The sequence below is a fragment of the Pollicipes pollicipes genome, unplaced genomic scaffold, assembly GCF_011947565.3.
Source record: "Pollicipes pollicipes isolate AB1234 unplaced genomic scaffold, Ppol_2.1 Scaffold_5724;HRSCAF=6776_pilon_pilon_pilon, whole genome shotgun sequence".
In the NCBI taxonomy this organism is placed as follows: domain Eukaryota; kingdom Metazoa; phylum Arthropoda; class Thecostraca; order Pollicipedomorpha; family Pollicipedidae; genus Pollicipes; species Pollicipes pollicipes.
This window is the reverse complement of record NW_023596746.1, coordinates 5,588,486-5,648,720: the sequence shown is the minus strand read 5'-3', so window position 1 is coordinate 5,648,720 and position 60,235 is coordinate 5,588,486. Positions and strand designations below refer to the sequence as shown.

Genomic DNA, 60,235 nt, shown 5'->3' with positions numbered 1-60,235 from the left:
GGAGCCCCACCGCCAGGCAACATCGTATATTGTTTGGTATTGACATCCCATGGTGTTTTCACCATAAAACATACCATAGCTGCATATGATACTGCGCAGTATGGCACTCCATTATGTATACACGCATGCATATTTCTAAATGCATTGCATATGATTTCCGCGGCGCCCCATTTACACCACCGTATATGCGTTTCCAGCGCGTACCAACCAAGTGTCTATCTGGAGCTTGTACACGCATGCAACGTAATCCGCATGGCACGCGAATTATGCGAAAAGCGCGAGTGAAATTACGCGCGCAATGTGCACGCGCGCGGCCAGCTTAGCCGCCTCCCGCCGGTTCACGGTGTCTGTCTGTGCCCGCTCTACGTCCGGCCCATCACAGGCGGCAGACGTCGAAGCGTCGTGCCGGGTTCTCGGACGCCAGCCGGACGGTGCGGGAAACGCCGCTACCGCGGCCGGGGTCGGTCGCCGCGGCGGCCGCGCCGTCCTGCGGCGGCCAGGCCCGGCGAGGCAGAACCGGCGCGGCGGGCCCTGACCTGGCCAGGAGAAACCGGCGACGCGCCGCGCTCAAGGCCCGGCGAACGCGTCGCGGCCCGCCCCGCCTGCGGCGATCCACTCTCACCCCGTCACGGCCGCGTCGGGCGGACGGCACAGGGTAGACGGTCAGGGCAGGGCAGACGGCACAGGATAGACGGTCAGTGCCGGGCCCATGGCACGAAGTGGACTGCCAGGGCAGGGTGGAAGACCCAGGGTGGACGGCCAGTCGGGGCCTTTATTGGGAATTTTGAGGGGGAAGATACCAAACATATGCATACAAATGGATCTAAGCATATGTACAGTTTCATCGTTATAAACCTGAAATTCTGAATTCTTCTGAAACCTAGCTTATTTTTCCTGTAACCCCCCCTCACACACACACACACACACACACACACACACACACACACACACACACACACACACACACACACACACACACACACACACACACACACACACACACACACACACACACACACACACACACGCATTCACTAAACAGGAAGAAAAGGCCCTGCGTTAAGGTCAGACGGAACGCAGAGTAAACGATCAGGGGAGACGGTGCGGGATTGGCGGTCACGGCAAACGGCACAGGGTGGACGGTCACGGCAGACGGCACAGGGTGGACGGTGCCGCCGCGCTCTTCGGGCCTTGAGCCGGCGCGCCGTCGGTTTCTCCTGGCCAGGTCAGGGCCCGCCGCGCCGGCTCCATCCGCCCCGCCGGCGGCCCGTGGCAGCAGATGTCCTCGGCCGTGGCGGCACTATTCCGCGTGTGGAGCCGGCGTTCGAGCACCCACAGGGACACTCCGGCAGATAATGCTCGCAAACACAGTGAGGCCAGACGGGAAGGGCACAGCGTGGATAGTCGCAGAAGGCGCAAGGACGACGAGATAGGGCTAACGGTCGATGTAGACACATGGTGAACTGGCGGTAGACACATGCTGGACGGTGTATAGGAGCGCAGGGTCCGTGCGAGGTTCAGAGCAGCCATAGCTGTCACGGATGAAATGATCGTTTATCGTCCTCGTCTGGTGTGTTATGCACTAACAACACACGTCTGGTGTGTTCTGGTGTGTTATGCAGTATGCACCTAACGTTTCGGCCAGGTAGGTCTCTGCGGTCATCGGGTGTTTCTGTTTTAATCCTGAGAAGGCCTGGCTGGCGTTTGACTGTCATCCATGTACACGCGGCAACCCGACGTCTCTTCTTGGAATTGCTGGGATTCGAACTGGGGTCTTGCAATTGTAAGTCCAGTGCTCTGCCAACTGGGCTAAACGGGAAGGACGGTCGGTCGGTAGACCGCTGGATTCATAGTCAGAAGACCCTGGTTCGAATCCTTGCAATTTCTGAGGAGATAATTCGAATCGTGACGCGCACGTGGCTGGAAGTCAAATCCAGTCCAGAAATCATCATCCAGTCCTTATCAGGACCCAATAACACCTGACGACCGCCAGAGAGTGAACTGGCCGAAATGCGGGGTACACGCTAACACAACAGACACAACTTTTCTATCCGTAATGTCTGTACCTCGCCTCGATACTTACGCAAACCTACAGCCGTCGCTGGTTCGGCCTTGTCTGGCGTCGCCTGCCTCCCACCACGCAGGTGGTGGCTGCACCCCGGCGGGTGCTCAGGTCACCCGGAGTGTGGTGGGGCACCAGACGGTGCTGCGGGTGCAGCGGTGTAAACTGCCTGCTCCAGCGGACGAGGAGACACAGGAGGCGACCCCACGACAGATGACATACATGGATAGATTGCCCGTGCGTGTGGGCAATCGTGATGGGCCTTTGACAATGAACAAGCGGTAGTTGATAGAATCGCATAACATCTTGCATCCTGCATGCAGATAAGCATGTGCACACAGAACACGCACATACAGATCATACAGGTACGATCCCAGCAGCAACCAGCTGGCCTCCAGCTCGACTTTTGAAAGCCGTTAAACCGCCCCCTCTCCCGATGCCAAGCAGAACGCGATGAGCCCGGGCAGGCCGGCTGCCAGGCTCCCGTCTTCCCAGTTCCGTCCTGATAAGCGTGCGGAGACCTGTCGATGCCGTCTGGTGCGACGTCCACGTGCTTTATTGACGGTGACAACTTGGCAAACCGGTTTGTTCGGCGCCCCAGTCCCAATCGTCATGGCGACTTGAAAGGCACAATGAATGGCAAGTCGCAGGATCTTGAGCCGACAGGTCCTCGAGCCCCGACTCTCTCGAGCTCGCAAGGCGTCAGCATGGTGACGTACTCATGTCGACTCGAAGCTACTCGCGCACTGCTGTTGGCGTGACTTCAATCATGAAGCGCGCGGCCGAGAGTCCATACACTATGATGCGTTGTCGGACCCCCCCCCCCCCCCCGCCCCCCCCCCCCCACCCCCTCCGTGTGAGAATAATCTGTGATATCATAATCACAATCGTCGTATCGGTGAGGTAAGGCGAATTTGACGCACGCGCGTAACGGCCTGTTGCTCGTTTCCTACGCCCACACCCTGTGCCGTGGCCATGCCCCGTTTCAATATGCGATCAAAGTGGGCGCTTTAAAATATTATATTCTAACAGCGAATTGGAATCGAAACAACATGTTATTACTGACCTCTCCGCAGGGCCACTTATCGACTCCCGTGGCCACTGAGTTTTCCAGCACCGTCACGCTCTGGAGGCGAATCCGGAGCAGTGAAAGTTTCCTGCGAAGGCATGTACCAAACATTCAGTACGTTTCATTGGCGCGCCACAAACCGGGTTCGACGCCGTAACCAGTTCTAGCGGTTTCTCCAGACGTCTGAGCATTGTCGGCCCGGCGATGCCTGGCGCGCGTCCGCGATCGGACAGCACGCAGGCTACCGCAACCTGCAGGGGCGGGCGGGCTGAGCGGCCGGGCCGTGCGGGCCCCTGTGACTCATGGTTTGGGCGTGAGTCACTGCCCTCCCCCTTCCCCCCTGCCCCATCCACCACCCTCGCTGGCGATGGCCTGCGGCGTTGAGCCCCCCCCCCCCCCCCCACAGGCGGCGACGGCCGGTCGATCGGACAGTATCACTCCGTCTCCCCAGGTTACTCGCCACCCCTCACACCTGCCCAGCCTGGCACCATTGGGCGTTCTGGGGGCACTAATGTAACGCTCTGAAAGCGTTACCAAGGGCGACCACACTGGCCGCATTGCGAGAGTGAAAACCCGTCATCCGCTAAGCAGTGCGTCATGCACATACGTCAGAGCTGAACCAAGCATTTCAACAATTGCGAGCGCGCACGCGTGCGCCATGTAATACCTAGCGTCGCCGCTTGCAAAAGCGTAGATTACAAAACAAAGTTCCCTTAAATGTGTAAATATATATATATATATATATATATATATATATATATATATATATATATATATGTGGGAGGGGGTGTATGGGTGTGCTCGTGTGGGTGTGTGGATGTGCGCGTATGCGCGTGTGGGTATGTGTGTGTAGGTGGGTGTGCGTATGTTTGTGTGTAGTTTGTATGGATTGTTTTTGGACCTTCCGTGATAAACAATTATATTTATTGTATTGAAGGCGCATCCTCGTGCTGGTTGTTCTGCGCCTCATCGTGCAAGATGCCTTTTTACATACGTCGTCGTGTTAGACCCCTAGATGAGACAGCAGTCATGTTTGGTGACGCATAGCTCGGCTTTTGTGGCCCGCTGCTGCGCTCACAATGTTGTAACATTCTGCGCCATTTGCGTGATCAGCTGCGCAGGTGGTCGCTAGTCGTCGGCAGGCTGCAGAGCTGACAAAGGCTAGCGGTTTGACCGGGGCACAATATGACTCAGGCATGATAGCTTGGGCCCAGTTTCATAACGAGAATCTTCAACCCTACCAATTGCCGCTCCCAAGCCTTGTAAAAGTGCGGAGCATGCAGAGGCAAAGGTCTTCAGCTCGGTGTCATGGCCGGCGCCGCAAGTGGCGTCATCTTGCATGCGAGGGATTTTGAGGATTCATGCATGCACTCACCACGAAGCCCATATTTATCAGGCCCACATGAAGCATGCTGTTAACATGCCCGTAAACGCTTGGGTAAGGGATGGAGTGAACGTTCATTGCTGAGGGACACCGCAGTGGCATCTTAGGGTCCTTATTTACTCATGTATTTTAAACCAAGCAGCTTCCCCGCATGTCTGACGAACCCCGGCGCTCATCCCAAGCAGAAGCCCGGCCAGTCGGCGATCGCTTCCGTGCGCCCCGGCGTTGCCCCGCGCTCCAAGGACACGGGTAGCGGGCAGCCAATGAAGTGCGCCGACTGGGCAGCACGCCCACCTGCCATGCGCGTTCGCTGGCCGTCGTTGAAGCTATCGCGCCTGCGCCATCAGCTGATGTGTGTTTTGTGGGCCTTTGTGGAGCAGCTGGTGTTCTGAAGACTGTTCTGAAGACCATGACGCTCATACAGCTGACCCCTGCAAGGATGAGAGCAGGGTTTGGCCTCTGTTGCGCCTCATATACTTTTAGATGCATCATCCACATATGTGACCCTTATCATTATTACATACTGACACATATCTGACTAAGATTCTCATGCCACTCATCATTGTTATAATGTGCCATAATTTCTCCTGACATGTGCGCCTACCAAAGGGTCATGCCGGAGGCACTACCAGAATTTCGCTGAAAAGTTTCGTCAAATTTTTGAGAGTCTGAGCACAGCATATTTACTCCACATTTAAATGAAATTACGCATCACCTATCACAGACCTGTATGAGACTGGCTCCAGACGGCGCTCGATCGCCTACATGGCGACCAGAGGCCGGCACGGCCAGCTGACCTATTTCCTAGCGGGGCGTGGCGGCCGGACGGCCAGGTGCAGGCCCGGTCCGCCGCGCCCCCGCTGACCCGGCTGGGACAGGCCGGCCGGAGGACGCCACATCGAGCGGCACGCGGCACGGGGGGGGGGGGGGCAATGGCTGCGGCTGCGCGCCGCTCCCTTAGGGCTGTGGGTTGGTCCGTAGTATCGCGGCCGAAGACGGCGCACAAAACTAGAAATTATTCAGTTCTTTGGAGTTTGATGAGATCGAAAAACTGCAAAAACTGAAAAACTGTGTTTTTCTTCACCCTGGGAAAATCGAAACGATTGCGGTTTTCAGCTGGTCCATTTTCTTATAACCATAGCGTATCTATTCTGTGCTAAGATGTGCCTTCTGTCAAATGCACTAAACCTAGTTTAACCTTCTGTGGAGCAGCTAAAACGCATTCGGATAGAACTAAATATATCTTCGCAAATCGATCCACCCAAGGCAGGAACACATTGGAGCCGTCGCAACAAAAGTACACTGATCTGATCTTCTCCACTCTTACTAACTTTCGTAATGCAAGCAGACCTCTGCACTGGCATGGATGCGTCAGTAAGCTAACGCGCGGCTTCATCAGCCACATACCGACGATAGCACTTACTCACAATATCGTCTCGACGCGTTCGTGGAACGTTCATCGTCTAACTTCGTGAGTGCAGGTGATAAAGAGCGCGGTTCACTGAAGCCGTTCATCAAAACCTAGCCCGAAATCGGTCGCCAGCGCTATTGATTCCGACGCGGACCTGACCGGCACGGGTCCAAACAGCGACCGCCGCCTCCAGCGCTCGTCGCCAGGTGTGCAGGCCGACATCGTGCGGCCGCTGTGGCGGCAGGGACGGTGCCGGTTGGGGCGGTCGCCGCCTCCAGCGCTCGTCGCCAGGTGTGCAGGCCGACATCGTGCGGCCGCTGTGGCGGCGGGGACGGTGCCGGTTGGGGCGGTCGCCGCCGCCGGACGCCAGGCGCGCACCGGGTCAAGGTTGCACCGGCGGCCGCCTGTTCGGAGCGGAACTGAGCACGGAAGAGCTGACCGCCCCGGACAGGCGACAGAGACACCAAGGCCAACAGAAGGGAGCGGCTGATGGCGGCGGCCGGGTCGCGTCCTGCGAATCCGGGCTTCTGCTCTCCATCGGCCGTTCGCTTTTTTGACATGCCCGTCCATTATGTCGAGTAAGCCCACTCGACCTGTGGTGTGGTTCTATGGCTTTCCGGTTGCTTGATTCCTGAACGCCATCCCTTTCTTGGCCGAGAGTTGAATTGAATGTGACAAACTGCGGTTAGGCAGCTTTCAATCGCGACTGGATGGCATCAGCGAGGATAACGTTTTTTTTAACCGCGAAGCTTGTCAACAGCTGTACAATCGAATAATACCCAAACACGCCATTGTTGCCTGCTGAGCGTGTCCGCCCTCTAAACCAGCCTTTTGGTCATATTTGGACTCACCCACGTTCTTCATCGTCATGCCTCACACACTTACCTGCGCCGCCCCAGGTTGTTACCTCGGTGAATTGTGTTTGTCCGCGCTAGGAACGAGGCCTCCGACGTCGGGGGCAGGGTCAGGCCCGACGTACCTCAAGATGGCGCGGCCGGGCTGGACCCATACCTGGCAGACCCGGCCGATGTGGGCCAAGGCCGGATGCGCGGACGGCCTCTCGCTTCAAGAGCTGTTGGGTCACCTCCGCCGACCCCAGAGTGGTGCTTATCTGCGAGCGTCGGCAGTGTAAACACACACTGAGCATGCCTATCGGGCCCAGCAGTCTCAAATCAGCCAGTAATCTGCTCGAAGCGACGCCCGATTGCAGGTGTTTTCGTTTCGAATAATTCAAGTCTTTCTTCTGATTTCGCTTCTGAACCAGCCCGCTGTTTTCACTCGAGTTACCGAAATAAGCTTGCCAGGTAAAGTAGGTTTTTTGACAACCGCTGTCGGCAGAGTGCGTAGTGATGTTCAAGTGAGGAATCTGAAGCCTTTCAAGCTAACTCTTTCCGTACATCGCCACATGGCATGGCAATGTATGAAAGCTGCTTACTTCTTTATTTCCTTTTAAGTGGTGTGATATATGCTCCCAGCATATTCGTGGTTGATGCACACAATTTTTCCTCAGAATTAGCGGCTCTTTGACCATGAAGATCGAAAGGCAGCATTATATTCCAAACCAATCAACGTGATTGCGGGCAGCTGGTCACACTTTCCATGTGTTCTTAGACCTCACCGTTTCCACTCTAATATCGATGATCATGCCAACTCCTGGACCTGCTTCGAGATTACGTGCCACTCCGCGTCGCCACTCCAGGCTCGCCCCCTCCCCCCCCCCCCCCCAGCCGCCATGAGCGCACCCGCTGACGGGCGACGACGCAGGACATTGCGCAACCCGGGAAGGCCGCCGCTCCGCCGCAGCCGACCCACGTCGCCCTGCGCCGAACTGCGCCGGGTTCGGCTGCTGGCGGATGACACCACGCGCCGCTGACGTCACCGGATGGTCTGGGTCGGCGCTGGAGTGTGCGCGCCCGGTGCGGGCGGCGTGGCGTCGCGAGCGCGTGATGATAGGTGGGGGGTGGGGAGGGGGAATCCAGATTGTGGTGGTTGCGGCTGAGACCAGGCCAGCTCGTGGCTCTGTGTGGCCTTCGTGGTAGCGTCACTGCGTTTCTGCTCGGCGTGGACGCGGGGACATGTGAACCCAGCAGATATCTTTCTCCGTGCAGGGAAGTGCTGTCACGCCCCCTCCCGCTGACTTGTCTGCACAGACGGCCGTGTGTGTCGTGTGTATTGATGTATGTGAGGGGAAGGGGTTCGGCGCGCAGTGCGGGAGTGTGAATGTGTAAAGGGTCCTTGCTCTCGTCGTTTATGGCGCCCTTCGCCCTGCTTGGCATCTGTGGCGCCCTTCGCCCTTCGCTTCTCTAACCAGCAGACCATGATGACCGGGTCGCCAACGGTGCCTCGGACGCGTGGCGCTCCCGTGGTCGACTCATGACCACGTGACTGACGTCGCCACCGCCGGCCGGATGCCGTCGATGCCAGCGCTCGTGCCACGTGGAGCGCGGCTCGCGCCGGCGACTCCGCCCGGCGGAGAGCGGTGACTCTGCCGGGCGGACTCAGGTGACTCTGGGGCTGGAGTCCGAACCTGACAAAACGCATCCAACGCCCGCTAAACGTGCCCGCGCCTTCTGCCCGTGCGAAGACCGTTGACATATTACGGCACGGTATGTTCGCTGATGTAATCATGCCTTTCATAGCTGGTGAAATGCCACCGCTGGTTTCGTCACATGTGGCGGTGCTCACGATTGGCATGCGGCCCACGCACGCCTGTCGGGCCCGCTGAGTTCATTTCATCGTCCGATTGGTCCACAGTCACGCTGTGGCGATCCCTTGTCGTGGGTGACTGCAGTTTTTGCGACTTTTTGACTAGGCCTGATTGGACGTTAGGTCGGTAGAAGTCGCCTTTTAAAAAAGGAAAGTATGTCAGGGGCTGCGACTGTGTGTGCGTCCGTGACACCGTGACACTGACGATGTCCGTGACACCGTGACACCGTGACACCCAGCCGCCAGAGGCCGCCTCTATGCCTGGTGATGGACACGTTGTCTCTGACGCCGCCTGGTCGAGAGCAGGCCGGTGTATCATCACTTGTTTATTATGAGATGCCTTACGCCACACGACAGAGTCCTGACAAAGTCAGCTGATGAAGTGATTATTCACCTGCCTATTCCTATTATTATTCGTCTTGCAGCTTTGAAGAGGCTTAAAACTTGCACTACTCGAGTCCGTTTTCAGGCCTGAGAAACTGGGTGAAACGAAACTCTGACGATGCAGCAGGAGCCTATGCGCCTCCGCACAGGCACGGCCTCCCACTTGCAACGCATGCCGTGTCATGGTCCGCAGAACTCGCTCCCCCAGCCGGCGGAATGTGGGTGAGTCCACACCGGCCCCACCGGTCGGGTCACTGAACCAGTGCCTCTCAAACTACCTGCGCTGCCCGTCCCGCGTCGCGGCACGTCACATGTGACGCCGGGTCACCGTGAGTTGGCGCAGCTGTGCTGGCCTGATTGGCCGACCCTCGGGCACCGGCAGTCTGCCGGTCCGCAGAGCCCAACCGAAAGTCCTGTATCGCGTCAAGTGACGTCTGCAGGACCAACAGATGACGAGTGCAACTTTCCGCCGGCGAGTGTGGGAATACGCCCGGCAGAGCTGCCGGCTATATTTACCCATGTAAACAGACGAACTGGTTCTTTCAGGAAGGCCGACACTGGATTACGCTTGCATCAGCTGGTCGATGGCTGCATGTCAATCACCCCATGCGTTCTGTACCCTGTGAAGGAGGCCGCAGTTTGGCCCATCATCGCCGCTGCCTGCTCTCCGCCACGACCTGACCTCTTGACCATCGACCGACCTCACCTCATGACCTTCGACTGACCTGTCCTTCTGACCTTCGACTGACCTTCCTCCTGCCCTTCGACTGACCAATCTTTCTGACCTTCGACTGACCTGTCCTCCTGACATTCGACTGACCTGTCCTCCTCCCCGCTCCCGCGTGATCCCCCCCCCCCCCCGCTTGGTCACCCCTCAATGACGCGGTCTCTGGCTCTCGTGACACGTTATATCCAGCATCAGTTTGGGAGCGACTGTTACAGCTGCATTACACACAAAACAAAACGTTAAAACCTCTGCCATGTGGATTTCCAGCCACGTCGGCATTATGGGCAATGAGAGAGACAATGCAGCGAGAGCAGCCGCGCGCCGAGGCTGTCCCTCCCGGTCAGTCTGCCGGCGGGTGGTCTGAAGTAGAGACCTTTGTGGGTCAAAATTATCCTCCCTGGATAAATTCTTATCCTCCCTGGATATTAAAATTATCCTCCCGTCCACCATCCTTAGCACCACACCCTGAGCCGTCCATCGGCCGTTGAATGCCAGGCTCGCCCTCCTGGCGCCCGCCCGCTTCACACTGTTACTTTCTCTACCTGTTTATAATCATCTCTTATCATCAATGTTATTTCATGCTTGAGGTAGCCAGTGCTCTTCAGTGTGATGCTTTCTGTTTCAAGGGGCATGAGCATGAAAGGCTGCGTTCTGTTGCAGACATACGCATTATTTACTAAGCTTTTGTCTTTGAGGGCGTGCACCCGGCGTTTCTCGGTCTCCTCGCACGTGATCTTGCCCGTGACCATGCCCGTAACCTTCTTAAAAACTGAACCTAGCTCAACTTGGCTTGTGGCCTGTTAAGTCCGAGTTCCAGTGCAGTGAGCTCACTCGATCAGCGAAGGCCACTAACCTGAAACCAACAGTGGCAAAGTATGTGATTTATTAGATGTGATAAAAGAAGTTAACACCAACCGTATTAACAACAGCCTTCATAACAGCATTGTTCATCCGCTCAGGATCATCAAATCCCTCACTGGCGATTGAGTATCGTCCCATCGTACCAATGGCCTTGAAAACTACTTCGTGGCGGCTACGGCTGGGGCACAACTACGCAGCACATTCCTTAATATAAGAAAGAAGGGCCTTCAGCTTCTTTTTCCGCCATTATGACTTCGAAGTTCTTATGCTCAAGTAACGACCTTCAATAGACCAGGAGGTGCTGGTAACACGACGTTATTGTCCTAAATTGCGGTTATCTTGACGGAGCTCAATCTGTCGAGCTGTGCTCATCCTCGAGAGTCAGCGGTCAAGGCCTGTGCTCTTGATGATGAGTACAGTCCCAAATACTGAACACCGCCAATATAAGCGTCATCAAACACTACAACATCGTTTTATCAACACGGCCTGGTATATGGAAGGTCGTGTGCTCAACATAAGAACTTCGACCCTATAGTGGCGCGCATTCCTTTCATCTATCGGGCTAGGACATGCCGCAGTGTGGGAAAGGTTGCGAGCGGTTGACTGTTGACTATGTTCTCATCTCGTGCCGTCACCATGTTAATGCTAAATCGGCAGAGTTGCTTTATTCCAGAACCTCTTTCTTGGCTTTTGGATCCCGATCCATGTAATGACATTGTTCACGTACCCGCCTTCTTTAGGGCGCATCGACTTTAACATTTTTGATATCCGCCAGACGGGGTACGCATATAATGTTCCAAATGCGTTTTAATGGGCAACCGACACTGTTGACCTAGTAGGATGGTTGCAACCGTTCTCAACGAGGCGCAACACGGCCGCGTAATCGACGCGCCCCCGAACACTTCCCACCATCATCACGGGCGTGCGGGGCGAGCGCAGACGGCCGCGGCCTCGGACGTGACTCAGGCGCAGCGGAACCGGCGCTATCGCCGCCGTGTCCGCGCCGCCGGCCTGACGCACGACCAGACCGTCTCCGCGAACGGCCGTCGAGTCCGGCGCGCGCGTGAATCACGACCCGGCGGCGTGAGGACACGTTTGAGCGACGCGGACGCGTGCCGTGAGGTCACGAGGGCGGCAGCGCCGGCGACGGCGGCGGCCGCGGTGCAGCCGCGAGGGGCACGGGCGGCGGGCGGCGGTGACGTAAACGGAGGCAGGAACGCCGGGTGTGTTCGATTCGTGCAGGACGGTAGAAGTTCTATGCTGGGTCACGTGACGTGGATTCTCAGTGTTGTTCGATCAGCACTAGTCTGTGGCAATATGCTTTTTGGCTGTCATCGGTTTGGAAATATTTCGTGACTTTCATTTCTTGGCAGAATTGCGTGGGCATCATTGCTATGGCGTATCATAACTTGAAACGGTTCATTGCCGACTCACACGAAGCGCTTTCGGTGGACAGCAGAGGCGTTGTTGGCCAGAGGACGGAGTTCAGAGAGCGAAGGCCAGAGGACGGAGGCCTTGTTGGCCAGAGGACCGAGGCCTTATTGATCAGAGGACGGATACCAGAAAACGGGGGGGCGGTGGCCTTGTTCGGTGATCTTTGCCTGCATTTTTAGATGCCTGACTGATGGGGCTACAGCACGCGGATGGCGTTCGCAAAAGCTGACCAGGCGCCCCGGTCGGGTTCAAACTTTCTCCATGCATTCACCTCTGTGCAACATCTAGGTTCTGTGCACGGACAACAGGTAGCTCCGTGTCGCAATTCCAGCGGTGTGTATAAAGAAGCATCTATGTCTGACATGGCGACGAACCCCCGGATTAAGAAGTCGGAATTTGGTTCTCCTGACCGCCGCGTTCCTCCACCTTATTCATTCCTGGGACCGCCGACGTTCAGTTCGGAGCGCGGTGTGGTCAGTCGTTCGCTAGGCACCACTTATGACCTCTACTCTGTTGTCTGACTTAATATGCTCCCTCCGTATTGGCATTGGCATTGGTTTTGGCTGTAACTTTTTTTGCTAGCACTTGCATGGCGTAATTTTCGATGGCCCACCTGTGCCAAATTTTTCAGGGTGAGCTCTATGGTGTCTTCACTGTCTTTCCTGTCGGAAGATTAACTGCCTCACCTGCTGCACGACTGCATGCAGCTCAGTCTTTACAAAAGGGAAGTAGAAGTGAGGCACGTGGCTTCTATTTCTGAACTTCTTCGAAACTCAAGGGCTGTGACATTTCCCGATGTTATTTGGCGCAGCGCAGGCTTCGCTAAAGGTCCAGCCTGAGTCATGACCTTAAAAACCTCGAGCGATGACAACGCTCGGAGTCAACACTTCCTGCTGCCGACGCGGGTCGGACACTGTCAGTGCACGAGGTACCGCGCCAGTACTGCGCCAGTACCGCGCCAGTACCGCTGGTTCTGATAGCGACGCCGGCCGCCGGTGCGGTGGTGCCGACGCCTTGCGTCGTTAACCCCGCCCCCAATGAGCCGGTGAGTGCCCCATGAAGTTCGTGCCGATGGCTCAGTTGGTTAGAGCTACTGCCTGCTGATTCACCTACCCGTGGCGAGGCGGGTTCAGTCGCTGCAGACGCTCGTTACGTACCCTTGGCTGGACTGACCCGCGGCCGAGGGCAGGTGCCGCGACAAGAGTCAAGTGACGTCAAGCTCGGTTTCCAAACTTTCGCTACCAAATTCTGCCGATGGCCTGGAATGTCGTGATCAGATGGTGGGGACATGGCTCACGCACCGAGCACTGCCTGACGTGGGTACTGATCCCGAAACCCATCCATTCAAAAGGTTTGGACTAAACATTTACAAAAAGCCTATGGACGGTCATGGACGCAGTCGGATACAGGCGAAGGAAGATTGAGAAACCGCGCTTACATCGGTCTTTTTATGCTTCCATGATGCGAGGTGCGAAAGCGGTCAATGTTGGTACAACCTGTCGCCGAAACGGAGGCACGAAAGAGATTTAATTTGCAATGTTTATGCATTTTGGAAATCACCAGATACGAATGTTATCGTACTGCTGCATATAGATGTGCATGCACATATGAGAGACATTGTATAAAATGTTTCCTATTTCACTCAAGAAGCCGTAAATGATACACAAACATCGATGTACTCCTGAGACATTCATTCTCGTCTTTGGAGCCGTTTTCATGCAATTGTCTGGAGCAGTTCTCGTAAAGAAGTCCCAACAGGAGGCCAAGAACTTATTTGTAGCGTTTTTGCCACGTGCCTACACCTCACTGGCATACCGAAAAATGCATGTCATGGAAATCACTTGTTGCAGACGTGGATAAGAGCATAACGAGATGCTTTGTACACTTTTCCTCGGCGCCCGCTCCGTCCCAATATTCGTTTCAGTCTCACCAGTGGTAGGCCCTTGCCCCTCTCCTCAAAAAATCACTTGAGGAGCTGAAAACGAAAACATCTATGCCCGTAAATCTGCTCATCCCAGTGTATATTTGAAAACAATGCTAAGAACCTCGACGTCCTGAACCGCTAAAGGACAAGAGGTGTCGCTACGTATAACAACTCCTATTTCAGGCAAGGCTGTGCACTTTGTTTGGTAGGAAGTAAATGTCACGGGCTACCTCGCAGCTGCCGCCGACCCTGGCTGTCGCCGGATTCATCCAGACGGACCGATCGGAGGACGCCGATGGGCCGTCGGGACAGGTGTCGCGTGACTCAGAGGTGCGGCACGCGCTGTCGCTAGCCGGCCGGCATGCTCACGTCTGACGCCCTGTCAGTAGGCACGGCCGTGGTGAGTCACGGCGGTCAGCGCCACTGACAGCCGTCGATGGACGCGGAACCACTGTTGCGGATCTGTGTGATTCAGTGATGGCGAGGTACTGGAGAGTTTTGCAGAGAAATGTCAGAGTTGACACGGATAACAATGCGCTTTGAAATAGCAGGTTTGGGACACCGGGTTCTAACGACTCCGCAAGGCACGTGAAATCGCTTGCATGCTTGGCGGCTACGGCGTTAAGAAAAAGGCGCATGGTTAGACTTACGCAATAAGCACCCAATGCTCTAGCTCGTCAAAGGTCAAAGAAAGCATGCGTACCTTTGTCATGTTCATAGCACGTTACAGGTAAGGCACGTGTCCGCGACAGTGTTTATCAAGGCTCGCGGGTCAGCCGGGCCGCTTCGGGAAACTCCGCAGTGGAGCCGTAGGTCCCGGGCGTCGAGGGAGGGGGGGGGGGGGGGAGCGAGCACAGAGCGTAAGGCTGTGCTGGTACGACGTCACCACTGTGATGCGGTCAGCTGTGTCAAAAGGTGAGGCTTGGAATACCGACCCGAGCGGAGAGGGTTCTGCCTCGATGGACAGGGGCGGTGAGAACCCGTCTGCAGTTCCAGTGCCTGCCCCAACGGAACAGCACGCCCGGTTTGCAGGGGATCCCTGCGCTGGGCTGGGAGCGGACGGTTTTTTTTCACCGCACAGTTTCACCACACGCTTCCCGGTTTGTTACCGGGGCTGGCAAATGAAATCCACCGAAGCATCTGGGCATCTGCTATTTGTGTATGCAGTGGCTCTTTCACCAGCACTGTCCGGGTATTTCATCCACCGCAACCACCTGGGAATTATTTGTTGCTTCCCCTGTCATTCCAGACATCGGATTACAGCAGTCGTATCGGAGGAAGAATGTCAACTGCCGGCCGCTGACTTCAGTCAATCCCACCAGGTGGCATCGGCATCTGTCATGCGACTGGTCATGTCACAGATGATCACACAATATCGATGCAAGGAATCCAAATTTTTGGAACGATTCCAGGAACATCGCTCCCTTTACGCCCTTTACGTCCTTCATGACCGATGTGCTCTTTAGAACTGTGCGGCACAGTACTGAACGGAACTGCACGGGGGGGGGGGGGGGAGGCGCAGCAGGGGGTGGGGCCGGCAGAGCGGGTAGTGGCCAGAGCGGGTTCTTGCTGCCGGCAGACAGGGGGCAAGAGTATGCCGTCCCCCCCCCCCTGACAAAAACTTGGGAGGCCGATTTTTTCCAAACTAAAGGCATTATAGCTACCCATAGGGCACCAAAAGTCAGATCAATGAGGCCTTAAGTCAGCTAATTGAGCTAGAGAATAAGGACTCGGGCTCAGAAGACTTTTTGCTACATCAAGAAAACCGTTTTCTGGGTTATGACGTCACGTTTATGGATAAGGTAGCCAATGCTCTAGATCACGTAAGCTGTTCAGTGCATTAGCGAGGAATATTATTCGCATAGATAAGATAGTAGCAACAGCCTTATTCCTCGGAGAAAAACCAGGGCAATGGAGATATAGTTGGCTTGATATTTCGGTAGCATGCCTTTATCGACACGATATCTGAAGTCATCTACAGAGCACAGGACCAGACTGGCAGTAAAATAAGTGAATCTATTCTTATGAAAAGTCGGCGACCAAATCTTAACGTACAGGACCCATTATGGCCAATTATGCGAACGTGATATGTGCTTTTATGTATCATGTGTGTTAGCATAAAATCGTTTCATTCGTAAGTAATGCCTGACGTGTAATGTGCGATGACTGTGCAATTGAAATCGCTTGCATGAATACTTGATGCGCGATGTGTGATGCTTGTGTGCCTCAACTCGCTTGCATGCTTGAATAAAACGTGAAGTGTGATGCCTGTTTGCTTGAATTCGGTTGCATGTATACGTATGTTTGCGTGTTCTAATTCTTAGACAGGCTTATGGTGGTGATGGCTGGCAGTCGCCCTTTGTTTAATCCCATGAATGTTGGTGCTCTGTAAAAACTGTGGCCTGCTGTTTCCAAAAAAAAACTGAAAAATCGAATAGGATCATCGGCAGGCAATCTTAAATTCACTTCTGCTATAGTTTCGATAAAGACATGTTGCCGAAATATCAACCGAACTATATCTCCATTGCCCGGGTTTTTCTCCGAGGGATAAGGCTATTACTGCTGTATTATCAATGCTCTAGGTCAGAAAACCCGATATTGTGTTCAGGAGCCCCCTTTGCTAGGGTCGGAAGTCCCCTGTTACAAACTAGTAGACTCTTGGTCTGGGTTAGGAGGCATCCTCTATATTCGGGCGGCCCATTTCTGGAACAGGAGGTTCCTTTCATGTATCAGCTGGCTGCGGTTCCGGGCCAGAATGTCCTGTTTAGGTTTAGAGAGAGCGTATGCTAGATAATTAGGAGATTCCTATTCTGGATTTTTAACTGACAACATTTATTTACTTTGATATGGCACACGTAACAGTCTGATAAGGGGGAGGTGTCATCAATGTCCCTTCCCCTTGAATACGATGCTGCGCAGGTATTTGTCCTGGAGGTCCTCTGGAAGATCCTGCCTCCCCCCACCCCCCAACTCAAAATGTGTGGCACCGCTCCTGCTGCACGTCAGAAATGCGGGAAACCGCATGAGAATGGGTCACTCTCGGACAGCGCAGTTCGCCCCAAACCGATCGAAGGCGAGCGGTTTTCATACAAGCGGCGTGCGGCAGATGGCACCACCAGCGCTTTTCCAGCGAGAATCGGCACGCGGTGGACGTCGCGGCCAGCCTCAGATGCGCTCCTACACACAGCTGGCAGCTCTCGCCGGCCTGTAAGCTGTATTGACCACAGGCAGTGTTCGGCTAGAAAGGCCCGGATCGCTGTGTTTAGAGAGTGGTTATGCTCGCTTGCCAAAGAGTCGCGCTTGGTTTCGTAAGCATGCTCGCAAGCCTGCTATTGCGAGTCAGCCAGATGCAGAAGACAGTGTGATGGCTCGCTGCCGCAGCCGACGGCGAGACCTGTCCAGGCCCACAGGCTTGACGTTGGCATCCGTCCGTATACTGCAGACAATACATTCCAGAACATTTACGAGAGTATCGGTGAGCTTCTCACGGCGTCCCGATCTGGAGGAAGTGACATCGTCCGACGTAGTGCGCTTGCTCCAATGATAGACCACCTGCGATCCGCGAATAACTTCATGACGACCGTCGTCTGACACCAGAGCCGTGTTTCGTGGTCTCCGCGTCGCCGGCCGGAAAGCCGACGCGAGTTTCCGGTGTTTCCCCAGAGCTCGTCAGGCAGGGGGGCCGGTGAGGCAATGCGGCGCGGGGCCGGCCGGACGCGGGCCGCCGGTCTGCATGACCGGTCACGGTCACCTCCGGTCCGTGTCATGTCCGTGTCCGGTGAGTGGCCGCCGGTGGGCCTGGGGCCTCGAGGGGCCTGTGGGCGGGCCAGGCAACTGAAGGCGCTCGACAGGGCGTGGTTACAATGCGGTTAAAGCGAAAGGACTGCTGAAACGTGTGCATTCACGTGTGCATGTGCAGCTGAAGGCACTCGCACGCCCTCACATCGCCCACACATCAGCACCTATGCAGTCTAACGCGCACGTACCAATAGTGAGGTTTTGTCGGCCGTTGGTGATTCAGTCAATACCGACCACGCCGCATGACCATCCGCCAGGTGGTCTGCTTCATAGCTTTCAGCGAGCTCCTCCTAGCTTAACTAGCCACCATAGCAAATGCCTGTAGCTGAGTGTTGAGCGCACTCGGGCTGAGGGCCCCGTTGTTTTCTATATTACATGTGGCAGCTGCAGAACCGTGCTGAAGACAGCCTGAAACGGATGAACAAATAAGCGTTGACGATTAGTTTCTCGGCGATGCTCTCGACAATCTCGGCAATTCACCACCCGCTAACCTCGATGCATTTCAGTCAGGATGCCGCCCCTGGCTTCCATCCGCTCTCCTCTTCACGCGACCCCCTTTGGCTGGATGACGCCTGCGGTCTCCCAAGGCTTCGAATGCCGAGATCATGTCGCGGAAATGCTGCTGAATGGCACGCATCGCAACGCCGGGGCTTCCCCGTGCTTATCCCTGGCATGGAGGTATCCCTGGCGGGTATCCCTGGAGGTATCCCTGGCGGCTTGGGGCTCACACGCTGGTCCCCGACCCCGTCGGAAGACAGGCGGCGCTTCCTCTGGCGCAAGGCCTGTGGTCTGTGCCTGAGACAGCGTGGCCGCACTGTTACACTGTGTCTTACTTATACCCTATAATTTATGGCTTCGAAGAGGTCTGAATGCACTAAGCCGAGAGCTTTACCCAAATATCCACCGGATCAGAAGATGACTAGCTCTACCTCTCATCGTACGTAGCAGGGCAGGTGGCGTCAATCCCCTCCTCGCCTACAGCAACCTCACCCCCACTACCTCCCGCCTCATACCTCCCACCCCAAACGACACTCAGGCGAGCCCTAAGCGTTAAATGTCCAGCACAGACGTACCTCAGTTGAAACAACACCAGGCTTACCTGCGCTGCGTCACGTCGAGATACCACCACGGAAACGGACCTGCCATCTCCCGGATGGCTTAAAAGGAGACATTTAGGTGACGTATAGGTCGCATATAGGTGGCGCTTGCGCGAGTGGGGTTATGTACCCGATGGAAATCCCGGAAGGTTGAAGAGCTAAAATCGGACGAATACGCTTCATAATTTTCCTATCACGAATGTTCTGATCGCATGCAAATGGCTCATGCGTGGTCGTGGACTTCATGCGACGTTTCCGAAGGATTGGAGCTAGATAGGTGAATAAATTATAGAAGGTTGAGGAACTTGATTGATCGATTAATGGAAGAATGTTAAGTTGGCCATGTTTTCCTAGTAGCGATGTAGTTCCAAATTCATTTGGGGCTTCAGTCCTTACTTCCCATCCCAGCTTATGCTCAAGTCCCTCCCCTTATCCTCTACAAAATTGAGGGAAAAGCTGGGCAAATCCGGGGAGAAAGCCGTTTGTCGGCGTATTTTATGGTAGGTCTCTGTCATACTCAACTGTGCAGCACTCCCGCCCCCAAACTCCTTTTGTACATCTACGTCCTTGTTACCTAGGCACTAGGTGGGTTAGGCAACCAAACGAGCAGCCGTCATTTTTACGTACCAGCAACCATGGACCTCACTACACCATGGATATTACTGTGGTCCATTCCTGTTTTTGTGTCATTTTATATGATCAAAACGCAAAAAGCTCAGGCCTGCTAACAGTTTCTGAGATCAGTACTCCACAGATCCCAGTGGTGGTTACATCCATGACTAGCTTAGCGTGACAAATGTGTAAGAGCAGTGAAATGCGTACCTGGTCTAAGCGCCCGGACAGGAAATGGCAGGTGTCGGAACTTATCGATAACCTGTAGCGGTTGATTTGAGAGGCTAGTGATATCGTATTATCAGACATTGATTTCGTTTATAAGAGGTATTTAGCTGGCTGGTTGTCTTCCCCATCCACTGCCCTTGATTAATTTTGGCATAGGTTCCTGAAAAGCCTGGAAGCATTTAAGAATGTATCCACTACACCGAACAGAACTGAAATGTGCTTACCACAATGAACCCGACTGACCCGATCTCAATGTCAACGCCACATGCACAGTCAACAGCAGTTGAATACGCAAACCATTACTATGTCCTGCCAAGGCGCCTTGCACATTGCGCGGGCCATTTTCACCGGCAACACGGCATTGCTGTCCTGGCGAGCAGCGGCACAATTGTCGTGTTGTCGCGCCGTTAGACGCACACTGCCGACGGCGGTGGTCTCTCCGCACTCACGCTCTATGGCCCGGGACGGGACCCTCAGCCGTGTGCGACACCCTGCTATCGGAAGGCTGCCCAGCTCGCGCAAAATCTGCCGACGGTCTCTTTAAAGTTTTTGCTTCTATGCGGCCCGCGAGATCGTGGAGCTGACATTAGCTCTCGCCCTAAGACGGCCTCAGGGACCCGTGAAATATTTTTAAATGACTCCTGAACAGCTTGGGCAAGTTGCTCAAATCTGAGGAGCTGGCATTGCGCTGTTTTACATACGTTGTGGAAATGTAAAGTTCGTGAACTTTTAAGTTTATGCTGTATGTCCTTCCTTGAGGTCATACCATACATATCTTTTTAAAAGTGACAAGCAACGTTTAGATCTCGCGGACAGTGCACTCCATGGAGGAGATCTTTTGCACTGTTCTCTTATGCATATATATATATATATATATATATATATATATATATATATATATATATATCTCACATAACTCCGGATTGCAACGCGCAGCCTCAAAGCATTTCTACGAAGCTGCTTCGATACTGAGAAAGAATGGATGTCCTTAGGCAAACATGGGTTAGCCCTCTTTCCAATTTTTACCTTATTTCGGTACACTATTAGACACTAGTGAGACCCCTTACCTTTTCCGGGAAAGAGGCTCGTAGTACAAGACTAGGGGGCATCTATCTGTCCCGGTCAGGGCTTGAAGGGCCATTCCGTCCCAAGGCGGTGTGCCTATCGGCCACCGGCAGTCATTCTGATGACACGGGGGTGGGGTCCCGGGTCAATCCGGAGGCCCTTGCAGGGATACATCATACGTTGATCCCCTTTCTGACGCGGAGGCCCTCTGACCAAGAAAGATGGCACTGCATCGATGCGGCGGTCCTCATTGACGTTGAAAATATTCCTTGTCGCGAATTTGAAATTCGGGCCCCTCCTCAAACAGATTCCCTGGACGAATCGGGTCCCCATGATAGCACAGGACTTCTGTTAGGCAGACATACGCGCCCCGCATTGATACAAGGGCCCCGCCCGACCGATGTAAATCGCTCGCGCTGGCTTTTTGGCTGCTTTGGAAATGGGCCCTAAGGTCCATACCGAAACGGAGGCCCATAGAGACCCCTATTGACTTGGAGGCCCCCTATCAGCGCAAAGGGCTCTCTCACGGTCCGCAGATTTGAGGGTCCGGGCATGCAGGCCGGGGTCCGTGATTGCCATCTCCAGCCAGCCCTTCGGGGCCTTCAGGACCTTGCAGCGGATGTTTTAACGTCGGAAGGGCCCCTCGGTATCCAAGAGGGTTCACGTGCCCCCTGCGCCCGCCCTCGCCTGCGGTGCTGGAGCTCATGCTCTTGATTTAGTGTTCATTAAGGAAGAGCTCTGAGGTCCTCCTCGTTGGGAGAATATGACAGAAATAGATGGTTTAAAGTGATAGCAAGCGCTTCTCGCACACAACAAGTCTGGTACGCGCCATGACAAAGTAACTGCAATCTTGTTTTATGAAGTTGATTTCGACGGGCACGGCTCTGTAAACGGAAGGAGACTATCAACATAATTAGAAACCAATAGTATTGTATACGCACCCTAGGTGGCAGCACACACGTGTACGCTGAGTCGGTCCAGACTGGACTGTTTATTATGTAGACACGGCGAAGGGTTTCTTTTCCGCCGATGAGGGTGGAAGTAGCTGATGTGGATGGGCGCCGCGGAATTTCATGGCGTATCTATTTATGGCGACGGCGAGGGAGGCGTGCCAGCGGGACGATCATTTTGAACCGAAGATTAAGAGATTAAGGCCATGCGTTCAGGTCTTGGAAAATAGATCGATTTCATAGCAGCACTGCTGTGCAAACATGTTTACAATTTTAGAACAAAGTCCTGCCAGGTGGTGACTGCATTCCTCTTTCAGTCAGCGTCATACAAACATGGACCCATGTCGTTACGAAATACTGAGGCGGCTCGGCCGTAAACAACATGCTAAGAAACGTTTACGAACATATCATCAAGATGGTGGTAGGACCGCGCAAAATCCGAGAACATGATAGGGCCAGAGGATATAACCATCCAACAGTCTCCGGAATACATCTGGTTGAAGATATGGGAAGGATGTACGATCACTCAAAACGAATGCGTCGAAGACGATCAGGTGACCACGGAAGGCTAAGGATCATTATCAGGACAACATCGATGGCTAATGCTTAACTAATGCGCTGTCAGATAGGCCCAAGGCCCGCAGGTCCCAAATGAGCCACCGGTCATAGAACTGAAAGGCACTGCTCTTATCTCCGATGATGTTGAAAACCTCCCGGGAGGACTGCACACTAACGGTTCGATTACCCCAGGAGACCGCCAAAGCCGTCGCGTAAGAGGTCACAGACACATAGCACATCAAACGCCCTCACGACAGATATCGGAGTGGTCAGTCACCGAACGAACTGGTGAAGTGTTTACCGGCGGCGTGCGTGCGGACCAGCGCGCGGGAAGTGCACGGTCAGTGACGTCACGAGCGACTGGGTCTGATAATTTGCAAGCTTTTGGACTTCTATACGTCATAGTATCGTTATTAGCCTTCCTTACGGGGCTTCCGAAAGCAAGAAAGTCCCCGGCTGGACTCAGGCCCCGGAAAGGCGCACCAGATTGTGTCAGGGATGTGTTCAACGGTACATCCCCGGAGATAAATCAAAACAGATGGAGTGTACTCTTCTCCTCGGACGATACCCGTTTACGCTACCGGATCATGGCAAGTTATATATAAATGTATGTGGTGATAAAGCACATTATAATTTACCATGAGGTTTCTCAAGGAGTTGTGAGATGTCGAAGAGTTTCTGAAATAGTCACCAGGCTGCTTCCGAGAAGCTTGAGGGATTTCTGCGACTTTTAACGACCCTAGGACGTTGAGTGGGACTTGATAGCGGCATGGGCCCAGTATCCTCTGACAGGACCCCTCAACCGGTCATTGCAAAGGCTGCTTTGCGTCATGGAGACCCTGGCAGTCAGCTCCTCAAACGGTCAAGAGCTTCATCTTGCAGCAGCCAACAAGCAAAGCACGTCGAACAAGATCCCCAGGCCAGCAGCTACGCACAGATTTCCCACGCCCGTGCTGCGAAGTATGCCCGAACGTACTGGCAAACCAGCCACCCCGCCGCACGCAATACTGGACAAACCTGACCGCGGCGCACGACGCCTCTGCAGTTCCCAGAGCAATGTCGAGCGTTTACCGCGCCACTTCAGACCAACCGAGCCAGGACGGCCCGTCCTCGGCAAGCACTCGAGCGTGCTTCACCTATCAGGCTCAGCAGAGCTCGAAGTGATAGCGTTCGGTCCGTGCTAACATAAGGCGGCTGATGCGCCTTGCCAGAATTGAGGGTCCCACCTCCTGTTGTCGGAGTATTCCCCGAGCCGCTAGACGCATCGTACTGAAGGTTTGACCGAGTTACAGGTCTTGTCACACCATACTTGAGCTTTCGACTTCTTACAGTGCCGAATCACTGACTTAAAAACTCGTCGCAAGTCTGCACGGAAAAAATTCAAAAATCGGCTGTCCGACGCGTTCTTGATGCTGGTGGTTGCAACTTGGAGGTGGTCGCAAAGGGGTCATTGTCAATGCCTCCACCTCTACAAAATTTGCTTTTTATTCACTACCCATCATGACCAGATGACGTAATAGACATAAAACTACTCCGCGAAATCCAAATACGTCCTCCAAAACAAAGGAACGACATCGACTAAGATGTGTCAACCAGTGGTGGAGCCAGCTAATAAGCGCAGAGGCGACCTGGCCACACCTGAACCCTTCCGTTATAAGTGGGTTCCTCCAAAGAAAGACACCCTCCATGATTTACCGGATAAAGTGTTTATGAAAATATCGGTTCGAATCTCCTGCCCACTTCTAAACTACTGATGACTCCGCTGAGAACCACCCTCAAATCTATCCAATTAATCGCATGATGATAATATGCACTTCAGGAAAAAGAAAAATACAGAACGATGCCATGCAAGATGCACTAACGGATTAAGGGCTGCTAAGTACCTGAGAGCACGTAAGGATGCGGTTTTCGCCACATGAGCGGGGACCACCTAAAATGTAAATAGTGGTAACTTAAACCACTCCCACTCCCCCTTCAGCAACCCACTCCGCTCGCTCAAACAGCAGCACATTAAGACGCGTTCAAGGAATGGACACATGCGTCGCACCGTATTCACCCAATCGTTTTTATCAAAGTGCTGAGATTTTGCCTCTATTGCCGCAGTCCAGCCCTGAATGCGCTTGCTACCATATCACTGCCGCGGTAATATTTTTCAATCATGAGTTAGTATGCTTACCTTTATATTGTACCGTTACTTTAAAAAGCATGAAGATGATGCTTATGTTTACAGCCAAATATCTCGTCCGCTTTGTTGGTATCCCTTGGGACTAATAGGTAAATTTAATATGGAATGATTCAAACATATCTCGACCCCACCGTGCCATATTCGACGGTTTATAAGCCGTCACATTTGTCAGGCTTAAACGGTCATTGGCGGATTGAAATGCGTCTGGTCCCCATGATGTTTCATTTGGCACTCCAGCAACTTGTGCAGCTCAAGCACCCATATAAACGACAGACCCAACTCTAAAATAGAAATGGAATGAAAATAAAAGGACTTCAGTTGTCATCCCCCTGGACCGTCTCTAGTAACCTCGTGGCCGTGACATTCGCTGCCCCTTGACTGTCACTTGAATATGCGTCTCCTTTGACTGTCACAGAAGCTCCTACCATGGAAAACCTCCGTGAAGGTCACGGAGCCTCGTAACCATTCCAAACTGGGTCACTGGAGCGTAGTGCCGGCTTGTGACTGTCCCTGAGTTGACAAGAAATTGTTACGCAGCTGAAGAAGTACTCAGGACATTTTGTTTTGCCTTTTTAGCGGTTTTTCATCAAATAGTGCATCTAGTATATAGAGATACGTAAGTCACCACGGCATGCGTCTTAATGCTACTTTGGCAAGCCATTTAGCTTTACGCGCGTTATTGTACTTAAGGCTCATCAAGATGGCTAGATATTATACCTTTCCAAAGCACCATGATCCTGTTATTGTTGATAGTTTCAAGGGCCACGGGATATGTCAAGAATCTGCACCTGTTCTTTTTTGGTCTTTTCAGCAATCTTAGTTCTGAACGTGTGGAAAACATGCTGTTTTCAACATGTTTGTCAAGGATCTTTCCAACTTTCCTCCATTCGGCCTTGCCGAGGCCCCCAAATTCTCCTCAGATGCCTCCCAACCATAGGAATAATTATAAAATTACAAGTGGTTATCATCGACTTTCGAATCGCTTGATTTGCAAAAGCTTTTTTAAGCTTTGCAGCAGCCGTTTGCTTCGAATTCATTAAGATGAATGCCTGCAAAACTGATTTCAGCCCCATGGGTAGCAAATGACATGGTCAAAAAAGAAGGCATAACATCTTCAAAACCGACATTCCAGGCTCTAAGCTGTACCGTTCAATTTATATAATCTGAACGTTGAGGTGCACACATATGTCGGTGAGGTGGCGAGAAAACATTCTCCAACCACAGGCTCCCTGAAACGGTTACCTGCACCTTTAATTCTGAAGCTCTCCTCTTCATCGTCCGGACTTATGTTACGCCTCCCCCCCCCCCCCCCACGTGTAATGCTGTTTATTGATGTGTGTAGGGGCCAGGCACGACACAACAGAAACTGAGCCGTGTCAGGAGGCCCATGAGCTTCGCCTAGAACCCGGAACCGCCACCGTGTGTCGTAAGTTCTCAGAACGTTATGTAAGCCTAGCACCCGGAACCGCCATCGTATGTCACAGGTTCTCAGGATGTTATGTTGGCCTAGAACCCGGAAATGCCATGGTATGTCACAAGCTGTCAAGGAGCTTCGTTGGCCTAGAACCCGGAACAGCCGCTGTATGTCACAGGTTCTCAGGATGTTATGTCGGCCTACAGCCCGGAAACGCCACCGTATGTCACAAGATCTCAGGACGTTATGTTGGCCTAGGCTTCATAAGCTGATTAGGCGCCCGTGTTAAGACCTGTATGGCCTTGCACATTGTAAGCACGCCATCGGCCGTCTCTTAATGTTCGTGACTCGGGCCCGGTCATCCTTGCGTGCAATCCGTCGCAGCTTGCGTGGTGCCCCACAACTGCCCTTCTGCATGCCGGGATGCACAAACGGAGCGTTTTGAGGCAGGTTGACCTGTGCGTGCCACTCCACTCCATCAGCACATTGCTCATGGTTCAGGAAACTCAAACAGTCTCTCAAATAGTCTCTGGGCAGCGACCAAAGTGCAAACACATTGTAGGTCTGTGTTTTATCTCTAATCGTTGGAACTTAATTTAACGTTGTTAGGTAGGATGGTGATTTATGAAACGCTTGACTAAACCACCCTGAAAATACATGCTCGCGGAAGTTCGTGGATTACTAAGCACATGCATGTATGCATGTATGAGAGCATGCAGACATGCATACCCGACTCGACCTCACCTTTTGACTGGCTTACAGCTCGACAATTCACGGGCATGTAAGCACATTGCGTTTCACTGGACCATAGCACCAATCACCGCTTGTAACTGTTATCATGGTCTGGGTGCAATTCGCATCCATTTCGTTGCCGTTTCCAACCGAGGGTTCCAGCAACCTTTTCCTATGTAATATGACATGCCGCAAATGACCGACAGACCACTTAAAGCAGCAGCCCCACGCCACTTTATCCTCAGTGTAACAATACTGGACGCCATGACGTTTTAATCTCGAGTTTCGCCCTTCTAACACAGCCGCCTGGATCCACTGATAGAACCCCGCCTGGCATTTCAGTCTCGCCCAACGGGGCCATTTCTTCAGTCTCGCCAGACGAGGAGAGTGACAGCCTCCGCTGCTAACTTTTCAACTAAGACAGATAGATGATCAGGACCAGAGCCACTGTGTTGCTCGATGTCTGAGCTGTCTAAAAATAACGGTTTCTTAGAACCAGGCTGGTGGGTGACCTTCCAGGTAATGATAATGCTCTGAAAGGGGTCACATCGAAAATGAGACTTACTTCTCGGTGGCATAATTTTCAAACCTAACATGAAAGTAATTCCGTAGGCACCCTGGTGTTTTATGCTATATTTCGGTTTAGGTAATGCCCGGGTCGTTGGGTCTGGACCAACAGGGCGCCCACCCAGTCGGCCAGAAACATCACGCTTGCGATGCTCGTTGTAGTGCATATGCTGTATAGTCAAACCGCTGCTTGCTGCCACATAGAGGAAGGTGGGCTGACAGAGAAAAAAGACATGGCATGCCATTGTTCAAGCTGTTCAGCCGTGCTTGTTTTGTTTTTTTTTTATCAAATTTTGACCTCTGAGGCCTCCGATCAAGTAAGGTCGCTGATGTCACGATCCTCTGCCTTTTTATGCAGCACACATAGATGTTTTGTGCTATTTTATTATATATTTTATATATTTTGTGCTTTAGATATTTTGTGCTATATTATATATTTTGTACTAAATCTTATAAACGTAATTCGAATAATTTTGTGCGATTTCGGTTGGTAATGTTGACAGCTCAACATGACACGGCTCAATGATGTCGACAGCTCAATGATGTTACATGTTGACAGCTCAAGGTCAAACTCTTTGAAGAGGCCAGTTATTTTCCGTATCTATAACATTATAACAACCCACGTCACGATGACGTGGTACGAGAGATTCGGTGCAATTGTCGACCTATTCCAGACGACTTAATTCATAAAAACCATGGCATAAACCTTTGTTAGGTCAAATGCGGCGACGGACTTTTGTAATGCCTTGCCACAATAATAACAAATTCGATAGTATGTAATGAAAAGGAAGGCTAATCCTGCAAATTTAAGCTATATTAGGCACAGTGCAACTACAATGACAGGCGAGGGCGGAGCAGCTGCGATGGCGCGTGCAGACACTATTGATTCAAGGTCATCGCCTTATTTGTACTTTGGGACATTAGTATCCTTGACAGGAAAGTACCCATAAGCAAAGCGAGTTGAAAATGTGCAATAATCAATGTAGTACGTGCGCACCAGCGGTGGGGTAGCCTGCAAGTATTGGTATTTGCCTGCCTACATTTACCTGACCAGGCGTGACCCAAGTCTAGCTGCACTGTGTCCGTCAGTCATGTCGATGTGACCAATCGTGGCTAAACAATCTTGTAAGCTAAGGCGCCATCCATTCCACCTAAAACAACAATTGGACTTGATTGGCTTGGCTTGCGCTTTCACGGACTGGTGTTTTGTCTTCAGGCGCAACCAGGCCTGGCCTCGATTGACACCAGAATGGATTATTTTTATAAGCAGCGAGCAACATCTTCCAATCGCTAACAAAAGAACTATATTAAGCGGCTGTCGGGCCCACCCGTTCCCTCATTAGGCCAGGGTTGATGCTTGGACCAGTGCCATTTGACACAGTGCGAAGAAAGCTCCTTCCAGTTGTTTGAATGTGATAGGCGGCGGCCTGGCTGGCGGAATTGAGGAAAGAGCGCCACGTGAAAGTGGTTCAGTTCCTAAGTCGATCCATCTAATCTTCTTCACGAATATTGCGATCTATTATGGATCCTGCATTCTGTGGTACGATTCGTACGCCGCGCGTCGCGGGACACCTTGGACCGGTTGCCGGCGGCGTTAATACACGTGCACCAATCATGTATGACTATTTTAAAGGCACGGCCATGCGAGACCGCGGTCATGGAAGGGTATTGGACGGACTCTGGTGACATCGCTTCACGCCTTGGACGAAAATGTCGGCATGTCTTATCTGGAACCAGCCTGCTCTACTGGCAATCAAAAAGCGACACAGAGACGGCGCAGCCTGTTCTGACTTAGTTTGTAGCAGCCCGACAGGTCAACCGGAGGTACAATTTGAAAAGGCCCGCATTAAAGCGACATATCACACACAACGCTACCACCGTCTTTGATCCTTTGCTCGCTAAGCATTTACAAGAAACAAAAATTTAATTTGTGTCCGTGTGAGTATTTACTCGTGCCTCATTTCAGGTGCAGATATGCTACATATATATATACATATATATATATATATATATATATATATATATATATATATATATATATATATATATGTATATATATATATATGTATATATATATGTATATATATATATATGCATTCACAAACGGCATGCATATCCGGAGGGCAAGAAGTGCAGGTGGTGGTCCGCATCGAGTCAGCGCACCTGGTAGTCCGGCAGCCCGGCGGAGAGGTTCAGCCCACGGCCCCAGGCTGGGGGGAGGGGCCGGCCGGCTGCCACGGACACCCGAGAGGTCACGTGACCTGTCGCGCTGCCAGCTATGTGACCTCGCCAATCGCCAGTGGCCGTGCCGAGTGCCAACTCCAGCGGTGGCAGGGCGGCGGCGCGGGTTGCCAACCCGGCTGCGGACGGCGCCAGCGGCACCTGGCGCCGCCGCCCCGGCCGGGCGCTGCCCGCGGAGGGCGCCCGGGCCGCGCAGCCGCTGCGGTCCTCTCTTTCGCTCGTGGCGGCATACGTTCTTCTCATACTGCGAGGACGTGGTACAAATACTGTGCTCAAGCACGGACGCAGTCTGTCAGTTTATGAGCCGCGGGTGGATTATGTGAGGTTTCTGCTGTGAGAGCTGTGTTCACGTAACTGTTTCAGGGCTGGTCGCCATAACGCTGTTCGCCCACAAACATCTAAGCTGCCAGTGGAGCTACCAAGCTCCATTATTATTAACACTGTTGCAGCAAAGTAGCAAAATGAGTCTCCTCCTGCTCTTACTTTGCCCCGTAATCAGAAGAAGGGAACTGTTCATTGGTGGTGCACAATGATCTGGTATGAAAGCCCTCCAGTTTGTAACCATGCAACAACGGCACGGCGAACACACCCTTGTTTGGTGCATTGGCGCGGCGGTCCGACATGAGCCGGCGTGGGATCTACGGCGAACACATCCTTGTTTGGTGCCATGGTGCAGCGGTCCGACATGAGCTGATTCACGGCGAACACACTCCTGTTTGGTGTCATGGCGCAGCGGTCCGACATGAGCCGACGTGGGATTTACGGCGAACACACCCCTGTTTGGTGCCACGGCGCAGCGGTCCAAAATGAGCCGACGTGGGATTTACGGCGAACACACCCATGTTTGGTGCCACGGCGCAGCGGTCCGACGTGGGCCGACGTGGGATTTACGGCGAACACACCCCTGTTTGGTGCCATGGCGCAGAGGTCCGACATGGGCCGACGTGGGATTTACCGTGTCTCGAGGCTTGACTGGAGTATCTGGCCATGGTGCCCATAGCGTAGTGGTTAAGGCACCTGCGTTCACCTCTTCACGTCTGAGGAACCAGAGGTACGGGGTACGGTTCTCCGCGGTGCCCGCCATTCCTGCCAGAGTGAAAGGCAGGCGACGCCATATGACCTCAGCAGCTGACTGCGTCGTAAAGCCCCAATGACGACGACGGAGTGCCTGACCGTTCGCACTCATCGGCGCCGATACTTTCATCATCGGCATCAGCACAATCATACGCGCCAATACCTGAAGCGACGCTGCGTGCTGAACGGATCTTGTTTGAAAAGTGACAAAATGCTCTTTTTTAGCGGCTCAACCGTCATGCTTTGTTGACGCTCTTATCCTTGCAACGACTGATAAAAGACGCTTGTTTACAAAAGCTGTGCCTCGCATATTCTGAGACAGTAGCAAAATTGCTTGATGGGGCGTGTTTTTTATGATAAATTGTCACACGAACAACATAGCATTGCCCTCTCGATTAACGCCGGCGACGTAACATTTGCTAATGGCGAAAACGGGTGCGCAACACGGGTCGAAAGCGGGCCCGGTCCAGACAGCGGTCCTGACAGCGGCCCGGTCCTGACAGCGGCTCCACACAAATCGACACCGTTCAGTCTTCGGAACAACGGGCAGCTGCATTGGCAGGAGTATGGACCGACGCAGGCAGCCGACGACGCGCGCTAAATTGCTCTCCATGACTGGCGCTAATGCCAAAGTGTTCGGGTTCTCCATAGTATTTGGACGTGTCTAGGCGTGTTAAGGACGTGCTAAGAACGTGGCGTACTATTTGGAAGTGCTAAGGCGTTTCCCCTCGTATTTATACCTTTACCTATGTGTTTGTGCCTTTTTTATATAATATGTATATAGGTATGCATATATACATATATATATATATATATATATATATATATATATATCGTTTTCCCCCTTATGTATCACTGGCCGCGTTAAGGACGGATATCAGATATTGGCCAACGGAGCGGATGCAGACGTGACACCGACGGCACGGTGCGAGCGAAGGTGTGGTCTGTGAACCACTGGCGAATGCAAACAGTGACCCACAGGTGAGTGTGCGAGCAGCCGACCGGGCAACGGCCGACGTCACATGTCTCAGAACCTGTCCCCAATGCGGCATGCTGTTGCCTTAACTGAGAGAGATTGGGTCATGAGAATTATACAGGAGTGTAGCCTAGCTCAGTGCGGCCAGCATGAAGCAAGATATTGGCGTGTCCTGTTGCAATAGTTTGGCCACAGCCGCCAAAAACGCTCAATTATTTCAAGGTCACAGATTTCGATGATCCTGATCCACTGGTTATGCAGCATCTGGATAGACTGGCAGTTTAAAGATAGCTTGGCCAGGCCACGATCATGCGATTTTGAGGCAATGTGATTTGTGAACTGGTGCGCGAACGCCGTCAGTGAATTTCCCGTCTGCTAAGCTCTCATGAGCGACAAACTTTCCAGTGCAGTGACTAGCCCCGTTTGTGCCAGGTCCCACATGTGTCTGGCTCCATAAGCCTAGGTTTGCGTTATCTGATGTGGCCTGAGGACCTCTTGCTGGTTCAGAAAGAGGAGATGCCATGCATGTCATCACGACCCTCTGTTATGGCCGACGCCAGTGACTACGGCGGTCATAGCGTTTATGAGCTCTGGACGGAACAGGGATTCGAACCCGGCCCCTCGACGTGAGAGTCTGATGCCATTACGGCGAGGTCATTACGCCTCCGGCGATGCCATCGGCTCGTCAGCGTCGAATTCCCAAGACCCGCGGCGTTCTACCCACATGATTGCAAACGGCGATGCCAACAGCTCGTCAGCGTCGAGTTCGTAAGACCCGCGGCGTTCTACCCACATGATTGCAAACGGCGATGCCAACAGCTCGTCAGCGTCGAGTTCGTAAGACCCGCGGCGTTATACCTACATGATTGCAAACGGCGATGCCAACAGCTCGTCAGCGTCGAGTTCGTAAGACCCGCGGCGTTCTACCCACATGATTGCAAACGGCGATGCCAACAGCTCGTCAGCGTCGAGTTCGTAAGACCCGTGGCGTTCTACCCACATGATTGCAAACGGCGATGCCAACAGCTCGTCAGCGTCGAATTCGTAAGACCCACGGCGCTATACCCACATGATTACAAACGGCGATGCCATCAGCTCGTCAGCGTCGAATTCGTAAGACCCGCGGCGTTATACCCACATGATTGCAAACGGCGATGCCATCAGCTCGTCAGCGTCGAATTCGTAAGACCCACGGCGTCATACCCACATGATTGCAAACGGCGATGCCATCAGCTCGTCAGTGTCGAATTCGTAAAACCCACGGCTCCATACACACATAATTACAAACGCTTTATCGGGTTTATTTCAAGCAGATTCGGGTGGGTTCTGCAGTCGCACGACACTCACGAGCCACCGGAAATTAAAGGCCACCGGGAGTAGCGCAGGAAACTAAACACACCGGATTTCGGGTTGCGTCAGCCAAATGTTTTTACGTTGTCGGCGTTGCGCTATGTTAGCGTTGGTCGAGCATATTTTCGACAGTTGTATGTGTCAGCATTTCAAAACGTCGGGGTTAGTCCGTGAGAGCGGTTGTTGGCACAGGTTCTCGAGGGGGCCCAGCCCGTGCCGGCCGCCTGTTTTTCGCGCGCTTCAGCTCCACCCGCGCCGTGCCAAACAATCGGCCATCGATTTCGCCGTCGTCTTCCACATATTGCTCCGAGCGCGCTGCTGATATTAGCTCAGCTTCCCAATCAGCGCGCGCTGCCGTGCGAGCACCAACCGGAAGAATTCGGGGTCGATCAGGCCAGTGATGTTCTCACAGGCGGCGCTCCGAACAGGCTGTGAGACGTTTGCACGCAGCGTGACATCCAGGGACTGGCAGGTGCTTCGAACTAACGTTAGATGCAAGCAGCGCAATGGCCTGACGTTACGAGTAGATTTCACTTAGACCGAAGCCAAATTTTTGCATGATTCGTGGTGGGAAATTCAGATGGTGAAAGATTCGTGGTAGGTGGTAGGTTTTCAGCCCCCTAAGTTAGGAAGATCGGGTTTTCTGCAAGGGAAAATATCCACTTCAGCTATGTTGGTGGCTTCTTCTTTTTTAACATGTCATGGTAGTACACACATCAACTCACGAGGGAGTGGGTAGCTCAACCACATACAGATTTCTGCTCTGAAACAATTCTTCTATGAATTCCGCGCCCAAGGTGAGATGATGTCAAGGGGTAGGCCTGGTCCTGCCCAGCATTGCTTCTTGCGCCAAGTTCTGCTACTGACCTCGAGTTCCACGATCGGATGGTGGGGTCAGAGCTCACACAACAAACACTGTTTAGAGAGGGCGTTAGTTCCAGAAATCCATTCCACGAAAAGGTGCCAATTTTAAATGTTAAAAGGTCTAAGTCTAAAAAGAAAAATGCGCCGACAGCGAATTGTCCGCGGGACGGTTTGAAACACGAAGCTGAGTGGCGGCTTGGGAATGAAGGGATGAGGGCACTTCGGCCGTCCAGAGAAAAAATGTTAAACGTCTGTCTACAGATGCCAAACATCGCATGAGGTTTTGCATGTGGTCGACAGCACTGACAGCCGTCAACAGACGGCCGTTCGAGCGACTCACAAGGGGGAGGGTGGGGGGGGGGGTCGAATGCCATCCCGCCTGGCACCCTCTTGAAACTGCGTGAGCCGAGTCGTAGAGTATTGACGACGTAATTTCGCTTATTTTCATGCCAGCATCCGTTGGCTGTGATGTGCGTTGCTATTGAACTAGTCCCGTTTGATCTCGCCCATTCGTGGTAGGATTTCAACCAGGCAAAGTGAGCTGAGGTGGCCAAGCCGCTCGTCGTCGCATGTAAAAGCCACCTTACGCAGGCCACTCGGCTAGTTTATTCATTCCGACCAGATAAAAACCAGTTTCCTAGCGACAGAATACCAAAGCGGGGCCACCTTTCAACTTTGTTTTCATCACCGAACAGGCTATGCTGCACCTGACTTGAGGGACTTGGGTCAGCAAAGCATAAACAAAGACGAACGCGTGTTGACGTTTCCAGACCATGCCACTGCGCTCTCCGCGGGAGTCTAAACATGAGATATCGGTCACAAAGCTCCGACGATCGAAGCGTCCAATTGCGCCGGGCTAAAATTATGTGCGGGCGTCTACCGTTCGGACCGGGTGCTCCAGCCGAATGTCCAGGGGGCGGCGGTTATTCGACACGGCCGTGCACCGCACCACGGAGGTCCGGTGGGTGGCGGTCACTCGACACGGCCGTGCACCGCGCCACGGAGGTCCGGTCCGCGCACGCCGGCTGGTGTGATGGGCGATTTATTGCTTTGACGCGGCGTGAAGGACCCGAGCTCGAGTATTCGTACCGACTGCGCTGCTTACACTGCCTGACGATGTATGGAAAGCAGCCTAAGCATGCTGATTCAGGACGGTTTGGCTGGCTTCGACGGGCCGCGTTGGTCAACGGCTTGGTAACACAGCTCAGCCTTCCCTTCCAGACATCCAAGTCAGGACATATCCAACCGCACCGGTAAACGCAGCTAGACAGCACACTACGACAGGCTGCTCAGCCCCGACCGTTCACCTCCAGCTGCTAAGCACGCATGACGGACCAGTTTTCTGCGGGCCGTTGAGGCTGTGGGGGAAGTTCCCGCCATCTGCACCGGTCAATACAGGCGTGAACTTCGGCCGATGACCAATGGACGCGGGGCCACATGGCGTGCTTGGACCGCGCCGCAAATGTCACATCCTCGTTTAGAGCAAGCATCTGATGAACGGTTCTGGTGGGTGCCTGCAGCAGGCGTGTTCCCACTCCCCGTCGGGGGTCAAGCATACCACAATCGTAGCTGCCACGGTCCGGAGAACACGGACACTTCCCACAGATGGATCAATGCCCACATAAGTAGAAACGCGCAGACCAATTATAGAATAAGCAGGAAGGCTCGGCGTCGTCAGCCGACCCCCCCCCCCCCCCCTCCGTCGTCCTTCTTCCCCCTTCCCACCTGCGCTGTCCAATACATTTCAGCGCGGCGACGTGGTGCTGGGACGCCGGCCGAACAAAAGGCTTTTTGCGCGCTGTTCGTGAGCGTTCCCAACTCTAGACTTCCTGCCGGCTCACCGTCACGAACGCGTCCTGAAGGCACCGTCCATCGACCGTCTACGTCTGAGGCGCAGCCGCCTGACGGCGGTGGCCGCGCCGCTGGCACAAGAGCGGTGTATGCAACCGAAACGCCATTGCAGGGTTGTGGTGTGATATCGACACAACACGGCTGCAGAGGCCATGGCAGGCGGCGCGGGTGCGCGCTGGATCGATAGCCGTCCGTCCATGCGTGACCCCCAGCTCACCCTCACCGGCGCGGGCCCGCGGCGGTCGTCCCCGCCAGTTTCCAGGACGACCGGCCGCTCGCGCGCCGCCGCCGGCCCGCCGATCGATGGTGACGCCCGCTGGTGGCGCCGCCCGGCGGCCGCCGCCGGCAACAGCCGCCCCGGGGCAGCCCGGCCGCCGCGCCGGCGGGCGTCCTATCGCGGTGTGGCGCCCGATAGTGGGGGACGAGCACCGCGGCCGGCGCCGGCCCGGGTCTGGCACGCCGCGCGCGCCACCCAGCCCCCAAACTGCGGTCGATGTGCTGAATGATGCATCCAGAAGGCGATGCACGTGCGATTGGCGAAGCTTCAGCGCATCACGGAGGGGATGGACGAGTGCTGTTTTCTTTCGAAAAGGCATTTCAACTGCAAAATTAATAGAAATTCCGAGATGCATGGCGGTTTTCCCTGAAGTTTTGTCCCGTTTCTGACTGGCTTCCACAAAGTTGCGGAGACACAGCTGTGGCTCCCGCGGTCTGTGATCTGGCGAGCCAGAGCCGCCACTTTTTGATATTTGGAGTTCCCGCAGCCGCCCCACGTCCAAATTCGAGAATCCACACCGGAAGGCAGTTTTCACAAAGAAGCCTACTCGCCTACCCTGTTTTTCATTCCAGGCACACATATTCGACCTTATAATGCTATTAGCGCCGAAGCAGGAAGCTGTTGGAAACCCCACACCAATATCCTTATCTTCTGGTGTGTTTTTGTCATGCTGACATGGAGATGCTTTTTCATTCCAGGTACACAAACCTATCACGATACAATGATCCCCACAAGAATCTATAAATCTGCATACATGTATTCTTTAACCTGTTTTTTTCAACCAAAGCGTGAAGTTGTCACATTTTATACGTTTCAAGATCTGGAACCATGACTCATTTGGAAGAAATTGCTGAAGAATCAAAGCATGCAATCCCCTTGGACCAAGTGGGCCATCAACACACACCTTGAAAGAAAAACAAATTACGATGGTTTTACTCTGTTGTTGAGATCGCCTCCCCCCAAAATGGATAAACCTAAATGGAGGCGGTGCAGTGGTTATCTTCTCTTGGCGATGTACTTTGGCAGCTTCAGTATGTCATTGATTTTCTGTTAACGAAATGGCATACATAACATGACTAGAAAACTTTGTAATGAAATGCAGCATTCATTTATCAGAATTTTTCCGCATAAAAATTGTCATTTTTTCATCGTTTTTTACTACCAACCATTCTTGCATTATCATGTTTAAATTTGTGGTTAGAAAACACAAGCGTGTTCAAGCGTGATGACTTTAGATGCAGAAAACCGGCCAACGCACGCGATGTGGCTGACAACACCCGCTATAATACCTGCGGGATTGTTTAGCCCGCGCATTGCGGGCTTGTGGGTTCAAAAACGGCAGCTCTAATCTGAGCGCTTTACCAAAACGCATCAGGGCAAGAGCTCGTGAGGAGTTGGCCCTCAAGGCGGGGAAGGGGAGGGGTAGTGACGCGGATGGTTACTCTCGGCGGCTGACGCACTGTCCTGGCACCGAACCAAACCTCTTCCGAATAAGGAAAAGGCCGGTGCGGCCTGGCATCCACCGACGTCGGAACGTCGGCTGACCGTCGGTCTGAGAGTACGCCAGGTACCGAGGCAGGCAGAGACCGTCCGACTGCAAGCCAGGCGCCGAGACAGAAACTATCCGACTGCAAGTCAGGCACCGAGGCAGAGACCGTCCGACCGCCAGCCAGGCACTGAGACAGAGACCGTCCGACTGCAAGCCAGGCACCGAGGAAGAGACCGCCCGACTGCAAGCCAGGCACTGAGGCAGAGATCGTCCGACTGCAAGCCAGGCACCGAGACAGAGACCGCCCGACTGCAAACCGGGCACCGAGGCAGAGGACCGTCCGACTACAAGCCAGGCACCGAGGAAGAGACCGTCCGACTGCAAGCCAGGCACCGAGGCAGAGACCGTCCGACCGCCAGCCAGGCACCGAGGAAGAGACCGTCCGACTGCAGGCCAGGCGCCGAGGAAGAGACCGCCCAACTGCGAGCCAGGCACCGAGACGGAGATCGTCCGACTGCGAGCCAGACCTTTACGGCGCAGGGGGGAGGGGGGGAGGGGACAGGAGGTGAGTCCTAAGCTTCCCGAAAATTTTGCATTGGCTTGCTAAGCTTCCTGAAAATTTTGCATACGCGTTGCGGGCCTTAAGTGGAAAGAAATAACCCCGGAATCGCTATCACCCCCGCCGCTTTCCCCCAACTTGAGGGAGAACTTTTGTCGCCACCGGATGCTGAGGCCGTCTGACGGCAAACTGGCTCGCTACGGGGCCTGTCTCGCGGCAAACCAGGCCGACACGGGATCCGTATGACGACAGACCGGTCCAATATGGAAACCATATGACGACAAACCGACCCAACATGGAAACCATACGACGGCATACAGGGCCAATATGGAAACCGTATGACGGCAAACCGGTCGACATGGAGACCGTATGACGGCAAACCGGGCTGACATGGAAACCGCATGACGGCAAACCGGGCTGACACGGAAACCGTATGACGGCATACAGGGCCAATATGGAAACCGTATGACGGCAAACCGGTCGACATGGAGACCGTATGACGGCAAACCGGGCTGACATGGAAACCGCATGACGGCAAACCGGGCTGACACGGAAACCGTATGACGGCATACAGGGCCGATATGGAAACCTGTATGACGGCAAACCGGGCCGACATGGAGACCGTATGACGGGAAACCGGGCTGACATGGAAACCGTATGACGGCAAACAGGGCCGACATGGAAACCGTATGACGACAACCAGCCCGGTACGGAACCCGTGCGACGACAAACAGAGCCGAGACGGAGGCCACCTGCATGCAAAGAGAGCCGAGACGGGAACGTCTCTTAGCAAACCAAACCGGGACAGAAGCTGTCGGAATGGCATGCTTAGTATCTGCACTTTGTGCGCTTAGTAATACGAATACGCGTGTTACTGGGGAAACGTCACAGAAATCTCGGTCGACGCATTGGTCCCTATTGCCGGCACAAACAGCGACGCGGGTGAGCATGAGGTAGTGCTCTACTTAGAAATACAACCAGGCGGCCCAGGGGTGTAACGTTCTCCATACATTTCGTAAGATCTTTTTTCCTCGAGAGCCTCACTGACAATGATTGATCTCTTCTAGAAGAAACACCAAAAAGGTATTGAGAAAAATGGGGCATTTCTAGCGAATATAAACCTCTAGCTCGCAAGGGCCTCACATCACAAAGCCTGAGCGTCCAAAGAAGAGCTCAAAAGGCCTCTCCAATTAAAAAAGCTCCCTCTATCAGACAAGAGACTTTTGGTGCATAGAGGCCTCCTAAACCAGACCAGCACTCTTCAGATTCACGAAGAGAGGCCTCCAAATTTGGCAACGGGCCTCGATATCCCAAAACAGCAGCTATCTGAAAATCGCAGCCATCTGATACGTGAAAGGGACACCGTTCCAGAAATGGAGCCACCTGAACATGAAGGCTTCCTCTTTAACTAAAACAGAGGGTTCTTGGTGCGTAACGGGGCCTCCCGAGTCAGTAACGGGGTCTCCTCAGCACAGCATTGGGTTTTCTGATCTAGGGCATGGGCTACGTCTATCATCAAAATTTCCTCATGATCCAGAAAACAGGCCTTTCGACCCAGGAAAGCATCTTGTGATCCAGAGTTGACACTCCAACTCAATTTTGATCCTCCTTGATCCGAATTTTGGCAATCTATAGGTAACTAGTCTTTGGTTTAGAAAGAGGGGACACCTTAAAATTCCAAAGGGCAAAAACATACTTCTGCCTTCCTTGCCTGCTGGCATGGGGGCATTTGCCCCCCCCCCCCGCCCCCCCCCTAGGTGCTGCAGGTAGGTCACCCCCCCGTCGACCTACCTGCAGCACCGCCCCTGCCGTGGACTGCTGGCACGGTGCAGAACCCTTTGTGGCCTACTGCCCTAGTATAGCACCCTCCAGAGTGCTGGCGTAGTGTGGCGATCTGCGAACTGCTGACGCAGTGTACGGTCCTCTGTGGCCTACTGATGCGGCGCAGTTCACTGCGGACGCTTGATGTGGTGTACAACCCTTTGTGGCCTACTGATGCGGTGCAGTTCACTGCGGACGCCCGATGTGGTGTACAGCCCTCCGTGGCCTACTGATGCTGTGCAGTTCACTGCGGACCTCTGATGTGGTGTATAACCCTCTGTGGCCTACTGATGCTGTGCAGTTCACTGCGGACGCCTGCCTGATGTGGTGTACAGCCCTTTGTAGCCTATTGATGCGGTGCAGTTCACCGCGGACCCCTGATGTGGTGTACAGCCCTCTGTGGCCTACTGATGCGGTGCAGTTCACTGCAGAGCTCTGATGTGATGTACAGCCCTCCGCGAACTGCTGGTGCGGTGCAGTCCTCCTAGGACACCTGATGTGGTGCCGTCTTCTGCGAACCGCTGTCGCGGTGCAGTCCTCCGCGGACCTCTGATGTGGTGTAGTCTTCTGCAGACCGCTGGTGCGGTGCAGTCCTCCGCGGACCCCTGACGTGGTCTTCTGCAGACCGCCGGTGCGGTGCAGTCCTCCGCGGACCCCTGACGTGGTCTTCTGCAGACCGCTGGTGCGGTGCAGTCCTCCGCGGACCCCTGACGTGGTCTTCTGCAGACCGCTGGTGCGGTGCAGTCCTCCGCGGACCCCTGACGTGGTCTTCTGCAGACCGCTGGTGCGGTGCAGTCCTCCGCGGACCCCTGACGTGGTCTTCTGCAGACCGCCGGTGCGGTGCAGTCCTGTACCAATCCTGAAGTTCCTCCTTACCTTGTTAGATACTACCCCAGCACTGCTCGCGCATTTTACAGCTTTCGGTGGGCCAGCACCATGGCGTCTAGTGCCCTGTAGGCTATCAACTGAGGTGCTGTTCAGCCGTGTGCCTGGTGTGCCCTCTGGCGCTGTCCGGCGCGATGCACGGCCGTGTGAACTGCTAACCACGCCGCGCATGGCGCCCATGGGTCATCGGCGTGGTGTAGCCGAGTGAATTGGTGTCATCGTGCAGAGCCTTTGGTGGACGGTCGGCGCAGCGTCCTCGGACCGCTGCCGTGTGCAGCAACTCTTCGTGGACTTCACTGGTTCAATACTCCACGCCGTCGCGGTCACCACGGAAACAACTCGATGCATATCGGCGTTTATTCTGAGACCACATACTACGTCGACCTGGTATGGCTATATCCAGAGCTAAGGGCCGTACGCACGGGTGGCGCCCGGCAACGCGCCTGGCTCTTGGGCCGAGACAGGGAGAGAAACTGTCCGAAGTCAATGCACAGTCTCGAAAATAAAACAATAGCAAACGTGAAAAATCAACGCATATTAATAAGTACACACGGCTAATCTGTCAAGCAGAGGCACCAAAATACATTCCTCATCAGTAATAAAAATATATTTAGGGCTCGTTCTCAGGCGGCGGCGAGCCCCACATTCTAAATGAGCAAGACCTTTAACATCGAGAAGTAATCTATTTGTACACAACAAAACCTCTCACAACACAGCACCCGGGCGTTGGTGGCCCGGGGATGCACCCACGCTAGCTAGCAACTCACAGAACATACAGCGCCCGATATCGAAAAAATCTTGAAGACTGAATGCACGTTTCTATTTGTTCGATAAATTTGTTCATCATATAATCTGGAATGTACAGAAATATGCAGTCTATCACTGGGCTAAGATATTTGACATCATAAACGGACTGGGTAACAGATTAACAATTATAAGTTGCGCTTCAGGTACTGCATATTCCCCAGTGTTTATTAGAATATACGAACAGATAGTTAAATTTTTCAAAGATGTCGGGCCACCAACGCCCACGCTGAGCTCGCTCTAACACTCACGTTAACATTCACAAGAGTAACTCCCATTAAATATTTACATTTTACGGTAGTAAAATACTGTAACACTCAGTATTGTGATTGGCCCTGTGAATTTGTCAGCGCACCGAGCGGAACCCGGCGCCGCTGGCCTGGCAACAGCGGCCGGCCGCCCCTCCCCCTGCGCGGGGAGGGGCACGAGCGAGCCCGGCAGCCGGCTGGCTCAGAAAGACGCGCTCCCGGCAGCCCGACTCTGCCGCGCCAGGCGGCGTTTGATTTTAGGCCGGTGCCGAAAGCGTTTGCATGTCCGGGCAGGAAGCTAGGAAGGCCCACTTATTGCCTGATAAGTCATACAATGTGTCGCAAAATAACGTCACCGCCGCACATCATGTAAAAAAGTACAAAATGACCGAGGTTGTAGTGAAGACGTACAAGACCACCTCACCCTTCGCGAATTCAACTTACTTGGTGGGTTCTATTGTGTAAGCATAACGCTAGCCGGTGGACATTCAAATGGACAAAGAAATGGTACCACACCTATTTTGGAAGACTACGTACTAGGCTGGTAACCAAGACGTGTGGGGGCACAATCACATAAGAAGCAACACCTAATGCGTGTTGACAGCTAACTTGTAGGAAAATAACATGTCACAACATGCACAACCACAACACATACGGGTTTCTGTAAGAAAATAAAATACTTTTGTGACCTACTTTATATGATGTATAGGTACTCGTATATTTAACAGCATGCATTCCTGATTGAAACAAACGTCAAGTTCGAACGTGCAAGTACAAAACTAGCTTCGCTCTGCCAACCCCGAGACGGCGTGCGTCCCCGCGCGCCCATGGGATGGGGTTGGGGGGACGGGGGGCCGGACCCGGCAGCCTTATTGCTATCGGCAGGCGAGCTAGTGGCGGTCGGAGCCGGAGGCGCGATATGTGGTGTGATTGAGCACTGGTGGAGACAGAGCGCGAGGGGACAGAGCGGCGTCAGCCGAAGGGCGGCGGCGGCGGCCGGACGCAGTGCAGAGGCCCTCCGCCGCCGCTGAGCCCGGTCGATGGAGGGGGAGCGCTGGCGGCCGGCCAGCCGACAGCGGCAGAAATATCGACGTCGGCGTCGGCCGCGGCTTCGCCGGCGCCGGCGGGCCTAGCGGCGCCGGTGTCGCGTGTCTGGGCGCGGGACGAGCGGCGGCGCGCCCTCGGGGACGGGGACGGGGCCGGGCGGACGGGCGGGGGCTGGCAGAGCCGACGGTGAGTATTCTACAAATGAGTCTACACGTAAAATGTAAAAATGTCTACACAGTGAGGCCGGGCCAGGGCGACGGCCGCTGCCGTGTCTTTATGAAGGGGTGGCGGTGGCGGCGCGGCGGCCGCTCAGTCGGCCGCCGCCAGCGCGGCCGTCGGGCTGGTGCGCTTCGAACCGATCGGTCCGTACAGGAGGCCGTCGAGCGGTGGCGGCGTGGTCGTCTCGACGCCCGAGTCCGAGTTGAGCGTCTCGCTGGAGCCCTTGGAGGGGCGCGCCGCCTGCAGCGCGCCGTCCCACGAGAGCGGACCCGGCCGGCTGAACAGCAGGCCGATGGCGTGCGACTCGTCCGAGCCGCGGCGGCTGGCCGGCGCGTCGGCCGGGTCGGCCGCCGGCAGGCTAGCCGTGCGGCCGCGGCCGTCCGGCAGCCAGCCGGTCGGCTGCTGCTGCAGCGCCAGCTCGCGCAGTGACGCGCTCAGTCCGTCCAGGCCGTCCAGCGGCAGGTTGCGGAAGGCGCTGAGCCGACCACCGCCGCCGCCGCCGAGCGGGCAGGGCGGCGGCGGCGGCGGGGGAGGCGGCACGAACCGGGACGGCGGTGGCGGCGGCGGCGGCAGCGACGGTGGCGGCACGCCCGTCCACGTGCCGCCCAGGTGGACGTTGTTGAGTGAGCTGAAGAGGCCGCCGGCGCCGCCGTCACCCGCCCCGAACGCTGAGTCGTCCAGGCCGAGGAACGCCAGGCTGGAGGAGGAAGCGTTGAAAGGCCCGGACCCGGAGCCGTCGCCGCTGCCGGAGGACATCGCCTCTCCTCGGAACTTCTCCACCCGGCTGCTGATGTGCATCTGGATGGCCTGGCGCGCCTGCTCCACGTCGGCCGGCTGACCCACCACCTCGAAGATGGGCCGGTGACGGCGCGACGGCGTCGTGATGTATGTGCTCGTGTCCTGCTGGATGCGCTTGATGGTGGCGCCCTTCTGGCCCACCACCAGGCCCACGAACTCGTACGGCACCTCCACCGACGCCGTGACGTCACCCTCGCGCTTGGGTGGGCCCAGCGCCGGTGCCGGGCCGCCCGGGTTCTGGCGACGCGCCTCGCGCAGCTGGCTGAAGTGCTCCGCCGCCGCCAGGATCTTCTGCTTGGCGAAACCGACGTCCTCCTTCCGACCTGCAACGCACCAGACTGTGACCCTGCGGCTTCGAGGCCAGTGCGATCTCACCAAGCGCGGGGGTCCAGGGGATGGGCGTGGATCACACGTGGGAACATAATTCGAAAGGTGCGGCAGACTTGATACGGATGAGCTAGTATAGCAACACTGGCATTCCCCAACCGTTTTGGGATATCTGAAGGTCATGAACATTTCGGAACTCTGCCGGCGAAATCTCTCTCTGGGGGAGGGCTCAGTAATGCGATGAAGCATCAGCGCAAGGCAATTCGCCAGGCTTTTGACACAAACGAAGTGGTCTAATCCTGTCCCCAGTCTCCATGCAGAAGATTTCACCGCACCTTCTTCAGAAGGGGCGCGGCGGAGGGGCGGGGAGGGGGGGGGTCATAGCAACCGATCCGCGGCCAAAATGTGGCGGTCACTGGCATGCGATCATCGACGATGGCTTACAAGATAAAAGACGGCTCTAATTGGGATAAGCCGTATGTCAACTGACCACAATATTTGTTTCCGTAATACATTGTATCCGGACAAGTGTCATGCCTGACGTTTTCATGGTCACTGCAAATATGAGTGCTTATTCCAACATTCCACGAGAAGAGCGTGAATATGGGACTTAACGCGGCAAAAATGAGCCTTTACCACGGATGACGAAAGCATGACAGTACTGACGCTTCATCAGTGTCGAGCCCTAGCTTCGCAGACGTCATAAGTAAAACGCATCCCGTGGTCTCATAACGTTCACTGAGCGACTTCACGAACATACTTGCTGAGAAAGTTCGTTGCACGGGTACAACCCAGCTTTCGAGTCGGTCGAACGAAGGCGCGATGTTGCTGTCTGCTTCCCTGATTGGCTACGGCATGCTAGCTTATTGGTCTTAACGGGATCTCTACCAAGCCAGACAAAGCCAATAACGCAAATCTCGACGGTGCGCCACCGGTGGTAAATAATCTTCCATTGTCGGCAAATGTGACTCCTCAGATCGGAGTCCGCCCCACGCGATGATTGCACGAGACCGGGGCCAAACGCATCGTTTTCTAGAAGTTTTCGTCCAAAGTTAAAGAATGATCCGCTGTCCATGCGGTGCCCAAAAAAATCAGATTCCCAAAAATTTTCAATTGACAAAATTGATCTTTTGTCAGAAAAGGCGGAACGCGTGAAACCGGGATCCAAAACTGGTGCGAACCGCAAACATTGAAGAAAACGGTGCGCACGTTCCATCGCAATTCTCAAGTCCCATAGCCTACGGAATAAGTGACGGTGAGCGCGATGAGGGTTTCTATCACATGTTTCAAAAAGTAATATGGCCTTGTGTGTTTCACTAAAAACTTGTTGATGTTCCAGAGTCAAATTATTTCGGGAACCATCAGTATCAATAAGTAAAGATGGACCCATTGGTGACGACAGAATTTGGCTGTTTAAAAAATATTCGATGTTGCCCCTGTCCGCTCAATTTCCAGACTGAGCTTTGAAACTTTTGGACTTCCAAAAAAACAACAATCCGCATCCCTGTCAGGCCACATATCGCTACACCATGGCGCCGGCAACTATGTGATGAATCAGCGGATGTGTGACGAAAAAACCCGATACTGTTTCAAAGTAGATGTCATTAGAACGGACCATGAAAAGACTAACAGAATTGTCGTCCCATTCATATCGAAGGCCTTAGACGTGCCCACATCAAAACAGAAAGGCGTGAAAATTGTGCGCGTGTCTACGGCAAAAAAGTGTGTATCCACAAATCATCGTGAAGCTTTGCTCTCCTGAAATTTGAGCTTCTCTATCACGGTACATCGCACGCGCGGCGCGCAAGTGTCGAACTCATTCTCTGTTACGATGAGTCTATCAAAGGCTAGTCGAAAAATTTTCTACATCACAATACGAACACATTCCAGACAGCTGGCAACAATGAAAACCTTACAGCACCCATCCAGGGTTTCAGCACGCAACGTAACACATCACTGGGCGTGATGGTGCAACATGCTTGTGTGCTTGACTGCTAACGAAATCAGCGGCATCCTTTCCAGCCAGCCGCTCATCACATCGTGGTATTTAACGACTATGCAGCATCATACCAATTATACTCCGGAGCATAGAATAGCATGCAAAGACGACCGAGTATCTGTCAATCAATGTCCAAGGCGCTACCAAAGGTCCGCACATGTGTAGAATGGGCGCGGAGCACAAACGCTGTCAACGCCCCAGCAATATGCAACCACAGAAATAACGCCGCGCGTCCGCCCGCCGGCACTGACCTGTGATGACGAACACCGGCTCTTCATCCCGCTTGGGAGTCTTGATGTACGTGTTGGTTTCAGCCCGAATGTTCTTGATCTTGCCACCTAAAAGAAAACGTCACTGTTACACGGTGGCCAAAACTGCGCCTGGCCCGGAACACAGCTATGTGTACGGTACACAAATTCTACCGCCCGTCCAGACGTCGCCCAAGATCACGAAAGATCACGAACTTCGTACTGAACGCTGCATTTTGCCTGGCTATGGCAGACAGAAGTTCCTGACCTATCGGATAACTTCGTAAGTTTGGGATACATACGTGGGCTCGCCTGGATTTGGCTTGGAATGAATCGGATTCGGAAGGCCCAATCAACGCCGGATTCAATTTAAAAATTAGCCGGTAGAATGAATCGGAAATTACTGCATTGCTATGTCGCGTAAGTTGTAAATGTGCTCTCATACACATGGTCCGCTCGTCATTTTGTGTCTGAGTTGACACGTGGACTGGGATGAACATGGTGAATGGATTCTGCTGGATCACTCAGACTCAACCCCGTACATCTCTTGCAGGCAACACCCTGTCTACGAGCATACTGTTCGACGTGAGCAGGGTTCTAGTTAGCCGTCATCGTTCCAATTCGCGCCGCACTGACGCACTTGGTGTGCGCAACGTCCGTTTTGCCACTTCACAAGACCAGGAAACACGGGCCAGAGTGAAACATGGTTGTGACGGGCTATACGAACCCGTTTACACGCATCCCACAAAAAACACAAATTCGGCTGTGCCAAGCCGGAAAACACGTACTGAAGACACTGGTATATAATTAATGAAGATATACGATGAAGATCCAGATATGATATATGAAGTGGCCATGATCATGACTGCCGGGTGCTGCCGCGACATAGGCGCCATCACACAACGGCAGCCTAAACGGGATTACATACACTATTCCGTCTTAACGCGAGCCAAAATGTCCAAATGGAGCCCCAGGACGCGACCCGCACCTTGCGTCCGGGGGTCGGGGGTCCGGGGGTCTTAACCACGTGTGCACGTCGCGGCCCGCCGCGTGCGGCGGAGAGCGCCACATTTGGCCGCGCTCCCATGGTCACTGGTCCGTGCGCCCATAAAAGGATGGGGACCGACAGGGTGCGAAGTTCCGGCACATGAGCGCGAGGCATGCACGTATTTGTCTTCTTCCGGCGCCTGGATCGGCAGTTCTTGTTTGCGCCAGATTGTGTCGAGGAAATGAGGCGATGAAGAAGGTACAGTAAAGAAATCAACGAATAAAGGATTCGACAACGTTCCACAGGGAAACCACGTTTCATGTCCGTGTTGAGCAGGTACACGTTCGGTAAAACCTTACATGGCATGCCCCATACATTAAGTGAGAATGTACGCCAAGTCACGAACCGGCGCGAGCTCAACGGCCAAGGGCGCAATCAGACCTGGCCGAGCCAGAACTCGTGCAGCAGACCACGACCAAGCGAGCATCCCACGGCGGTCAGCACGTCAAGCGTAGCCCGCCCTTGAACTTCGCCAGCGGGCTTCGCACGGCGTCGGCCGCCCGCCGCACCACATCGCCCGCGCCCAACCTCGCAACAGGCGCGAGGCCGCATCCTTCGCCCGGTTATGTCGCTATCAAAGCGCCCATGTGGCCCATAAAGGAAAATCGGCGCCAAACCAGTTCTGCATCGCGGCGCCGGCGGCGATCGGCGGCCATGAGGCGGCGCTGCGCCAGATTAGCCGTGCTGCTTCCGGTGTCCGCCGGCGGCCGCGCCGCCGACTGTCCCCCCCCCCCCCCCCCCCGGTGCGGCGCGCAGCTGTCCACTGTGCCGGAGCCCGGCGGCGCCCGGCCGCAGATGCGGTCCGCCGCCGGCCGCGCGGGGTTCAAGGGCGCCCGCCAGGCGGCGCTAGCGCGGGGGGGGGGGGCAACGCGCGCTCACACGGCGCCACCACGTGGGCCGCCGGCCGCCGCGCCACGATGCGAGCGCGCGAAGTCTCGTCCACGCGGTGGGGACCCTTATCAAAAGGCGCGCGGGGTCAGGGGAGCACAGGAAACCGGTACGCCTGCCGGCCGGCCAGACCCGTAAACACGCTACAGATACGGGATCGCCCGACGATAACAGACCACAGATCGCGTGAAGTGGACAATGGAACACCGCGAAATATAATGGGCATTAATAGAGTAAAAAAGTTGTTGCTCTCTATGAACACGTAATACCGAAGTTATCCCCGCTTTGAAGGCTTCTATCAAACGTAAGTAATGAAAAGTTTTTTTTTTTTAGTACGTCTCCACTAAACATGGTGGCTCACCCCCACAGTTGAGCATGACGCGAGACAAAGCGTGATCTAGGAAGAAGTGCACTGGCCCTGCCCCCCCCCCCCCCTCCCCCTCCCCCTGGGTACCCACGCAACAACCACATGGTTGCAGAGTCTGGGAACCTGCCGACAACCCTGCATTTGATCTTTAGCGTTCTTCTAACGCGGGAGCCGTGGGAGGCCAGCACACTCCGAATCGTAACGCTACGGCAGCAAGTGCAAATGGCGACATTTCCGTTGACATTCATCAGATGACATTAGAAAGCAGATTTAATACTATATTCTTTTCCAGTTCTGGAAGATGGTGTCCGGAAGACGTCACCGGAGCGCCAACCCTTGCTGTGCAAATGCAAGTCCGGGCGGCGCGCGGTGTCCACTTGACGCGGACCGGGTACCCGGCGCCCGCTGGAGACGATCTTATCTCGGAGACGCAAGCGGACTGTTTGTCTTCACGCGATAAGGGCTCATGTCGGCGCGCCGCCGGCCCGCACTGGCCATAGCAACGCCAGACGTCACCGCCAGTCCAGAAGTGTCGGGTTAAAAATGAAATGTTATGGCTAGGGCGTGAATTCCAGCTGACAGTAACAAAGTTATGGCATCTTCATGCTACCAATTGCTCGGCTCACACTCTCGGCTAGAATTGAAAATATCGGGCAGAAAATCGCTGAGCGAATAGCGTCACCCAAATCCTTGTCAAGGCAGTCAGTTGCAGCTAATGATATTCAGCAGACGTGATCCGAGTCGTTCAAAATGCAAAGCGCGACACGGATTCGGAGCCAGCTGCGAAATATTTACATAACGGCCTCGCTTTACATCTCCACTTAATGCAAACATTAACGGTATATATTCCAAGGCATATCGTCCGTCTACGCAGCTCGCCACGGACACTGCTCCAGTTCTACCACTGGACAGAAGTTGCCAAACAAATATCACTGGATTGCATGATAAACCCAGTGCTTGCCGGCGATGTCCAAATTAATTTCCATACAACTCGTGTAGGAAAGTTCTAGAAATCAGGCCCGCCGCTACGGTCCCGGCTGGCAAGCTCATCGCGCATCACGAGTGAGCCCACTGCGTGTATTTGGGTCGCCCTGACCACCGCGCGCCCGTCCCACGTGGCGCGGCAGAGGCACCCGCTCTTCGCCGGCGCCTTTGTCCGCCGCCCGGCTCGCATGGCTAGTGGGACACAGGGCGCCGCCATCTTGGACAGCCGCCTGCAGGCATCCGTGCCGCCGCGCCGCAGCGCTCGGGAGCGGCGCGCAGCCGGGAACAACGGCTCAAACAAAACGGCGCGAAGAGGCGGCCGGCGCAACCACGTGGTGCCGGCATGAAACTCACCTTTTTTGCCCACAATTTCCGCGACGTGTTCTGACGACGGCACCGGCACGCATTCGGTGGTGTTGGCCTTCATGCGAGATGTCTGTAGGTGAACGGTCTCTGAGAAGCAGTCGATGTAGAACTGGTTACGGACTTGGTCCAGGTTTCGGCCACACAGAGTTTTGAACTGGCCGAAATACTTGCCGTCGTTTTGTGAGTCGTAGTCACGCTGGACGTCGCGGATGAGGCGCGCCGTCTTCTCATCAAGCCAGACACCAGGGCCCATTGGGTGCCGCTCCTGACCGGGAAGGGCCAGTACCACGTAGTCGTCGTTGTTGGGCGCGATCTTTCCGACCATGATGTCCTTGATGAATGTGTCGATACCGAAGGCCTGCGGATCGTCGTAATATTGATCGCACTGCTCGGCTAGCCAGCGCACGGCGCGAAGATATTGCCGGTAGGCCGGTGAGCACGGGTCCACCACACCACAGTCCTTGCTTGTGTTGCCGCCATCTCTGGGCGCACCTCCGTACCGGCCGCTCCTGTAATTTTCAATCTTGCCAACGCCCATAATTCCATCCATGGCACTCCGTTCGCCCCAGTCAGAACCGATCACTCACCCACTCACACAGCGACCTCGCTCACGCGCGCCAACCACGCGCCCCGACCGTCGAGTCCAGTGGCGGCTTCTGAGGCACGCGCCGCAACCGCCAGACAGAAACCCGGCGCGCGGCCGCTGCCCGCTGATTGGCCCGCGCGGCGCAGCTGCATCCGGCGGGCCAATCAGCCGACGCCCAGGCCGGCCCGTTTGGCGGGCTTTTCGAGCCCGGCTTTCTGTTGCGCGCGGAGGGGAGTGGGGGCCGCGTGCTGAGTTTCCAATGAGGTCGCCGCCACGTGGGACTCGGGGCCGTTGGGGTAGACAGCTGCAGAGCTGGAATTTGGCGCCAGACCGCTGGCCCACAACCCAAGGCTATACCGAAGCCCAGTTATCAGATGGCTGCAAGTCGCGAACGTGGTCGACCTCTGCGATGGTCCTTTGTGTTGAAGGTTACATGCAGCATGCATCCACAGCCCGTCGGCTTAGATGGGTTCCATGTGGTCCTAGCATGTTACATATCACATAGCCGGATGGCAGATGTCTGTATATGCTTGTCCCGCCAAAGGCGTCTGCAGTGTGGGCTGAGGGGGTTGCGATCGGCGATCGGCGCATGTTCCCAATGTTTGGTTTCTTTCTCAAAATAGGAGAAAGGCAGGACATTTCAATTCTTGGCTAGAAGTAAGTAACCTTGTCACCTACTTCTACAGTTCTCCTACAGTTCACCTTTGCCTGCAGTTCTCCTTTCCTGGTGCACATTTGTACAAAACTGGCTCATCTCATCTTTAAGATTCATTCTTTCATTTCATCACCATTCGGCAGGCTTCCCGGTGTCCGAAGGGTTTCGAGCTCGTGGTACGTCTTCACTGGGAACGCAAAATTCTATGACGGGGGCCTCCCTAGGTATCGTGTTGAATCTTGGTAAAAACGGTGGACCCAAAGTTTCGTGACGGTCGCAGACCAGTATCGCTGCAAAAATACTCACTGTTGTCGCATCTTCGCCTTCTTCAATAGTTCAGCGCTTAAAGTGATTACCCTCGCCCCGATCCCCTGCCTTGGCCGAACTATGGATATGGCTTAGCTGAAAACACGAGTGGATAGCCTCAACAAAATATCGCGATTGGTAGTACCTTTTATGTTGTTAGATCAATAATTGCCCCCGATACGTCAGGCCACATTTTTTTCGAAAATCTCATGTTTTCAGCTTCACAACCTCGTGCATAGGGGGCCGTGCTTCCAAGCGGCACAACATTGATACAGGCGCGTTCCTTGTTTAATGCTGAGTTAAGTGGTGTCTGGTTTGAGGCATTTTGAACACGCGTTTATGGTATAGCTCCCTTAATGTAGCAATGTCGGCTCAGGCCGCAGATCACCGTGCAGTGTTCCTAAAAACCCGTCGCTGTTCCGGAACAAGAAAAGCAAGGGGCACGTTTTCTATTTAAAAACACCCGCAGTAGATGCCGACAGGCTGCTGAAAAGTTGAGCTCGATTGCACAACGTGCAGGGGAGGTATCCTCACGAAGCATTATGGAGTTGTTTCGACCCCCCCCCCCCCTCCCCACTTTTGGGGCTAGGTGTAATTTTGAAACAGTACACTCGATAGCAGGGCTGTGGTTTCGCAAAAGGAGTTGGCGGAAGGGGTCTGAACAGTAAAAACATGACGTTGCCTGCCCCCCAAGCCAATACGTGGGTTCCCCCAAAATTGGTCCATTTTCTTTTTAAAGTTGGAAGGGGTTGGAAGGGGTTTTTAAAGTTGGACGCTAGGTTGGGGGAGGGATGAAGCCCACACAGCTGAGCAGGAGACTACACCCCTGCACCATAGGTGCTATGCTAAGATCAAGTGTGTGGAAAGCCATTCGTGCTATAGAAAGACCTAGCAGGGCATCAACGGACAGTAGCGCTACGCGTGGCATGAGACGGCGGAGGAGACAGCGGGTGATGCGGCCATGTCAGAGATATCAGAGCCTAACGGGATATAATCAGATGCGTTTGGAGCCCATGGGTTATGTAACATGTCCATGTAACATACTCAGACACGCCCATCTCTGTGAAGGTACAGCGAGTAAAGCCTATCACCGTTGTCATTCCGTGCTTTGTATGACATTGCTGGGGCATTAGCAAAAAAAAGCGTTTTATGTAACCGGCACAGGAGAAAGCCATTGACTGAAGCACAACTCGTCGGACACAATCATGATCGCAGCCAGGATTTTCTTGGGGGAAGGGGACGTAGCAATGCCAGAACTCATAACAAAACCGAAGATCACGATTTGGACTTACGACGCATCTGCTAAATGGTGGTAGACCTCACCGTAATGGGCCAATCTTTAACTCAGTCAGGAGCTACCTACGGTGCTGAAATGACACATGCGGGTGGACTGGACCCCAGCTTTTTCCTTTCGGCTGCGCCACTGGATACAACTGAACCAAAGAAGCTTAAGCGCAGCACGACCAGAGATTCATAGAACTCGCTGGGAAACTGACGACAGTTGCAACAGCGGCGACGCACACCCTAATCAGCTGCCTTTCGCTAACACATAGTTGTTTGTTTTTGCTTTTATAAACAATGTGGGCGTAGAATTAGCACAATGCTAATTGGATGAACTGGGACACAGCAAACAGCCAGCAGATATCAGATGCCGAAATTTAGGTCAACTGTAAAATAAGTCGAACAGTGTGCCGAGGTAATACCTTGATATGTCGGAGAGATATTTATAGACTTAAATCATAGCCTGGCACTCATTTTCGTTGTTTCAGGTATGTTGAGCGTAACATTTGATGTTTCATCTGACGTAGTGAAACTCGAACACATTTAGACAGACACGCCTGTGGTGGTGTGGTTCCAAATTGCTTCGTGTGTGAATCATTGTATATAATGATTAATAATTGTATGTGAATATGTGAATCGAATGACTCTTTTTGTATTGCATTTAGTCTTAGTTCCCATGGTTTGCTGGCAAGTGCAGACATGGTGCATTTATAGGATCCGGCGTTACGCGGGTCCTTTTGATGCGACGCGTTAAAAATTGTAAGAAAAGCATCGAAATGTCTTGATGATGGCCGTGATAATGCACCGTTTTAATGCCGTTCATATTGCAAGAATTTCAAGTTTGTAACATAATTTCGTTTTTAGATTTGTAGGCGACCACGTCGACGATTGCCGTTAACCGTACACCGACAGCACCTCATCAATTCTTAGTGAAATCCCGGTTGTCGAAGAAATCATGGAATGCTGCAAAACGCGCATGCTCGCGAACTAGAGTAAGCTATCACGAGCTATGGCGAACTGAATGGAAGGTGAAATTTTGGCTGCGGCAGTGAGTTATGTGTTATCCAGATTTTGCCATTGTCCACTAGAAACCAGATTGGTCCTAGAGATCATAGGTTTGCCACAGCAGGTGACAAATCGTAGTGACTGCGCGAGGTGTGTACCTGGTTCCGAATCTAACTTCATCCGCTTTATGGCGCACGGGTCCGAGTCGAGGCCCCAAAATCTCGGGATGCTCAGTTCCGCGGTCCTGCGTTTGAGCCGAGTCCTATGACCTTGAACGCTAGTTTGGGGCCACCTTTTCCTAAGGAATAAATATCACAACCGATAAAGGTGGTCGGCAACGAGGGTTGGTAAGGGATTTTTACGATAATGATGTCGAGGAATAAGGGTAGCTATGAATGACAATATATATATATATATATATATATATATATATATATATATATATATATATATATATATATATATATATATATATATTTATATGAACTTGTATGAACTGTATGAACTTTATATATATATATATATATATATATATATATACTGTACATAAAGTTCATACAGGAACCCATCTTACTGTGCACAGCCCCAAAAAGCTAGAAAGCTAGAAATCTAGCACGCCCAGAAAGTAAGGGCGTGCTACATGTGCACATATGAGAAGTTTGTTCATTTTCTCCAGAGCATGGTAAATCCCGTCATTTTAAAGCTAACTATTTTGAAAAAGACGAGGAATTGAAACCAAAATTAGCAAATACCATCGAAATCAAGCACGAACTTGATTCCTCTCTTATTTACGGCAAGCCGGCTGGTCGTTGTGATCAGCTGACGGCTGGTGATTAATGCAGGGTTTTTCCTTTGTTATCAAAGGAGTGCAAAATTTCGTAGCGTTGAAAATGCATTGAGAACGTGATACACAAGCATAGTAAGTGTCACACCTTAAAGCCAGGCAAATGACGCGTTTGATGTCAGCGGCACGCAAAATCACGTTCGACAATTGCGCGTAAAAACTCATCGGCTCATATCCGACTGCTACCCTAAGGCTAACGCAACGAGGCCAGTCAAAAAGGACAAAACTAGCGTGATCCTGGGTCCCGCGGGAGGCCAACAAAGAGCCTCCCGTAAACAAGCAAAGGATCCTCAGGGCAGGTGAGGAGGGTCCAAGACCAACGTGGTAGGCCCCTAAACAATCGGAAGTGCCCCGGCAGGCTGACATATAGGACCCCGGCCAGAGCACAGGGCTCTCTGAGCAAAGGAAAAACTCCCAAAACCAGTGTAATGAATTAATGACCCTGTGCGATCAAGAGAGTCCGGGCAGATTAACAGAAGGGGCCCGATAGGAGTGAAGGGTCCTCCGCCAATGAGATCAACGGGAAAGATCCCTAGATCAAAGTAGAGCGCCCCTGAGCCGCATGTGACTCGGTACCTTATCTTATATAAGCTTCAGCAACAGCACAAGGCCCTCCGAGACAGTGGAAAGAACTCGAGACTTAATATGACGGGTCCCTGAGTAACTGAGTGTACCATGGTGTATGGGGCCCCTGGAAAAATCACATAGAGCCTTTCGGGCGAATTGGAAGAATTCGTGGAAGAAAACCTGATCGATCAAGAGTGCCCAGGCATGGAAGCAGATAGCATTCCAACAGAAGCGTTGAGCCCTACGAGAAAACGCAAAGACATCAAGGGCAACGTGGAAAGCTTTTTAGCGATCAGATTGACCTGGCAAGTGAGCATATGACCCCGTATGAACAACCATTCTTGGTCGTCTCTTTGCCCAAAGGCGTCCAATCTGTTGCTTTTATTTCGTTAGAAAACTGCGTCTGTTCGGCCGGTTATGGACCCCTTCAGAGTCTAAATGTCCCCTCGGCATGCCGCAGCGGGGCTTGTCCAGGGTGTGCGCGCGCGCGCGCGCGTGTGTGTGTGTGTGTGTGTGTGTGTGTGTGTGTGTGGGTGGGTGGGTGGGTGTGTATGTGTATGTGTGTGTGGGCGTGGGCGGGGGCGGGGGCGGGACGTGGGCGTGTGCCTGTGCTGTGCGTGTGGGTAGGTGGGCGTGGGTGTGGGCATATAAGTATATCCACATTACCCTACGCATCAATGGCAATGGCCTCCTGTCCACACCACGGACCTCGATCACCCAAGACGATCACTGTGTCACTGATTGCAGCAGAGCTAGGGCCACTTCTCGATCGTGTCCAAGTGCCTCCCCTCAACTGCGACAGTAGTCTGCACTTATTCATGGATGGCGTCCATTTGGTTGGTTGAAGGGAGTCTTCGTTCTCACCTTATAATTGTGTATCCGCAGTGACTCCTGCCATACCGTAAACCTCAACCATCCAAGAGTCCTACAGTTCGGAACGAGGGCCCCTTTCGGTCATGCCAGCCACCCCCTCTCGGTCATGTCAACGGACCTCCTCTCTCCGTGATGACAGCCACCTCCTCTCGGCTCATGTCAACGGACTCTTCTCGGTCATGCCAACCATCTCCTCTCGGTCATGACAACTCACTCTTCTCCGTGATGACAGTGATCTTCTCCCGGTCATGACAACGACCTCCTCTCGGTCATGACAGTGACCTCTTCTTGGTCATGACAACGACTCATCTCGGTCATGACGGCGACCTCCTCTCGGTCATGACGGTGACCTCTTCTCGGTCATGTCAGCGGATTCCTCTCGGTCATGACAGCGGGCTCCTCTCAGGCATGACAGCAGCCTCCTGCCATGTCTCTGGCTTCCCCACACAAGAGCATCACATTCTGGGGTTATATTATGCGAAGTTAGCAGCACATGCACCACTTAAATACCAGAATACACTTTCTCATTACCCTACAAACCATACAAAACCTCTCCGTAAGCGAATTACGCCGAGCGGGTAATGCTACGGATAGCCGTGGAGTCAAAGATTGGCCTGTGATGGCACATGTCTGTCTGGGCTGGCCATACTGACCAAAGTGTTTGCATTCTGACTGGACATAATGAGCTGAAGACGCGGCTTCAAATGCAAAGCCTTGGGTACGTAATCACATAAAAATATTGTTCGGAAATATCTGCTCATACTTAATGTATGCTAATGTGCAGTGCCCCGATCGTGGCTGTCAGCATCCCAGTACGCATGTGCCAGATTGGTTTATCAAATCGACTTTATACCATCACCCATGTTTGGATAATACCCTTGCAGCGAGTTCAGATGTTCCATTTTATGAAATATCCTAAAAATGCATTTTAAGCTCCGATGGAGACCTGCACGATATTGTTATCTCCAAAAAAAAACTTTTACGCGTCGTTATCGTTTGCTTTTGTTTTCATGTTGGAGCACTTTTTACTTGCATCTTTTCGAGAAAAAAGGTTCTTGGTTTGTTGGAGGTTAATGATACCAAGTAATACACGCCTGTCAGCAGTGGTTTCCTAACCATTTGGAAAATTAGGCGTGATTTAAAGCTTGCCACAGAGCATCAACCTTTGTGCCGACCATCGCAAAGCGGAAAGTGAAAGCTGAATTTGAATAGCATGACTAGATTTTAACGTGAAATATTCACTTCATAACATTTTATGAAGAGCCCGGAGGACTGACCGTATGTTACATAAAGGACACCCCTCCCCGCCCAAAGGCCGTCACGTCAAATGTCAGTCAAGGGACCTCTTGCATTGATTGAGGACCCCTGGGACAGTGTGTTCCTGTATTCCAGAGATCGCCAACACCGGACAGTCGGTTGCGAGTCCCTCTGAGCTCCGGGGGTCAATTTTCCAAGCAGGAACGAGGCTGGGCCCGCGATTTGCATTGGTCGGAGCTCCTGTATTGGCCAGGGCCTCACAACGTCTGACACGGTGTCCAGGGACCTCGACTCGACCAGGGGAATATTTGCTTAACATTGACGGAAATGGTACCCCAAATGCCAGAGGGCCTCTTACGTTGGTTGAGGCTCTCTGACAATAAAAGGAAACACGAGAACATATGATGAGTGTCCACATTGAGACGATGGAAGAGTCCGGTATCAGCCAGGACCCTCAGTACCGCACGGTGGGCCCTTTCAACCCAATTTCAGGATGGACCCGTTGAGCCAGACTCGGGTATAAGTGCCAATAATTGGACTACCTGCGGCGATCAGAAATCTTCTTGTCTCAAGGGGGGTTTCTGCGTCGATTCTGGGCCAACTGCGCGGGGCAGAACGCCTCCCGCGTTAGGGAGGGGACCAGTATGGTATGGTGTATCCCTCTTAGGGCCTCCGGATCGACCAGGAGGTCCCACACCCGTCGTCGTCAGAATGGCAGCCGGAAGACACCTCACGGTGGGGCAGGATGACCCTTCAGACATTGAGCGGGAACGACGTGCCCCCTAGTGTTATACTCAATAGGCCCTTTGCCCGGAAAAAGCAAAGGGTCTCATTACTGTTGAATAGGGTGGGCCGATATGAGTTAAAAATGACCAGGGCCGTCCCATGCTTGCCTGAGAATGTCCATTCTTTTGCAGAATCAAGTAGCGAAACAAGCTACACCAAAAGGTTTGAGGCTGCGCGCTCGCAGCCTCGGGAGCAATGCCAGCGATGACCAGGGTTTCAGTTTCCGTAAATCCGAACGGCGTTGGCCACTGCTAACACCAGGCGGCGGGGGCCGTTCGTACGAGAACTATCGTCGTGAAATGATGCTTCCAACTTCTTTCAAATCTGATTCGTACCGTTCAAAGGTAAGACTTGGCTTATCTGTTTCAACTATGAGGTCGTCCTCCGGACAGATAAGCATTCACAGCAACACGAGAAATAGAAGGTGCTGTTTAAGCCAATCTGTTCTTGTCATCGATGTAAAAATCGCGCAGGTGAAATATATGACCGGAATATGTTCTAAATGCACGATTTGGTGTCCAAAAGAGTGCAAAGATACTCTTTTCAGGTGCGTCAGCATTTTCGTACGCCTGTTGGCCACGACTTAGCATTAACCTGTGCTAAACAGGTTGAACGCTGAACTGACGATGCGCAGCCCGAGGAGACTGCAACGCCTGTCGGGCTGTTTTTTGTTGCTAATATTTACGAGTCCGGATGTTCAAAACTACGTAGCGTGATTTGTATCACTAAGCGATATTGAGTGAATGTTGAACATTTCCAGGCAAACATGGTTTGGTCATTTTACTGTAAATTGCTCACCATTTTGATCTAGAAGATATACGTATATATATATATATATATATATATATATATATATATATATATATGCATACATACATATTACTTTCAGCCGTCCCTGTGCAACGCACGTCATTCGATTTGACCCAACACTGATTGGTTGCCCATCACAGTAATCTTTTGTTACACACCATCATTTTCCATGGTTTCGTAGCCGTCGCACCAGGCATGGCGAAAGGCCGCATAAGAGGGGAATGAGATCGAGGGTGAAGTGACCCCACGCCCCCATAATTTAACTTTTACGGTCATTAGCGCTATAAAACTGTCACGTCTGTTGTTGCTAAGCGCCAGTGACAACAAAAAGCGCAGCACTTGGTGCTATTTGGAAGGAATAGACCCAAATGTAATCGGGGGGACTGAGGGCGTTTCCTTGGGTCATCCGAAGGTGCGCGGGGGAGGGGTTCTGGAGAGCACTGAAAGATTTTATGACTTGTAGTCAGGGAGAACGAATAAATCTACACTTTAGAACCGTGTACTAGGGCGTCCGAGGAAAGCAGTCTTCGAAAAAATATGAGTGTTCATGTCTAGTCTAGTTCTTTAGTTTAAGGCGAGCTCAGAAGCGTCATTTTCAAAATCATGTGCGTTTTGGGGTGCTCAGAGGGCTTGTAGTTCGGTAGCTTTAAGCCAATTTCACCAATAGGGGCCAGCAAGACGCCACAAAAATGGACATTAACATCAGCTTGGATGCTTTGATCACAGTCCTTAACGCTCTCTCACCATGCCGGTTCTGTTGTTTTTCTACCATGCCATTGAGCAGATGCGTTATTTGACCGCAGTGGAACGCGATTTTTGTGAGGAGGCAACAGCACGTAATAAATAAAAATTAGATAAACTGATTCGAGATGGGTGTCGAACGGTTCCTCGCCACGAAAGCGGCTCAACAGTGCGTTTATGAATGCGATATGAGCGCATCTGACTTCTGTTGAGCAGAATCCGATGTCACTTCGACCTTTCTACCCTCTCTTTGACCTCGACCACTAAAAGAATGTCAAACCATGTAAAGTACAATCGCATGTGCCAAACAAATCATCACACTCCATCGCTTCTCCATCAAAGACCTGCTATGAGCGCATTGTTCGTCGCTACGCATCGAAGTGTGTCCGGTGTACGCTGATCACCATCTCACGCGGAAGCCACTGCAGCCGACCCCTGTCACCGTCTGCAATACCTACAAATATACTCATTATTGACACGCCCTTTTCTGCAACGTTATTGGAAACTTGGTTACATGCCGCTCACAGTCGCTCTAAAACAAGAAGCCGTCGTCGGCTTTCCATTGATCGACCGAATTGCTCTGCCACCGGCGGGCGTCGATCTGAGGAGGGTTTAGACCTGCGAGG

General features: G+C 53.3%; 1 protein-coding gene across 1 annotated transcript; it reads right to left on the bottom strand.

Moving 5' to 3' along the window:
* Window positions 1-14,310: 14,310 nt before the first annotated feature.
* Window positions 14,311-50,545, bottom strand: LOC119102370 (RNA-binding protein MEX3B). The gene is made up of 4 exons (XM_037225739.1): window positions 49,887-50,545; window positions 46,249-46,335; window positions 43,277-43,994; window positions 14,311-14,341 (listed from the first exon to the last, which is right to left on the bottom strand). The coding sequence occupies exons 1-4, from the start codon at window positions 50,446-50,448 to the stop codon at window positions 14,311-14,313; spliced, it is 1,398 nt and encodes a 465-aa protein (XP_037081634.1). The 5' UTR covers window positions 50,449-50,545.
* Window positions 50,546-60,235: the final 9,690 nt, after the last annotated feature.

What these genes read in the sequence shown, in the direction of transcription:
- LOC119102370 (XM_037225739.1), bottom strand. Translation starts at nt 50,448, where the DNA reads ATGGATGGAATTATGGGCGTTGGCAAGATTGAAAATTACAGGAGCGGC. An exon ending in GGAAATTGTGGGCAAAAAAG is followed by an intron (nt 46,336 to 49,886) that starts GTGAGTTTCATG and finishes GTTTTCTTTTAG; the next exon opens with GTGGCAAGATCAAGAACATT. An exon ending in GCCGGTGTTCGTCATCACAG is followed by an intron (nt 43,995 to 46,248) that starts GTCAGTGCCGGC and finishes GGTGCGTTGCAG; the next exon opens with GTCGGAAGGAGGACGTCGGT.